The 72089-nt window shown below is 42.0% G+C and overlaps 1 protein-coding gene and 1 long non-coding RNA gene across 2 annotated transcripts; both read right to left on the reverse strand.

Annotated features, from left to right (window-relative positions):
* Positions 1 to 1481: 1481 nt before the first annotated feature.
* On the reverse strand, positions 1482 to 19962 carry LOC146546968 (pinopsin-like). The gene is made up of 5 exons (XM_085264046.1): positions 19874 to 19962; positions 17541 to 18073; positions 4608 to 4933; positions 3968 to 4201; positions 1482 to 2116 (listed from the first exon to the last, which is right to left on the reverse strand). The coding sequence occupies exons 2-5, from the start codon at positions 17914 to 17916 to the stop codon at positions 1865 to 1867; spliced, it is 1188 nt and encodes a 395-aa protein (XP_085120172.1). The 5' UTR covers positions 17917 to 18073; positions 19874 to 19962; the 3' UTR covers positions 1482 to 1864.
* Positions 19963 to 30673: 10711 nt separating this feature from the next.
* LOC146546969 (uncharacterized) lies at positions 30674 to 32719 on the reverse strand. Its single transcript, XR_014890649.1, has 3 exons — positions 32653 to 32719; positions 31109 to 31177; positions 30674 to 30997 (listed from the first exon to the last, which is right to left on the reverse strand). It is a non-coding gene; the product is annotated as an uncharacterized LOC146546969 (long non-coding RNA).
* Between the last annotated feature and the right edge of the window lie 39370 nt (positions 32720 to 72089).

Here is a 72089-nt window from a genome sequence, read left to right on the forward strand (position 1 = left end):
GCATGTCAAACATAACAATGTATGTATGTCTTAAAAAAAACTTTAATTAATCATACACTCAGTAACCCAAGAATTATTAATAATTATTATGGTAGTTAAACACAGTGTGAGTCATATATCATATCATGTCAAACAGGGGCGATCCAGTAATGCTGCACTAATTAATTAGACTAACTATTCACTTTAGCTAAAGTTATTAAGTTAGCTAAAGAGCTGGGATGCTGTGTAAGACATAAATAAACCTAAAATACAATGGTTTCTACAGTCTTTTTACACATTTCCCTACTGTAGGGGTCTCTGCAAGCATACGGGGCTCTGAGAGGGTACAAGATGGCAACTGTGGAATTCTACTGGAAACATTCAATCATATTTGTTTGTCAAAGATGAACCCAGGGCAAACTAAGCTAAATTAGCATTTTTAGCTACCAGCATAACAGTTACTGTTAGGCTCTCGTTTGTTTACATGATGCGTTTTCTTATACAGGTAATACATTTATTACCAACCTGAGAGTTTATCCGCCTGTCATTTGACATGACGAATGACTTCTGAATAGTGTACTTAATCTGTGCCCCGCTCCAGCTCAAGATGCTTTAGGTCCGCTCAGTAACACTCCGCAGGTACAACGTAGCTCTATTAACCAGCGCTCAATTACTAATCTGACTGAGTCAAAATCATTTAATGTAAGTGATGAATTTTCTAATGTGACTTTGTTAAAGTGAATTGTTAAATGTTGTCATTTTTATGCTTACCATCTCTACATTGTTTTAACTCTGTGATGAAAGGAATTCTTTGTCCATCTCCCCAGATTCTCGAGGTTCTGGGTAGGGGCTGTAGTGTTTTATCACAGGCACATCCTATCTGGAAGATCTGTTTCTTGTGATGTTGCTTCCTGCTTTTATGACCCTTGGTCAGCAGGAGGTCATACACACACATTCTTACACACCCACACACATCTACATACAGTGCCAAGGGGGGTTACGAGGGGAGGTACGTGTAAACTACTGTGTATTGTGTGAACTGTTTTCCCAATAAAAGGCAGCAAGCGGAGGCCGTCGGGGTCATTTCGTGGTAAATGACCCCGATGTCGTGGTAGACACCGACGAGGCCTCCCTTGCAAGTAAATCGATCGATCGCTGACTGTCTTGTTTTCTTCATGATGAATATGTCTCTAAACCAGCGGGGCTTGTGGAAACACAGACCCAACAACTTGTTTTAGTTGCACTTGCAGCAGCAAAAAAGAGACCTGGCCATTAAGACCAAGCATAAGTTTGTAAAATCAGGCCTGTACAGTGGCCTTAACTTCCATTTCTTTGCAATAGCTCGTATCTTGTATTAGTGGCCTTCTTTATGGACAGTGAAATTGTGTAGTTTTCCAAAAAATAAATAAATAAATCAAAGGACATGCATGCATCAGAACTACTAATCATCGCTCATATTGAGCCTACTAAAATTAAAGTCAGAGAGTCAAAGCAGAGCACAGCACTTTATTCCCAACACACCAACAGGACACAGACCATAGACAAAATACCCACAAATTAGTCATTAAAGTCTGAGGGCTGCAAACAAACAAGCAAAATCTGATTTCTACCGAGCCTCTGATTTCAACGGTTGAATCCGACAACAGGATTTAACTCTTCTGTTAGATTAGTTTAGCTCACATTATTAAATCAATAATTACAGCAGCTGAATACGGTTGGCATCTAGGGTATGACCTCATCGTTTCCCAAAAAAAATGAAACACATACAAACTGAGAAGTGATGAGTATGGGTGTGAGTATGAGCTGAGATGTTGGTGGTTGAAGGGTTCAAAAAACAGACATTTGCTGGCCCCACTTTTCAGTGAACAGTCAGTGCTTAGGGCTGTCAGGAGGAGGAGATTTCAGGCAGTGGCAGGGGTGGCAGCGGCAGCTCTACGGGGTCGGTTTTGTCAGATTCTGCAGCGCTGATTCCTTCCACCTCCTGCACAATGGGTTTGGTACCAGATGGCCCGGCGGGGCTGCCATCCAACACGCGCCGGTTCAGCTGGACCATGGTGGTCTTGGAGGGCATGGAGGACTGTACATCCTCCGTCAGTGGGTGTTTACAGTGGAACAGGATCAGGAAGCAGCGGTAGAACTGACAAAGAGATTTGTTTTTGTTTTTGTTAGTGGTTTTAATATAATATATGTCAATGCCAGTGTTGGCAGCTATTCTGTCTTAAGCTCCATCCTCACTTACCCAATAACCTCATCTGAAGTTTGTTGATTAGCCAAATGATATGCCATGAAAGTATATTTTTTACGATGTAAATGGGAGTTTGTGAGCTCTCCAGTCCAAACTCGCTCTGTATGATAATACCTGCTTCATTAACAGACAGATGTTGATGTTATCTCCAGGCAGATAGTCTCTTACTGAGCAAACATGCTATTCACAAAATAAACCAAATGTTTCTTTGCTTATCAGTGTAATTAAATTTAATTTGTTTTCTAAAACAACTTGTAGCACCATCACCAGCCTCAACCGCTGAGACATGGCTGAATGCATTCAAAGATGCTCTTCTGCATACCTTAGTAGTAACAAGCGGTAATTTGAGCTCCTGTTTCCTTTCTAATTGCTCTAAGCAGTCTGGACATTCTCCTCTGAACTCTGGCATCAACAAGGGATTTTCTCCCAGAGAACTGCCACTCACTGGATTTTTAAAAAAATTTTTTAAAGACTACTCTCTGTAAACTGTAGAGATGATTATGTGGGAAAGTCGCAGCAGTATCTGGATCTGGCTCCCACAATGTCTTTCTCCTTCATTCTAATGCTTAGTTTAAATTTCAGCAGGCCGTCTTCACCATGTTTACATGCCTTAATGCACTGAGTTGCTGCCATGTGACTCGCTGATACTTATGTTAACAAAGAGTTGAATAGATGTTCTTAATTAAAAAACAAGCAAAAAAAGCAACATCGTTTTTTTTTATTTCAATTGTCTTACTTTTTGATCTTCCATTAAAACTTTAAGGTGTAACTGTATATCTTTGTACATGTAGAATCAATTAAAATATTTAAAATATTTACAACCAATATATTTTTTTTCAGTTTTTTAGATATGTTAAGAATTTATTTTCTATTTTTCCTTCTTATTCCTTTAGAGCAGGGATGCCAAACTCCAGTCCTCGAGGAAATTTGTCCATGTGTCCCACCTGCAACACACCTGAATACAAATAGTAGGTCATTAGCAAGATTCTATAGAACGTGACTGCATGCTGAGGTGGCAATTCAGCCATTTGATTCAGTAGAGTTGAGTAGAGTAGAGTTAGGGGTTGCCACTTCAGCATGCAGCCAAGTTCTATAGTCTGGCTAAAGACCTACTAATTTTATTCAGGTGTGTTGCAGCAGAGACACATGTAAAAGTTTCAGGACACCGGCCCTCCAGGGCTGGAGTTTGACACCCCTGCTTTAGAGAGCTAGGTTGTTCAAAGTATGGAATATTTATTTGCTATTTAAAGTTCATTTTTTAAATACAGTTTTAAATAAATATACGATTTTGAAAAAAAAAAAAGAAAACATTGTGATGTACTTTGTTAATGACATCATGTGTGTTTCTGTCTGTGTGTAGGCATCATACTGATGTAGTTTGCACTGAGATTAAATTAAAAAACAATCCTGCCACACCTCTCTGTCTCACTTAAATTAAATATTCAAAAAGAAAAAAAACATAAACATAAAAATGTTCATTTACTCATTATATTTATATATATGTTTAGTTTTTCCTACACATTTTTTTAATATGTATATAATGAAAGTTGGAAAAAAAGTCACAAAATCTACATTAAAAATTAGAAAATATTATTTATTCATCTTACTTTTTTGGTGCATGTTTTAATTTATTAGCATTTTTATTTTCTTCCTCATCAGTGTGTCAGTGCTCCTACCTACCGTACTGACAAATCGTATTTTAAGCCCTGTTTCTACCTGATAACAGCTCAGTCCAGCACTCACCTGTTTGTTCATGAGGATGTAGATCACAGGGTTGATGACGGTGCTGGTCTTGGCAAGGATTGAAGGGATGACGCTGGCAACGGGGCTGATGAGTCCTGGCTGGCCAAAGGTGGCCATCATGGCAACAATGCCGTATGGCATCCAGCAGATCAGGTAACACACCACCGTGGTGATGACCATGAACAGAATGTGAAACTCTCGCCGACGAGCTGCTGTCCGCCTGATACGACCCACCTGACAGACAAGACGAAGGGACTTTATCATTAAAACATTTTCAAAATTGTCCCATCAAAATCTCATGACACGAAAATAGAACATAAATAAGTATACAGAAATAATAAAAGATAAAGACAGAAAAACCCCTGTCAGAAGCAACAAAGCACAAATATTGTAATATTTAGGTAGTAAAAATATCTTTAAAAGTGTAAATACCTAAAATAGCAAATTATAAATTAATAAACTGAATAATGTAAATAAATATGCAAATTTAATTAAAGGAAAAAAATATATGTAACATATATAAAATATATAATATATACACACATGTCTACTAAAAACTCTTTTAGTTGACGTTATTGTATTGAAAATATAAATTATAAATTAAGTTGCCAGATGTTCAGCATCTGTGAACGTGAACCACCTGTTTGACGGCATAGAGCAGGCGGCTGTAGCAATACACCATGATCAGGACGGGGAGCCCAAGGCAGAACACAAACAGACAGATAATGTATGAATGTGAGCGAGGTGACTCCTCAGTCCATGACACCGAGCAGCTCATCCCCGCCCCCTCCAGGCCATAACTACTCCAGCCCAATAAGGGGGGCACTGTCCATATCACCGAATACAGCCACGACCCCCCCACTGCCAGCAGGGGTTTTCTGTAGTCCGCCGACCGCTTGTTGTACACCATCAGAGTGCTGTAGCGGTCGTAGGACAGGATGGACAAAGAGATCAGGGAGACGATGCCTAAGAACAAAGACAGGATGTGATCAGGTTAACTTAAAAAAAGGACTCATCTACAATTTGGAAATAAAGAAAATACATCCGTTAACATGCAGAAAAATGAATGGACTCCAGCTCAAGTTTAATCCAGCAGCCATGAGCAGATTAAAAAACAGAATAACTACAGGGCTACAGTAACCTTAGTAAAAACAAAGAATAAGAATGATAATTCCACAGAGAGCAGCATTTCAAAAACATATACTGCATAAAAACTGTGATCTTCAGCAGTAAGCAGATTGGTATGTTGCCTTGGAACTGGGAATGACCGACTCTTGACAGAAATTTAAAGGCAACATAAATAAAGGAATTACCCTGGAAGTCCACTTACTGTACCTGCCGCTCAGTCTAGAGGGGCAGATAAGTGCAAATCATGATAGTGTGGAGGGGTCACCACTACTTCAGCTTTCACATCTTCAGTACTGACTCCATTTGAGCTCTGTGCAGTAACTAAATCATGTTTAGCATCAAAAATTGTAATTTGAATAGATTTGCCTTAATTCTGCTGAGACTATTTACAGTGAACAATGGTCAATGTTAAAAAAAACAGTCATAAAATTTGATATTTATTTTTCTTTCTTTCTTTGTAGTAAAAATCTGTAATGTGAGACATAATATTTGGCATCTTCCTGTTTGGTGCCTGTTCCTACCCCAGGTCAGCCTGTTATTTTTTACCTCCTTTACCTGAGCTGGTAAAATTAGTTGTCTCAGTGAAAGTAGGCTCCTGCTCTCTTAACATTATACCAGCATACTTGTTCAAAAAATGTCTTTCAGCCTAACAGCCACTGTGGTCACTAAAATCAACACGTCACTGGTCTTTGGTCAAGTTCCTGTTTATTTTAAGAATGTTCTTATCCACCCACTTAAAAAATAAGCTGACCCTTCTTTTCTTAGCAGCTACATACTCTTCTCTAAATTACTGTTTACTGCTAAGATTTTGGAAAAGGTTCAGGCTGAGCAGCTTACAGCTGTTCTGGACAAATACAGCATTCTGGATCGTTTTCAATCCAGCTGTTGAAGAGCTCATTCCACTGCAACATGTTTTCGTAGAGTGTGCTGCGATGCATGAGAATGTTCTGGTCTGTTGATTTTGGACGTGACCTCTGCCTGTTATACTGTTGACATCATGTTAGATTTGTATTGTTGATTGTCATTTATGCTTAGAAATATTTACTCATATATGCTTAGAAGTGTATATAATCATTGGTGGATTGAAAGGATGTTTCATCCTAAAGTAACAGCTCTGTGTGTTAGGGAGTGCATCCGTTCTTCTAGAGTGTCCTTGGTATAAATCACATACTCCCTAGGAGAGTTTATCTTTTCTTGTTGATTTATGGTATAGCAAGCACATGTATATCTGTTTAAGTATAAGAGCCTTTTGTTAGATGGACTCAGACATCCTGGCACTAGCTTTAGGGAGGCTTCACAGGGTCACATCTTGACCTACATACACACACACACACACACACACACACACACACACACACACACACACACACACACACAGTATTCTTTGTTCACATGTATACCTATGTAAGACGTCATATGTTAATGAACCTATGCATATTCATGTAACCACAATAAAAGGAGTGCTATGGGGAGCCTGGCTGAGAGTCTCTGACGGAGGTCAAGTGGTGGGACGACACTTGGCTCCAGCCAGACACCTCCCTCATGCATGAGTAAACCAGAACCTTGTGTCTTGCTTTGCAGTGTAATTATATTGTCTTCAATGTTCCAGCGAATAGGGTTTATGCTACAAACCTATCATTAATTGGTCCTTCGATGCCGGCTCCCTGGGATCGCATTCACCGAGGGGGGGGGAGAGGCACGCTGAAAGACTGACGTCAGCCAGGAAGTTCCTGTGGATTCGCTGTCTGTCCTTCTCCTCGATAAATGGCGATCGGCGGGATTCAGGCTGATATTACACGCTAAGCAACGCCAAGTAAGTTTAAAGAGGCCGACTCTATAACCGTGTCGTTGTGCAGTCTCTGCCATTTTGTGAGGCGTTGAGAAGTTCGCTGCTTTGTGGAGCGATAACTGGGTTAGTGTCCCGAAAAAGAAGTTTTGGTTAAATCGCCCAAGGGTCCCAAGCGTCCGGTGTGTGTCCGGTTTTGAAATCGCCCTGGGTGTGTGTCCCGAGCGTCCCTTCATTGGGTTTTGTCGCGCGAGTGGGTGAGCGTCCCACAGCTGGGTCAGGGTCCCGAGCGGTCCGGTGTGAGTCCGGAGTAGGCCTATTTTGTGTTATTGTCATTTTTGTCGTCGTCTCGTTGTTGTTGTTGTGTGTGAGTGTGTGCGGAGCAGAACGCGTGGTGTGTGACGTCAGCAGTTGTTGTTGTTATTATGGTTTCTAAGCAACCAAGAGTGAGTTAGAGGGAGAAAGACGTTTGTGCTGGACTTTGCTCCTGGCAGCACAAAGTATTTATGTATAAAAGAGAGAGAGCGAAGGCTCCACAGCTGCGTGGGTGCACGCGAATGCGGTCGCGCGGGTTTCACGCGGACCTGAGCCGTGCGGTTAATCGCAGGCTTATAAATGGAAGAGATTCAAATGTTAGAAGTTTTCAGAAAACACACCAGCCTTGAAGAGTGTGTGGAAAAGGCCAGCCCACATCAGCAGCTGTGCTCTGGTGGGTGGCTTTCCCCCCACCCCCTCCTGACACAAAATGTTAACAGCCTGTGTGCCAGACCATGGACGTAATTGAGGTGGATAGTTGTTAAAAGTAATCTACATTAAGCTTGTGGTTGCTTAAATTCAGTACAATGACATGTGAGGTGAAGTGATATAGGTAAATATTTAAACTAATGAAGTGCATAGAGGCACTTGACCTGTGTGAAAGACTGTCGTCTTATTATGAGCCATTGTTGAGATATACAGCACGCCTGTGAAAACAACTAATATGCTGCAACTACTGTGTGATGTCGCGTTGCAGTTTTGTTTTTGTTTTTTGAGCTGATGAGCAAGCTACACATTATCAGATCAAGAGCTGTCTGAGAGCTGCTCAAAGAGAGGGAAACAGAGAGTGTGCAGCGTTTCCATGAGCAGTTTTTCTGCACCTTGACTCGTGTGTGTGTAGCATCAGTTTTTGTTTATTTGTTTTGTTGGATTAAAAATAATTAAATAAACTGGTGATCATGCCTATGGATCACCATGGCGCATATCTCCAGCCATATGGTTTATTTATGTAGATGAAAAAGTGAGTGTGAATGTGTCTGACATCACAGTGTTTTTGTGCACTGTGCAAAAGTAATTGCCTTTGATTGTGAGTGAGAGCAGTGATTTTGCAGATCACAAGCTATTGTGAAGGGAAAAAAAAAAGAGTGAAAAAGAGACAAATTACATTGTAGACGAAGAAAAATAATCATAGGAAAAAGGTTTTGTGTTGATCAGCCGAAAAACAACTACAATGTCATTTTCTGCTTTTAAGAAAGGATTGTTCACACAAACACAGACAGAGAGATGTGTGATGATTAAGCAGTGATGATAATAATGAAAGTCTCTCAGTCTGTCGTTTACAGGTGGGGAACGGACCTGGATCAATCCTACACGGGCAGCAGTCGTAAGAAAATTATAGGTTGAAATCATTAGAAAAATTAGAAACACTCAGCCAGAATTTTTGGCTGAATTGTTTTGCAGCTTCCCGTCCTCATCCTGAACAAGCAAGATCCAAGGAAACGAATCTCTCCCTGAAGACACCGAGTGCAGTTTCAGAAGCACGAGCATGAACATTTAACAGTGGACAGGAGTCCAAGAGACAATCTGAGCAGAGAGGTCCAGCAGCACTGTGGGCAAACGGCATCAGAAAGAGAAGAACCATCATCTAGATTGGATGGATGGAGATGCGTTTCCAGCCAGCTGCAACCTCACTGTGTGTGAAGGACTTTTGAGAAGACTGTCTGAGTTTGACATTTGCCATGTTTGGAGTGAGATGGCAATGAAAGAGACAGTGGGACAAAGAGAGACACGGGGCAAAGCTGGAAAAAAAGCTGACTGCCATTGGACTGAAAAGTGGGAGAGAAGGAGAGGAGGAGAGGAGGACTGAGGCTGCTGTTTTAGTGTGGCCAATCAAATTAGGTTAAGGAATTCGGGGAGACAAGCGACTGCCTGGAAGTGGAGGATTGACACAGTGTCCAGACCACCACAAAAGGGGGAAGGGGACAAGCACTGAGGTATGCAAGTGTACTGTTAGAAAATGGAAAGGTGACACCACACATGCAGCTAATATCCACCAGAGATAACACAAGACCATACACAAAGTGTTACACATTAAAAGAGGGTATTTGTAGAAGGGGTTAACAACACACAGTGTGGTTGCCGATGGTAACCTGTTTCAGAAGATACATAAAAACAGAACATATATTAACCCTACTAACAATTCCAAACACAAAATAGCTTATGAAGATTAGACAACATTTTAAGTGTGTGAGTCTGTTTATTATCTTGTCCAAGTCACCTCGTGTGATGTAAAGACCAGTGAAACTCATAGCACATTGCATGCTCTGCTGGATATACAGCTCCACACACATGCAATGAAAATTAGCTTGTTATCTTTCATCAGTGTAAAATAGTGTCAATTTAGCAGACACTTGTTATCAAATACTGAATTTATCCTAAAAAAAATTGACTGTCCAAGTTGCAGGACAACAATTTAACTTTTGTGGAAAACAATCCTGGTTTGACTAACCAGCGATCAGACAATAAATTTAGTGTTAAAATGGTAAATTGGGAGAAGCTTCCTGCTTGATTGATGCAGCAAGTAATTTACTGTATGAGGGAAATTGTCTTTTGTGATAATATTTTGAACATGCATTTCTGTCGTCCTGTCAACTTAGTGGGTTAATAACTGATATGCAAATTAGTTGATCGGTTCTTAGATTAATGAAAGGTGACTGAATTTTAGCACGAGTGAATGAGATGTGTTGGAGTTTGTTGTGTTGAGTGGAGACCCTATAACACTGAGTTTCCTGTTTGATGTGCGAGTGAATTCTGTATCTAGATATACAACTCTGAACAAACGTTTTTTGTGAAGTGCATGACAACATGTTACATGTTTTATGATGAAGGAAAAAGGAAAATTGAATAGAATAGATCTGTGGCCTAAATGAGTGACGAGCACAGACTTGGTGATTAAACTCATAGCTAATATGACATTAGGGTTATGTTGTGTTTTGTGCAGCTGATGATTGATTTGGAGTGAATCTAGCTGATGATTTTTCTTCTGTTGTGAAGTCGAGCCTGCCGATTAGTATGATGGTATGATGCCATGAACCATGCTAATGGTATGATTTACCTGAGGTGAAGAGTTTGTGTCATGACTTAACAAGGCCTTTTTATTTTGATACTTTTACAGTGCACTGAAAGTTTGGTTTGATAATTTGTTATTTTTCATTTTTATCTTTTGAACAGGCACTGATTTTGTTTGTTTATTTTTTTTCTTTAAAGCAGATCTGCACGTCGGGAATTGAAAGTGCTATGCGACCGATCGAGAAAGCCACTCATTTGGGACAATTATTAAATGAAAGTCCCTGTCCAAAACCGGATTCAGCGATGTAATCCTATCAAAAGTTCTTTTTCTTTTTGAAATGACGTCATTTTGCTGAGAGTGGAAACTAAATGCGACAATCGATTCCACTATCAGCAAAGAAAGCATGAATGAATGGAAATAAAAAGGGAAGCTGACTGATTGGTAAAAGAAACTGTGAGAAATTCTATACATCTGCGCAGCGCTAACATTGCATTTTTTTTTTTCTACAGCATTACAGTTCTTCATGTGGTTTGATCACATGATTTATACCAGGACAACTGGTTGATGTTTTTCTACTATAGGATTTCTGGGTTTACATGTGACTGACATTCTTTCCACAGCTAGGGTTGATTTTATGGTCTTTTTTTTATGGCACCTCTGGAACCTGTTGACCTGTGTCTGACCTCCGTCTGCCCACAGTCAATGTGTATTGCTAATGTTTGTTTCTTTGAGAATGCTGTGGAGGATTCAGCTGAAACGGACAAGTGACATGAGTAAAACAAATAAGAGATTGCGGTATTTATGGAATAGTTTATTATGGGCTCTTTGCTGGCCACTTTGAGCCCATAATAATAATATGTGAGTGGAGTGACTTTGCTTAAGAGAAGTCACCGATTACGTTAATGTTAACTGAGCACATGGGATGATCCATGTTTGGGGCGAATTATGGTAATGATAGTGATTTAATGATTTGAGAAAACATGCACATGACACTTGTCTTGCCCGTGCTGAATGCTTACTACTCTTTTGATATAATTGTTTATACGTGTGAAGGTTGATTTTATTTCCAGATCTTGTGTATGCAGGCTCCTGGTGGAGCCAGTTTTTAAGACAGGGATCCAGGTTTGGTGAGTTGACGCATGAGCGTGTCCATGCGTCAAGAGGTGGGGTCCAGAATTAATATTAAACAATGTTTACTATTATTGTTGCAGTGATTTGTGTGATTAGCTGTTTATTTACAAGTATTAAATCTATGCAAGTGGTGCATCCATGTTCAGATGAGGCTTCGATGGCCTATAAGTGAAGTTCACTGAACTAAAGAATGTGGTTTGATGATTGTTGACATGCTCTCCAAATAGAAGTTTTTTTGAAATATAGTGGTGCAGCAGTGAGGAGAAACATTCCAGGCATAGCGGACAGCCCAGGCAGTGGTTGAGGTCAAAGATCAAGCTGGTTGGGGCCCATCATGAAATCAGACCTTGGAGCCACAGCAAGGACCATGAAACTGCCTGCAAAATAGAGGAGAGGATCGTCCACAAGATGGGAGAGAGACTTCAGGAGGATCAGAGATCATCTTCAGCACAGCAGACAGGACACAGAGAGCTGTGCTACTAAGCTTCCAGGAGATCAAGAGGAGACTTCCCACAGCAAGATTTTAAATAAAATGAAAGATTCAATATTGACGCTGAGGAAGACAACTAAGGTGTACGACGTGCTCTGCCTTAAACCTTCAGCAGCGTTGGAACACGAAAACTCGAGGGATGAGGAGCGTGCCAAGCTCCACCGACAGCGCAGGAGTTCGAGGATGACATCATGATTCTGTGAAAGCACAGGAACCAGAAACTATGGTGGTGATGACAGCAGTTTACTATGAACATCACCTAATGTGCCACTGTACTGTGCATACGATGACACTCTGAAGGCTGCTGGGATCATAACAGCAGTAAGACAACCCTGCACCCTTTCCACAGAGGTGTTTCTCTGCAGAGCGTGGACAATTAAGGAGTCATAAATATCCCCCTCGCAGGACGAAGGCTTGAATGGGGTAATGAGAGGCCATAAAACTAGAGTGCTGAGAGGTCTGCAGCTTTGGAAATAGCTGAGACCCATGTTGACAAACAACAAAACCAACTGGTATGTTTGAATGTTTATTCTACATACGTTTGGACTCTGGTCCTATGGACAATGATGGAAACATCTGGAAGAGACATTCATGACGCCCTGCAGAGCTCAAACCACCCTGCAGAGAGACATGTGATTTGCACACCCGGAGGAAGCATCACCAAGCTGAGATGTTTTTGAAAATGTTACTTTCTTATTTTCACTATTAAATTAACAATTTCTTTGTTTGCTTGTAGGATGCAGTTTGCCATGAGATGAGATCAATGAGGAATGAGATAACTGCTAATACATTTGTTAAACTGTGTATTTTTTCAGTAATTTAGGGTGATTTGACATATGCTGAATATAACAATGTTTGCATTGAAACTGTCAGACATGAGGTATTCATAACTGGGAACTTTTCAAGCATAAAGGTCAAAAAGGGGGGAAATGTTAGATTTGTATTGTTGATTGTCATTTATGCTTAGAAATATTTACTCATATATGCTTAGAAGTGTATATAATCATTGGTGGATTGAAAGGATGTTTCATCCTAAAGTAACAGCTCTGTGTGTTAGGGAGTGCATCCGTTCTTCTAGAGTGTCCTTGGTATAAATCACATACTCCCTAGGAGAGTTTATCTTTTCTTGTTGATTTATGGTATAGCAAGCACATGTATATCTGTTTAAGTATAAGAGCCTTTTGTTAGATGGACTCAGACATCCTGGCACTAGCTTTAGGGAGGCTTCACAGGGTCACATCTTGACCTACATACACACACACACACCTACATACACACACACACACACACACACACACACACACACACACACACACAGTATTCTTTGTTCACATGTATACCTATGTAAGACGTCATATGTTAATGAACCTATGCATATTCATGTAACCACAATAAAAGGAGTGCTATGGGGAGCCTGGCTGAGAGTCTCTGACGGAGGTCAAGTGGTGGGACGACACTTGGCTCCAGCCAGACACCTCCCTCATGCATGAGTAAACCAGAACCTTGTGTCTTGCTTTGCAGTGTAATTATATTGTCTTCAACGTTCCAGCGAATAGGGTTTATGCTACAAACCTATCACATCACATTATGCACAAAAACCTAAGAAGCTGGGTGGGTGGATCAGGATCTGTTTTGAAATGGTTTTCTTCATATCTGTCTGAATGAAGCTTTTCTGTGGCTGCTTGTAGGTTAGGGTCCTCTCCATCCACGTTTTATGTCCTTACTTGACTTGATGCACCTGATCTGCTGTTTGGTAAACAACCTGTCACTTTTTTTTTTACTGTAACCCTCAGCATCATTTGAAACTATATCGATCAACTGGAAGTATAAACTGAGCCTCCAGCTGCTATATTGTCCAGGCTCTTTAGAGGGGATGTCACCATGGCGACAGGTAAATTGGCGCTTCATCAAAAGAAAAGTTGGAAATAATCATAATCTTTTTCTCACTATACCCAAGAAGTCTTTAATACCTCAACAGTTTATCAGTAATTAATAATTTATTTAAAAGAAAAAGTGGCTGCTGTTGTGATTTGGTGCCATATAAAAAAAATGAATTGGATTGAGCTGCAAAATTGCCATCAGGCAAAAGGCACAGACAAATCCAGTACTGCTTAAACTGACCCCCCCCACTTCCCGCATTGCACTGATAACAACTTTCAGGACTGTCATTGCACTCTGCACAATCATTCCCTCAGGTGTGTATTTATTATTGTTGTTATTGTCTGTTTGCTGTTTTTAACTATTTCTTTTTTTCTGATGGGCGTGGTTTACATGCCAATCTAAATTTGTTGTACTTGTTAACAACAACCAAGGTTACTAATAGGGGTGGGTTTTGATAATCGATTTATCGATTAAAATCGATTCTGGTTTGGATAACGTGATATCGATTCATTAAAATCCTGAATTGATTTTTTTAAAATGCCCGAAACGCCAGAATCTCAGGTTAAACCTCACAAAATTTCAAGAACCACCGAAAAGCTAAAACAGTAAATGAGAGCAGGTACACAGATTCTGCACAAAGATGTGAACGCAAAGCTCGGACCCGCCGACGGATCAGAATCAGTGAGATGTCGCCTTTCTCACCCGACGGCACGGACACGGTCGGGGTTGAAAGCCGACAGCTCGCTGATTCCAATGTTTCGGCGGGTCCGCGCTTTGTGTTTACGCCCTTTTTACACTGATTCTAAAGCTGTTGGTTTTATCTCTCTCCAAACATTATTGACCGAACCAGCAGCAAAAGAAGATCCAAACTACACTTCACATAAACATCGTCATGAATTCCCTCTGACTTTTGCTGTTTTGCTTGCACCATGATAAAATCACACTTCATTCACAGCTCTCTCTCGCTCTCTCTCGCTTTCTCTATATACTTCAAGAACAGTTTCCCGTCTAAAAATCTGTTTTCTGCATTATTCACTTGCTTGTTACGCACAAGTCTACTGTTGTTTACAGCGCTGTCGGCCGCTGTTTTTTTTTCCCTTTTACTTACTTCTGAAAAGAAAGACTCATTTCTGCTGTTCAATAGGCTTCTGAACAAATGTAAACTTTTTAAAATTATACAAAATGCAAAACGCTTAGCTGTGTCTGTAATAAAACCGCTGTAACTTCAGAGGTAATGTTCATATGTTGATTAATGGTTTTCTTTCGTTTTTGATGTACTGCAGAATATTTTTATAAAATCCCAGGCCAGGAAAATCACCTTCATGTTTTTCTGTGTTTTATCTTCAGCTACTTTGACACAAAGGCATCTGCTGTGATGCTCACACTTTTGATAGAGTCTTGCGAGTGTCAGCTTCCTTTTTATAGATACAAAAATATGTAAATGTACTGATCTGAATTATAATATTTCTGACTGTCTGAGGCAAAATTTCTCAGATTTAAATCGAATCGAATCGTGGATCAAATCGGACCTTGTGAATCGGAATCGAATCGATTCTAGAAATCAGTGACGATACCCAGCCCCATAGCTGGACTGGCCATCGGGCATACCGGGCATATGCCCGGTGGGCCGCTGGTGATTTTTTGTTTTTATGGGCCGATGGATTATTTTTTTTTTTTAGGAAGGGTATATATAATGAAAGGTGTTGGATTGGCCAGTTGGTCATGATCGACTCTGGGCTGGACCAATTACAGCCGAGGAGGCCGGATGCACCCGCCCCCTTGTTTAGCAATCACGTGATTTTCGCGCATTGCATGCCGGGAACTAGTGGCAAAACAATCAAAGTACCGCATCAAATGCAAGCATTTGCAGCACCGCAAAACGTTCAATCTCCGGTTCCAATACCTTCTTGTTTTTTCTTTGCCGCACAAAAAAGGAATGTACAAAACAAAAGGAGGACAATGCCGGTCCGTACAAAGACAGACTCGATGAAAAGACAAAGAAAAGATACGAGGAAAAAATCAACGGAGTGAAAGGGTCAGACCTTTACGAGCACACAGAGTGGACAAAAGACGTTAGCGTGCTGCCCAACTTTCACCACGCTCAGATTTATAATTATACGGTTCTGGGAGTGAGTGCATACACTCATGAAGTTTTTAGTAACTTCAGGTCACTGCAACAAGCCCAGGTACAGTTTACCGACGGATGGGTGCAGGACCTTGAAACGCACCGTGTAGAACGAAAGACCATCGTACGAACAGAGGTAAGTTTACCAGTCTCACAAATCGTCGTCATAAATACACATTCGTTAACCGTTTATTAATATAACCTTTGAGCTCAACGGTAATTAATTAGTAGTGGAAATAATTTCTGGCAGCATTACAGAAATGTAGCAGTGACAATAATATTGTATGTTGTAATCGCAATGGACAATTAGTGATACAAAACAACTGTTTTACCCTGTGAATAAAAGTATATGTTTTTTGTCAATGTACCATGGTGATAACAGAAGCGAAACGCAATATTGTGTCAGGACAATTCACTATTAATGCACAATAAATAAAGGAGCATAGCGCGACAATTTCTGTTCAGCGCCAGACTTGCTTGTAACCTATATCACCAATTATGTTAAGAAAAACGACGTATTAACTACTACAAAACTCTGACCTTTGTGGGAATGCTTGGAGCAGACTAACATGTGAGCTGGAGTGTTCTGAGACGTTATATTTGGTATATCCAGACCATCCGTCGGCTCTTACTTCGGAAACATGGCTTAAAAAATTTCTCTTCAACGACGTAATCCGATAAAAAAAAAAAACGATCTGTTTACCCGTCGGCTTTCCGTGGCTGTCATGCGACCGGCTATTTCAGTTAATAATACAACAGCTTCTTGACATTTTTTGGGTTTCTTTTTATCGCTGTGTAACTGAGTTCAATTGAAAGCCTGCGTGCGCTAGTACCTCTTGCCACAAGTTCCCAGAATCCTTTGCGGTTTTACCCCTGAATGACGTCACATTTTCAATCTTTATCCTGGTGGGCCGGTCTCTAATCAAAATGCCCGGGCCGATTTGTTGTCCCAGTCCAGCCTTGCCCAGCCCTAGTTACTAACCAGCCAGACTGGCCTTGATCCATGTCTGTGAAACTGAGCCTATACAAGTCTTGAAGCTGCAGCTCCATGTAGCTCAAACTGAGCCCAGGTGAGAACAGAGCAGGTAACAGTCCACTTCCTGTGGTCTGATTATTTTCTGTTGTGTGCTACATTTAATAAAACCACCCAGAGCTGATTCTGATCACATTACCAGAGCTCATGTGTGGGTCCCCTGAGGTCCCGTGTTCGGACAGAGGTTTGTTATCTGCAGCAGGCAGCTGCACTTTATCTGCATCTCCACCCACTTCACGAAACATGGCCCACGTGACCCCTGAGAACTCAACAGGTGGGAGAAGAAAACATCAGGATCAAACCTGTGCACTGCTCAAATGTAAAGCGAATAAAGTGCAGCTGGATCCACAGAAAATATGGAATAAATAAAGCTGTAAAGTAAGTAAACACTGAATAAAATCGGCAGCATGAAAAAATAGAGGACCGCTTCTTAAACCTCTGAAAGCTGCAGGGAGTCTGGTTGGAGACTTTTCAAAATAAAGCGCAGAAACGTTGACATAATCTTTTCACTTTTGCTGTTTATAAATAAAGTTTAAAATTAAGTTTAACTGTTTGTTTCAACAGAAAAACTTTTTTTTAAGTTGCTCTTAAATGAAGCCAGTGATTGGTCAGCTCAGACCGGTAACCTGACAGAGCCTCTCGGGATCTGAGGCTCCAGGGGTACATACACTTACCGAAGCACGAGTTGATGAAGCCGTACCACATGCAGCCGCGGCGGCCGTACAGCCAGCGGCGCTGCAGGCTGGAGGCGAAGCTGAGGGTGGTGCCGCACGCGCACACCAGCATGTCGCTGACGCTGATGTTGAGCAGCATCATGTTGACGGGCGTCCGCAGGCTCTTGAAGCGGCAGAACAGCACCAGCACCAGCAGGTTGTTGAGGAAGCCGAACACCATGATGGAGCCGAGGCACACCGACACCACCACGTGACCTCCGCGCGACAGCCGCTCCAGCGGTGCGTCTCTCCACTCCTCGTCCCCTTCCTGACCCGGAGCGGTGGAAGGCTCGCTGAGGTTAGAGGTCAGGTTGAAGCCGCTCAGCTCCGAGAACATGTCCTTGTGCTCCTCCTGCTCTCCTCTGAGTGGATCCAAGTCAGCTCAGCTTCTCATGGCGCCTCCGCGCTGCGCTCTGCGCCATCCTCCTGCTGAAGACCCCCGCTCGGATCAGGCTGTTTGATAATCCCCGGGCAGGGAGGAGTCCGAGGACCCGCTGAGGAAGAGCAGAAATACTCCTCACAGCTCCGAGCACAGCGAAACACACTTTAAATACAGAGGGGAGAGAGAGGAGTGACGACACACAGAGAGAGAGTGAGGAAACTGTGTTTCAAATGACAGGAGGCAGAACACCTGAGAACAGCTGCCTCAGAGCAGGCGTTGTGCCAAAAATTCATTTTTGCCCTTATTTAAACATTGTAAATGACTCGTTGGTCTATAATCTATTAAACACATGTCAAACATTTCTCTCACGAGTGATATCAGCTCATTTTGAGAGAGGACATGTCAGGGTAGAAACTGCGATCTGTTTTTGGCAGAGTGACTGTTGAATATCCTTCATTTATGAAGGATAAAAAGGAAAAAGCAACAAAAACAAAATGTAAGAAAAGTAAAAATGTCTTTATCAAGAGAGAGCTGACCAACAGGAAACACATGTGACATCACAGCTCTAACAGGATCATTTAAGTAACCAAAAAGGACTGGACTGATTATAATGTAGGTACAAAATAGGTTTGAATGACTTTAATTTTTTAGATTCACCGCACAGTTCAACTACCAGGTCAAACATGTAAGGATGTCATGACAGTGCAGTAATGAATACCAAATAAAACTTTATGCTCGGTGTATGTGCCGTGTTACAGGGTCTAAAAATATCAACCAGAACACAAAATTGACAAAAGGAAAAAAATATTAAAGCACAGAATTAAAAATGGACTAAAATAAACTATAAAGTGTTCGCAGATATAAAGATGCAGCAGTGTTTGCCTGCAAGTATGGCAGGGCCAAAGCTCACTGAGAGTGTCAGACTGAGTCACAGTCCCAGTGTCATACATGAAAATAAAAACAATACTTAGTTTTACTGATGAAGATTTTATGGTCCGACTAGCGAAGACAGCAGCATTTCATAATCTGCTGCATGATTTAAATGACTTTGATGTTTGTAAGTAACCAGTTTGACATTAGTATTCACCCTGATGTTCGGAAGGTTTGGCTTCCCAACTTCTTTCAGCTTAAATTAAAACTAAAGTTTGTTTTTTGGTGTTACGTGTCAGTTTTTATTTAGCTGTAAATCCCTCCTTTTTTGTCCTGAGAAATAAAAGTTAAGACTGTAAACAGATCTCTCCTCTCTCGCTCTGGAGTTCAGCAGTGTGCTGTCTCTAAAACACTTCTCTTGTAAAATGTGTTAGTTTTCATAGAACAACAGTTAACCTTGCTGTACATTAAACACTTTTTAACTCTCACACTCTGACAGGTGCATCAGCGGCAGTTCCCTTTGAGGTTCTTGTGCTCTTTGACATGCAGACTTGCAGTTAAAAAATAAATCATGTGAAAACCCTTTTCAATCAACTTCTCTACTGTCAGGTATAAAAGTTGACGCTTCAGTCATTTAAAAAGGAATCTTCTGGTTGGTTTTCAGGACGTCTTTCTTTTCTTCAGAATAAACAGCCATTTTGAATTTTCAAATGTCTTATGTGGCTTTATAAAAATAAATAAATAATAATACTAAGGGTGTATGTGCTAGTTTTGGTATTGCAATAAACTGGAGAAACATGTGATTGATGACATTCTTCTGTCCTCTGCCATCACCCAGGATGAAAAGGAAAGTGTGTCAGGTCCCTCAGAACTCACGTGGTCTCTGAAGAAGACAAGCTGATGATGAAGGGGAAATCTCCTTCTTCAGGTTTTATCCTAAAATCTTATTTTCCATGTTTTTAAAATGGTTCAGTTCAGATTTCTGAAATCAGAACTCGTCCACTTTGTGTGATGCGTAGGTATGAGCCGATGTTTAACTCACCTGAAAATTGATAGAGGGTCCAGAGGAGTGTACTATGAAGCCAGGTTCGTGGAGTAGCGAGCCATGTCAGGCTTAAAGTTAAGTTTCTGTGTCACCAAACTGGCTCTCTTTTTACCTGGATAAATCACCATGGTAACCTATATTGGTCACATAACATGGGCAGGAGCAGACCTGACGTCAGTGTGTGCCTGACCTCTGTATCCAAAAGCAAAACTGAACTCTTGTTCATTTTTAAAGATTGGCAGACATGAGTCACTATGTAAAAGCTGCTTATTTAGAAATACAACTGACTGTGTAAAAACTATGACATTGGAATCTTTCACAATAAAAGTAAAATAACAACACAAACTGTAAAATCGTGTTAAAAAAACTGCTTGTCTTTTAATAAGCATTTCAAAAGATATAAACTGAGATAAACTTGTGAAGCTTGAGATAAACATGCAGTTGCCCCCCCCCCCCAAAAAAAAGCTTAAAAAAACCACCTCCAGACTGACTCGGTCTTTAAACACTGTAATGCATTGAACTTGGTTTTTAGTGACTGTCAGTCTAATTTTACTCAGATGAGGTGGATCACAAAAGCAGGAAGTCCAAATACCCATCATTTTCTTTAAAAATATAACCAAGGATGTTGGCCTTGGCAGAGGATGTTTTTGTCAGGTCTGAGGAATCCAGAACTGCAGAGAAGTAACTCAAATGCCCAACTGAGCCTCATTTCCCTGAAGTATCCATCCCGTTTCTGAGAATTCAATGAAGGAGAAAACAACATGGCCGAGCTCCCCAAGCAGTTCCATCTGGGGAGCACAGCTGTCAGCACCTCCAGCATCCAATCTTCTAACCTGATGAAGGCTGATAGCTGGAAGACATTCGGATTGGAAACGCTGATAGAAAGAGGCGGTCCGCTGAGGAGCTGCAGAGCAAGGCATCAAACTCTTAGCTGAATCACGCAGAGAGTGAAAGAGCAGAAATAGATGACGGTCACTGTAGACTCCATTATATTCATCTCTCCTAAATCATGATTCAAACAAGTAGAGAAGGAGAAAGACGAGGCGGGAAGGGAAGAGTCCACAGCTGCCAGCCATCAAACACTGACATTTATTTTCACACCAACTCGACTAATCAGGTTATTTTTATGTTGTGCCTGCAAGTCAGATCAGCTGGAGGAAAAAGGACAGGAACTCTCGTTTGTCTTCATTCTCACCTGAAATCGAGCTGCTGCTGCTTCTTCTGTGTGGCTCCTGATGAAGCTGTCTGATGGCGACATGAGAAAATGTCCGGTGAAGCAACAAGCAGTATCAAACAACATGAAAACACCATCAATAATTAAAAACAAAAGAGCTTTAAAAAAAAAACGGCCTTATATTAAACCTTGCGGGACACCACTTGAACTCTCAAGAATTAATGGTTCTCCTTTAAGTCTTGAACAGTATTTTCTTTGCAGTCAGGCTGACTGCATCAAATGTCTTTTTCATGTGTGCAAACACAACTCCTACAACCCCTCATTTACTACTACTGACTTTTTATTTGGTTCTTTTAAAAATTGACCAGAGGCTGAGGAAGAATTAGATTTTTGAACCAGATCCTCATGCAAACTGACCAACTGTAAAGAAGCTTGAAGTCTTTTTCCATCTCTAAATGCTGATATTAACTATGAAGTAGCTGGGTGAAATGTAAGGTTTTCTGATCAATATGAAGAGAGAAGAAATCGATTCAACCTGCCAATCAACACAGTTTAAACAGTTCCATGTTTCCACTGAGGTGGACTTACCCTGAGAAGACCATTGTTCTGATCCTTTATGAAACACGAAAAGCAGGACACAAGTACTGGTAGCAGGCCAAGTCCAAAGCAGAACCAAACCAGTGGGCACATATTGAACCCATTTTCATGTTTGCAGGGAACATTAAAATCCTGAAGTCAAGTTGAGGAATGTTAGACTCAGTCTCTGGTGGTGCACAGAGATGTATAGGCTAAGTAATCTAAATATCCGAGATGGTGATGAAGGAGGTGGGTAGAGATTCTGTGATGAACGAGTAGAAGTGTAGAAGTGCAGCATCATTGACTTCAGCGGGTTGAATTTCTTCAGCTGCTGCAGAAAGTACATGCTCTGCAGTTGCTTCTTCATGAAGGAGCTCATGTTTAGTTGCTGCTTTAGGTCTCTGGAGATGATGATTACCAGGAATTGGAAAGACTTTACAGAGTCCACTAGGCAAGGCTGCAAAAAGACTGGATCTGGTGGGGCTGGTTTCACCCTGAACTCTACAATTGTTAACACTGTTTTAACAGTCAAAATCACTCTAAAGGTCTGATATGGACCTGTGGATCCAACGTGTCCACCTGCTTGTTTTAAAGAGATGCTCTTTAGTTTTAGTGCTAAGGGTTATGGAGAATTGTCCTTCCAACACAAATGTCCTTCTTGAGTGGGAGTATTCTTCTTCCTGCATGATAATAGCAGAGTGTTGGGTTTCAGGAGGCTACTGAATCTCTCTGTGATATCACAATGACAGAAAAACATCCTGAAGATCAGCTTTCCTTTGATATCGCCTCCTGAAGGTCAAACCACAGGGTCATGTGATCCACAGCGGCATTTCCTTCAGGAAGCTGTCAGCTGAATTCTTAATTTTTCATCTTTTTTCCCTGAAGACAAACTGAGAACATAACGTTTGCAGCTGTGATTTGATCCAGATGTTGGAAAGGACACAAATGTTTGTGCCTTGGGAGATTCAGACATCCAGAGCCACTAGAGCGCTGCAGGGCTACTGTTAATGACATTTAAGAAGCAAAGAGTCACAGAGAGCAGCCATGCAGAAGTTTCTAATCCTGACCTCGTAAAATGTTTGGATAATAAAGTAGGTTTCTAACGTTGCAGAATTATTTTCCAGGCTCAAGGCTGTTTTCTTAAAATCTTCCTAGGATTCAGTCAATAACCGATCCACAACTGTCAGGCTTAAATAAACACTTGGGAGTGTTGCGCTGTACAGTCCCTCAAATCAGAGGGTGTAAAAGATTCTCAGCTGCATGACTCTGAGAAATTAAGAACAATACAACATCTATTTTAACCTTGTTATCCACAAAAAAGTTTCTAAAATTATCAGGATGACTTGATTATTGTTATTACTTTGGTGTTAGTGTGCATTTTAATGCTTGTTAAGTTTACTGTACTGCTTGATGTGTTTGAAGCCCCTAACCAGTCACCCCTCCCTGAGCCTGGTTCTGCTGGAGGTTTCTTCCTGTTAAAAAGGGAGTTTTTCCTTCCCAATGTCGCCAGAGTGCTTGCGCATAAAGGGTCATATGATGGGGTTTTCTGTTTTCTTTGTATTACTGTAGTGTCTTTACCTTAGAATATAAATCACCTTGAGGCAACTGTTGTTTTGATTTAGCACTATATACATAAAATGGAATTGAAATCAAAGACATGTCCTGATTGTAAAATAGCCCGCAACTTCTCTGATTGGTCTGTTCAGCACCACTGATTCCTCCTGTGGATTTCAGGCTAAGTTTTTTTAAGTTGTCAGTGAGAGAATAACATTCATCATCTCAATATAAGAAATAATAATCACAGCAATATCAGGACTCCCAAATGGCGGACACCTCATCGTCGTATAAGCTGATTGGTTCTTCAGCCTGATGTGCTAGAAACTCACTCCCCCTTCTGTTGTTAAGATGAGGGGGAAACTAGTGGTTTTAACATGTGAGACTATGGGGACTGACTCATTTTGGGAGGCTCAAGTGGACATTAGAGGAAGTGCATGGTTTTGAAGTTTTAGTGAAGACTGGTGGTTGTTCTTTTTCTTAGCATGTGAAATGTGCTTATTTACTGTTTTCTCAAACACAAATTGATCATTTACTTAATAGTATTGTTCTAAAGAGCTGGGTCGGGTAGGACTAGTGATAAATTCACAGATGTGTGTTCTGTCATCTCCTTTCGATGCTACTCAGGTCAAGGTAAACATGTTCTCATCAGAGTTATTAGGTTTTTCCATCAGGTTCAGATGAACCATCTGTTAGTGAACATAACATGCCCTAATGAAATAGCCTATTTCAGCAGTAATGCTTGTAACTGATGAATAATATTGGTGGCTGATGTTGGCATGTTCTCAGAAGAATACCTGTGATACCGATTTATTTTGGTGACCCATTTAAAATTAAAGATGTAAATAATAAATCTAACTCTTCATTAAAACTCAGTGTCTCAGAGGAGGATGACGTTCAGCCATGAAAACACTCTGATCTAATTAAAAAGGTACAGAAAAGGTACAAATTAATAAATGAATAAGTCTGAATTATAAACAGATAAATTATTTTTGTCTGCTTTACACAATAAGAGTCGCAGTAAGAGTTGGTGTGAAGGTCAGGAGGACAGCAGCTTCCGCAAGGGCTTCATCATCATCATCATCATCATCATCAGCAGCAGCAGCAGCAGCTGTGGATCTAAATACAGATGTTTTGTTTGTCCGGCAGCTGAGGCACTGCTCGTCACCGTCACTCCCAAACAGGAAGTGTGAAAACGTCCACAGCGGCATGATGTTCCTGCGGGCTGCAGACGTGTCGACTTTCACTCGACTTTGTTTCTTCAGTTTGAAAAAATAAGAAAATCCTGCTGCAGAAGAAACATGACCAAATATTTAAACAACACAGAGAGCTTCTTATTTTTTACATTACGTTTGTATAGAGTTGTATTTCACATATTCTCTGACAGTTATTTCATATTTTAGATTTTAGTGATACCCATAGAATACATTTTATTATTTAGAACTTTGACTTAAATCAACATTTGTTTAACAGATTCTTTTAAATATATTTTATTAAGAATTTTTTTAACAATTGTCAAGAATTTATTTTGTTTATTCTAAAATAATTTGGATGACTTATCAATATTTTCACAACTTTTTTTAAAATTATTTTTTTACATCAGTTTCATAGCACTTCAAAAAAAAATTAAAAGAATATTATATATTTAATATTAATATTCAAATATTTACAGAGCATTAAAAAACATTATTGGGTTGTTTCTAAAGCACATTTAGCAAAATCCTTTAACCAATTTGAATATTATTAATTTATTTTTTTAATATGTTTTATTTGTATTCTATAAATAAACATTTCAGGTATATTGTATTAATAGTTTTCTAATTTATTGTATGAAAATAAATTGGTCAGGCTTTTTTAATTTCATTTTATGTTTTTCGCAAAATTAAAGGCATTTCTCTTTTTTGATGTTTAAGTTGTGCTGCTTATACATTATTTCCATTCATGTTTTTATTTGGTATCATTTATTGACGTTATTTTTTTTAATGAATGCTGTTTTTTAAATGCTTTTACAAATGTAATATTTTTCCTCGGATCTTCAGTACAGACAACTAAAAACAGACTGAGTTTGTAAAACCACTGCATGTCCTGAAAAAGGGGTCGTGTATGGAGGTCAGCTGCTGTTTTATTAATAATCAGCTGGACATCAGCTGTTTGTCAGCAGGACATTTTTATTCCTCTCTGGTGTGAAAAGTTTCCCTGCAGACAATCAAGTCTCCTTCACCCTCTACCTCTGTTGCTCTTCCTCCAGATTACATACATATTTCTTACATACAGCACTGTTGTTGAAGGAAAGCTCATTTCCACCTTTAAAATTTATAATAAGAATTTAAAGAAAAATTGTCAAGGAAAACCAAGTTGGAATTTCAAGTTATATCATTATTTTAACTTACAAACTATTTAGAAATTTCCATTTTTTTCTCAGTCCAAATTTTGAGATACCCAAAACTGACTTATGGACAATAAAAGAAGAAAAAAAAGTCTTCAGTTCCTGAAACAAGCTTCCATAACTTCTAACTTCCAACTTTTTTCTTTTGTTTTTTTTTTTTTTTTTTAGGCTAAAATAACTTTTTTTAAAATCCATGAATAGACTGAAAATATTCTAAAATGTCAGTGTCTAACAGTCAAAGTCTAACATCTGTTTCTGTTGAAGATATTTTGTGCCAGAAAAAAAAAACAAACAAACCCCTAAACAAACAAATAATTAACTAAAATGGGCGACCGTGGCTCAGGGGGTTGGGAAGCGCATCTGTAACCGGAAGGTTCGATTCCTGGGCTCTCTGTCCTGGTCGTTGTGTCCTTGGGCAAGACATTTTACCCTACCGCCTACTGGTGTTGGCCAGAGGGGCCGATGGCGCGATATGGCAGCCTCGCTTCTGTCAGTCTGCCCTAGGGCAGCTGTGGCTACAACTGTAGCTTGCCTCCACCAGTTTGTGAATGTGAGAGTGAATGAATAGTGGCATTGTAAAGCGCTTTGGGTGCCTTGAAAAGTGCTATATAAATCCAATTCATTATTATTATTATTATTAATAAAATCTGTTTAGCATCAACACACTTAGAAGAAGAATTTCAAGGTCAAGGGCAGCGTTCTGAGTGCAAAAGTGAGAGACACAACACAGCTCTACATCCAGGATCTCCACCGTGGATATGAGTGAAGGACCCTGGATCCTGAAACATATTGCCCAATGTTCCAACGCGACCACAACGAAGAAACTTCAAGCCCAGAGGAGAAACAATGTTTGTGAAACCTCTTACAGGAATAGTTCTTGTTCTCCCTCCAGATGTCAGGTGTTGAACTGTAAGTGTGGTGGCTGTAATCATGCCAGGCGGGGAGTTTTCTGATATCAAAAGTAACATCAGTTTAAGGTAGAATGTTGTTTTAGATTTCTTAGATGTTAAATATGTTATTTTTAACTCACAACCACCTTAAAATCAGTGTAGTATGTAACAGGAAAGATGTCATCAGTAAACAGGAAGTCAGTTAAAGAATTGAGGACAAGGCTTGTGCAATGGTGATCTAAGCTAGTTAGCACTGTGATTTTGTACAGATTTGTTTTATTTTTTTGTGCATATGGATCATTTATTTTGCAGAAAGATTTTCTGCAAAATTAATGATAAAAACAATATCCTATGATTTATGCTAGCACTCAATCACTGAGTCACACATATTAAATGTGCAAGCAATTCATCACAGCAAGAGATGTTAGAATCAAAATTTCATATTTATATTTGAGTTAGAAAGGGAATTGATGTAGGTTTTTCAATTGTTATAACTATACATGGTGAACCAGTAGAAGTGATTATTCCTTGTACTGTATGTTGCAGTTTCACCTTTCCCAGGGTCATTAAACCTGTGAACCAAAAATCCTGCCATCAGAGTCTTCATGGAGGCTAAACTGTAGGCAGATTTTAGCTGACTGCCCAATCATAGCAGAGGCAGTACAGAAACATTCACCAGCTTGCCATATCAGGTAACCTAAACCATCCCCTTACCGTCAACTCCCAGCTTTGTGTTTTTAATAAATCTGTTGAGGCTTGAATTCCTTTTTTCAGTGTCTATGTTGGAGGTGAGCCATGACACAGTTCAAACTAGTGATGCAACTTTGGACAGACAATATTTTCACTCACTGTGAAGATCACCCCGAATATAAACTATAATTTAAATTCAGAGCATATGGTTGATATTGTAAAAGATTGAAATATTAAAAAAAATATGAAAACATGAGAAGATAGACATATACCTCTCAAAATAAATTGGACTGGCACTTTGCTTATAGCATCAATGGTGGTTATTATTGTCTCTGTGCCATTGGTTTGAGTGAGTGTTCGCTCTGGGGAAGTCCTCCATCCTCAGCTGTACACTGTGTGCACAATTATTAGGCAAGTTGTATTTTTGAGGATTAATTTTATTATTGAACAACTACAGTGCTCTCAGTCAATCCAAAATGTTAATGAACCTAAACCTGAATGTTTAAGAAAGTCATAAACATTTCTGGCATGTCAAAAAAAATAAAAATAAAAAAAAATCAGTGACCAATATAGCCACCCTTCTTTTCAATAACTGTCACAAGCCTTCCATTCATCTGTCAGTGTCTTGATCTGTTGATGATCAACTTTTTGTGCAGCAGCAAACACAGCCTCCCAAACACTGTTCAGAGTGGTGTACCGTTTTCCTTCACTGTAAATATCCCATTTAAGCAGGGTCCACAGGTTCTCAATAGGATTTAGATCAGGTGAGGAAGGGGGCCATGTCGTTATTTTTTTTCATCCTTAAGGCCTTTACTGGCTAGCCATGCAGTGGAGTACTTTGATGCATGTGATGGAGAATTATCCTGCATAAAAATCATGATCTTGAATGTTCTTCTTCTTGAAAGATTTTCCTGTACCACTGCTTGAAGAAAGTGTCTTCTAAAAACTGGCAGCAGGTTTCAGAGTTGATTTTGTGGCCATCTTCAACCCCAAAAGGTCCAACTAGTTCATCTTTACTAACACCAGCCCATACCAGTACTCCACCTCTACCTTGCTGGCGTCTGAGTCCAAGTGGAGCTCTATGTCCGTTACTGATACAGCCACAGGCCCATCCATCTGGTCCATCAAGAGTCACTCTCATCTCATCAGTCCATAAAACCTTTGAAAAATCTGTCTTCAGATATTTCTTGTCCCAGTCTTGACAATTCAACTTGTGCGTTTTGTTCAGAGGTGGCCGGGTTTCAGCCTACCTTACCTTGGCCATGTCTCTAAGCACTGAAAACCTTGTACTTCTGGACACTCCGAGTAGGTTGCAGTTCTGGAATATGGCAGCACTGGAGGATAATCGGTTCCTGGTAGCTTCACATTTGATTCTTCTCAGTTAATTTGCGTCTTTTTTTCTCAATACGTTTCTTGTGACCCTGTTCACTATTTGCAACAAAACGTTTGATGGTTTTGTGGTCACACCCAAATATCTTAGCAATTTCAAGAGTGCTGCATCCCTCTGAAAGACTTTTTACAATTTTTGACTTTTCAGAGTCCTTTAAATCTCTTTTTTTGTCCCATTTTGCCTGAGGACGAGACGCTGCATAAAAAGAATGGCACCCCTGCTCTATATAAAGGTGTGCAACCTCCTATCCTGGAGGGCCGGTGTCCTGAAACTTTTAAATGGGTCCCTGTTGCAGCACACCTGAATACAATTAGTAGGTCATTAGCAAGACTTGAGTGCACGCTGAGGTGGCAATTCAGCCATTTGATTTGTGTTACAGCAGCTCATGATTTAATGAACATCATAGAATAAAATACTTTTAGGAGTATATTTTTCCAAACACTTTCATTTACTTAAATTTGCTTGAGTAGAGTTGGGGGTTGTCACCTCAGCATGCAGTCAAGTTCTGTACTCTTGCTAATGACCTACTAATTTTATTCAGGTGTGTTGCGACCAATAATTAGAGGCAACAAACGAAGCAGAGACCAATTTTCATGTGCATTTCCACCAATATTTTTTTTTAATGAGAAAGTCTGGGGAATTGCATGAGGCCGGTTGGTTTTATCTGCCCATTTATACTCAAAATTTTGGATCAAGTTGTTAAGTTTTTCTAAGGTGAAATACTTTTTAGAGATTAAAAAAGAAAAACAATGCGCAAGCTCCACTGGTATTATGCCCTCTAGCAGATCATGTGCTACATCTGGAGGGTAGCCTGCAGTGACATGAAAATGGCTCAGATTCTTACTCAAAATACAATCTCGCTTAACTCCACAACAAGCACTTGCTGTTTCTTGTGCACGCTTCAAATGGAATTCATGAAGTTCCGGTGTTCTATGCTCAAAATCACCAGCAGTCACAGACTTTATTTCAGATTTTTTAGCTGTACAGAATCTGCATATGTATTCAGCAGAAAAACTTTCCACAAAACCTGCCAGCCCATGGGCTCCTAGGTTGTCAGCTATGACGCAGCTCACAGTTCCTTTAATACACTCGTTCAACTGACTGATGAACACACCATGTTGCTCCAAAGTTACCAGATCTCTCAAAAGTGGATCAAAGACTTTTTCAAACCCAAATGTCCTCAAATCTTCACTCTTGCAAAGGATTGCCAAATAAATGGATGAAAGGGCTGAATGAGAACCAGGTGGTAAATTGCCCAAGACCCAATATACACCACAAAGCTTGTGCTTTTTCCGTGAGGTCCCAAGAGGATTACAAACCTCAAAATCATCAATATAAAGGTTAATAGAAATTCTCAACTTCTCACCATCTAGAAAGCTATTTCTTTTATAATGCTCCCCATCTCGAAAAGATCTGTAAACCCTCTGATCACCATTCAGATTCTCTCTATTTTCTTGAGCTATTTGTTCTTCAATCACTCTATCCAGAAATTTATTGTGACTCAATATTTCCTGCAATAACTGTAATAAAGGGATGTACTGAAATGACTTCCTTTGGTCTATCGATAAAAAATACTCAACAGGCTCTACAACCCTAAAATTTTGTATGTAGTATAGTTTTCTTTTATAAGGAGTGGCAAGAGGGCCACACTTTCCCAATATTTTAGCCACAGGGTTAGAAACACATACAGAATTTGCAAGCTCTTCAATAACAGCCTGACTAATATGGAGGTTATGGCTCTTAAAAATTTCTGTAATTGTACGTTTTGTCAGAGGTACACTAGCTGAACTCAACAGAAAAACTAACTCCTCTAAGAACTCATCTAATCCTTTTGCTGGAACATGAAATATGTGTTCCAAGTTCAACAATATTACTGCTAATTTCCGTTCAATTAGTTCGGGCTGATTTTCAACAGCACTATTATCACATTCTGTCACTGACTCACTTTCAAATTCACCATAGGATACATCTTCAGAACAGCTAGCCCTTACATTATCAGAGGACTCTATCACTTGAACTGGGTCCACACGTGTAACTACACTGGCTTTAAAATCTTTAAGTGTGTGTGGATGATGCTTCCTCTTTTTGTGTGTATAAAATGTATTGTAAATATTTGTCTTGAAAGGGCAACCAAGAAACACACAACTAACTGTCTCGTTACTTCGCAGATGTGTTCCAATATGGACAAAAAAATCTCTCTCAGAGAAGACGTCACTGCAGTCACATAACTCACATTTAAAAGTTACTGAACTTGAAGCTGTCTGTGTAAACTGAGATGAATGAGCTTTATAGACATGAGTGTTCAGTCCACTCCAAGTCTTAAATGTGCACGGACAATTAACATATATGCACAGATAATGTTGACCTATTCCGTAATGATGATGTAGTTTATAATGTTGAAGTAATTTGTACCTGCTGCTCTCTCTGGTAACACAATGCTTGCACTGCCACATACACGTCACTGATAAAAAATGAAATATGTATTAGAAAACGTCAAGGAGATTAAACTTCTGCATCATCCAAAAAAAAAAAAAAAAATAACATAATAATAATAAGGCAAACATGAACTTACCATGTATTGTTGAGGAGGTGCATAAGAATCTCAGAGCATGGGAATGTGGCTTTATTTTGTGATGTATTTCTGGGGAGAGAAATTAATTAAAACAAAGTTATTACTCTGACAAATTTGTGTTAATATCTACATACTGTGAAATGTGAAGACTGTTACGGTGCGTACACACCGAACGCGATAGACGCGACCAGAGCTTCAGGTTGACATGTAAAGTCAATGGAGGAGCACGATGAAGCGCGACTGGGGGTCCAGCTAAACTTCGGAAGCAGATTTGCATTGAGAAAACGCTTTTCTGCCTACTTCACACGACTGACGCCTTTGAAGCGCGAAGTAAAATACGCACTGCAGTTTGTGTGGTGCATTTTGTGCATTCGCACTTATCACGTCTACCGCTCGAGTTGGTAAAATCTGCGGGACAGCAGCTTCTCAAACTCGGCAAGGGACAGAAGGTGGTACAGCTGAAAGCGGCCGTCATCCAGACGGAGCTTCTGGAGCAAGTGGTGAAACTCACCAAACTGCTCACGCTTGTGGAAGACCTGATGGACCCAGGTACAGTGAGGACGTCCTTTAGGCACTGCTCTGCTCTCCACAGCAAATAGAGAAGGGAGACTCTTTCTTCAAACGCTAGATTGACAGCTGCCATTTTAATAACATACCGTCTGGCACTACTTCCTCCCAGATCTCTTCTTCATACGAGTGAAAATTGCATATAAACCTCGACCAGTTCATGCTGGACGCGCTTCGAGGTGCAAATGTGCACGAGATCAGCTAGGGGCGTCTATCGCGTTCGGTGTGAACGCACCGTTAATCAGCCTAATGCAGAGCACCAGAGAAACTATAACCCAAACAATTATCCACCTAAATCATTCTGAATTCAAAAATTAAGTGAATATATTACAAAAAAAGAAAATGCACATGCAATTATTGTGACAGATTTTATCTTACTCCTTGTTATTAACTCCCCTAAACGCTGGTTTAGTTGAATTAAACCTTTCATCAATCCAGTTAATGCGGTTGCCCGCGACTAAACTCCACTGACAAAAACAGGAATTTTAGATAGAGCATCATAAAACACTCATAAAATCACCAAAACCATGTCGGTCAGTCTTACCACTACTACCAACAATCACCAACTCCGGTTAAGCAGAAAGTAACCCTTCATTCATGGAGCTATATGCGAAGACGTTACGGCTCTACGCGGCTTTCCCGCTCTTCAAAGTTAGCTAACTCCAGAGAAGAAAAACAGTCCTACCAACGCAGATAACCATGAAACACACCTCATTCAAAGTCGACAGAAACAAAAACAAAAAAACGAACTTACCAAAATAACCTCATCAGTTTTTGCTCTGTTGCAACAATTAGCGACTCCGGTTAAGTTTTTTAAAAAAACATTAAATTCACCGACTTACATTTGAAAAATGTTTGGGTCTACAACCTCCCTGCTATATATAAATCTCCACACTACACAGGTAAAAAATTTTAACTAATAGTATTTATCTCTCACTCCACTAACCTAAATAAATATATCAAGAAATATTACTTACCTCACTATCAGGTATGCCAAAGAAGTAACTCCACGTGCGCTCGTTAACTTCTCAACGGACCTTTCCGCATCCGGTGGGCGTGGAGCATGCGCAATACATGACGCTATCAGAGCCTTTGGTTTGATGGACCTCATTCTCATTGGATTGCCATGAACGAATTTAACTCATCAAAGTTTTCTTTGATTTATATTCAACAAAAAAGAATGAATCATTTAATGAGCATAAAAATGATTTCTTCATGTGATGTAAACATATTACTACTTTGTTAATCAAACACATGCCCTAGTTGATTTTTTTGAGTGTGGTTTTACAAATACTGCTGCAAACATTGTTGAGTGTGTGTTTAAGATGCCATTTATGTTTATTAGAGGACTATAAATAAAGTTTTGAGTTGCCGTAGTGGATGTATAGTAATTGACTGAGTTTGGAGTTAGATATATAAATATATTGAGTGCACTGTATATACTTAAGACTAACACATTACTTTCAGTAGTAACTTTTCTCCAGCATTAGTTGCTGGTGTGGTTTATTTTTTCAATTTCTTGTGTGTGCGGTGAGAATTAATGGAGGTTTCAATTTTTCGTTTGTTTGTTTTTGACTTGCTCTTTCTGATTATGACAAGCATGTCTAAAATACTCTTAGGAAAGTGTGTTTTGAGTTATATTCCTCAACTCTGGTCACAGTTTAAGTGTGAATGCGGTGACTAGAAGGTTTTGAATGAGGAATAAAGGTGTGAGAGGTATTTCTTTGGTGATGTCAAGTAGGATGTTTTAAAGTTGGAAAGTGTTTTTAATTTAAGAGATGCATGAGTGATGTTATAAGAGTTTGAGTTTCTTTTCTTTCAGTTTAAAAACACATAAGTACATACACTTGGTACACCCGTTTACTCTTTGACTTTATTAAAACAGACGGTGTATTTGAGTTTGAATTTCAGTAATTGTTTGTTGATATGGTAATTTAGTTTTAGGTTAGGTGAAGGAGATGTCCATCTCCGTGTCTGGTACTGAGTGAAAGTGAGCACGTTGAAGGCTGTGATGTGAATGCTGACAAATGCAAAGAGTTTAGTTTATTTAAAAAAGGTGTGTGTGAGGGGATTATGAAATCATTGTGTGAATGATGCTACATTTTAGATCAAAAGTTAGTAGAATTACAGAGGGTTTGTAGATTGTAAATACAAAATAAGTTTGATTAGCCTGCAGAAACAGAGAAGCAGCTTGAGCTGCTCTTAGAAGCTGTGTGTGTGTGACAGGAAGTTACATGCCCATAAAAGGAAGTCTGAGAGAGAAGTGTGTGCGTAGGCAAACTGCAGAGTGTGTGCGTGAAAGAGGGGGTATTGTTTTTACATCAAGGTTTAGTAGAACTAAAGTAGAACGTTACAAACAAACAGATAAAAAAGTAAAATAAAGAGAGAAAATAACTGACAATCACATTAATGAATAGAAAACATACATACACAAAGTGCCATATGTGAAATTATTCGAGGAAAGAATCAGAAGCGAGATATTTTAATATAAGATGCAATGAAGGAAGCAGCTTACACTCCTTTAATTTCCAGAGCCAGTGTGTTCCCTATGCTCATAGCACCCCTGCCCACTTGGCCCCCGTATCAGGCGAGTATGGAAGGCTGGATAGCCCATGACGGGTAAGATCCCACCTCGAAACCCTGGGACAACCTAAGGCAGGCACAGTCACGATTACTCGGCCTCCTGTGACCTCAGACTCACTGGTGAGATGAAGTGAAGAAGACGGGACCTCACGGGTAAAGCCGCTGGGCTGAGGCAGAGGTGGAAAGTGATAAGTGGAGCCCTACCTTCTGGCTGAGGACAAGGAATGCTGCTATTTAAGGTGGGAGATCAGAATTTGGGTTAGCAAATTTGGGAAGGAGAAAATTGACTGTTTAAAGGCAAAATTGTGCAGGAGTCTGAAATACTGCAAAAGCAACATATGCAAATTCACATACATAAGCAGAAAATGCATTAACCTTATAAAGACAAGACAAGCTCATGGAGATTAATGCATAGACACTGATTAAACCTGGCTAAGAACACAAAAATATGCAATGAAGAACAGCTTGCTATTTTGTATGAATGATACAATGGTGTGAATGTTTAATAAAATACATTTGAGTTTGTAATTGAGGAATAGAAGAAGTCATATGACAAAGGGAGTGAGTTATGAAAACAAAAAAGTGATTAAAGTAGTTTTAAAAGAGTGACTTAGGAGTGCTCTCTCGTACTGAGTGATCAAAACCAGTGATCACTGTAGAAAGAAATAAAATAATTTAATAAGGAGGTAATGTTTAAACATATGTTTCTCTTGTTACGGCAACTTCTTGAGAGATGACTCAGTATGCAAATTAGCTGGAGTGAGTGGTGACGAAGGAGCTTCCTTTGTGTGTGTGTGACTGAGGAAGTGACTTTCAGAAGAGGAAGCATGGCAGACAAGAGAAGTACAGATTTGGGTAGGAAATTTATAGTTTAGTGATTATATGTTGTCGTAAGGGGGTTTTATGCTGAATGTAAGTATGTTAGAGAGCATAAGGGGGTGATTTTTGTGTGCAAATTGTGTGGTTTTAATGAGACTTTCGGTGTATTGAGGAGGTGAAATTATGTGGTGGCAATACTTGTGTGTTTAAGGTTGTTGAGGTTGTTGTGGTGATGGGTTGATTCTGTCAGTTAGGTTTGGGTTGTTGTTTTTGTTTTTAATAGAGGGAGTTTTAGGAAACATGGACATGTTTGAGGGGCCCATTATTTTGTAACAGTGCACTTAAAGAAAACCTGTCAGGTGATTTTGTTTTGTGTTCTCATGAGCTAATAATCAGCTCTATTTTTTCTCATTTCTGTTTTAAGCAGGCCTGCAACAGCGCTGAAAATTCTCGGGGAGAGCAAATATAAGGGGGGCTTTCCAGATTACAACTGGCTAAGGAGAAAGCTACCTGTGATCAGGTCTAAGTCCCTGTAAAAAGGATGGTAGCGATTCAATCCAGTCCAAAAGCATAAAGAAATATTTTCCTATGGAAAATAAAAAATGAGCTCATTTTGCTGAGGGTGGAGAAGTTGCGCAGGACGCTCCACTATTAGCAAATATATGGTGTGACTGGATGTGAGTGAATGTGTGTGGCTGGATGACGGGGGATGAATAAATGTGGACAAAAAATTGGCTTTTACCAGAGAAAATTTCTGTTTTGTTGACTGGGGTTAGATTATGGGATTATAGTATATTGTGGGGAGAATGCCAAATGTTAAAGGGGAAACATTTTTTGATGTGACTCCTGTTACCATTGATTGAAGTAAAGACATGACTGGTAATTGTTCTGTTTTAAGTTTATTTTATAACACAGATTGGATCATGATGGGGAAAACTGAGCATTTTACGTTTGTATAGTATTGTGACACATTTCATGTGTCAAAATAAAGGGGGAATTTAGGCTTTAATAATTGTTTAATAATTTAGGATCATTTTAGGACTTTTTTGGTTCTTATTATGCGTGATTATGTTTGGGGGTTTTGGTCATTTGGGTATGGTAAAACTGAAACGGTTATTTTTATGTTAAGGTTAAAGGATTAAAGTGAACTGAATCCTGTTTAGAAGATACAATGCTTTTTCAAAGCTGTGAATAAATTTTAGAGGGAAAATTAGTGAGGGTTGAAGGAGGAGAACAGGTTTGATTTCTTTTGATTTCTAGAAGTAGTGGTTATAATGTAGGCTTACACATACAGATATTACACAGAAACACACATAACAGTATTGATTCCAGGCAAAAGGCCTCAAATTCATTTAGCTTTTAACTGAACTTAAAGAAAGACCAAAGAGGAAGGAAAGCATATATTTTGGTTATGTCTGATAAACTAGAATTAGAAGGTATTGTTACATTAAAAGGAGCAAAAGGAAATAAAAAGGCTATACCAAAAACAGGTTATAACATAGGAAATGTGAGGTTTTAAAATGAAGTTAGTGTTAACACACAGGAGTTGTTTCTAGGCAGCATTTAGCTATGATGAAATGTATACAGGAGTAATTGCTTATATGCTTAAACTTAATTGATTAAAGTGGTTGTTTTCTTTTGGATCTTTTAGTAGAATAGGCGCTTATAATGATTTTCTTGTTAAAAAGGTGACTTAAGATTAGAGTAGAGGAACTTGCAGCAGCGACAATTTGTGATGATAAGAAGGGAAAAATGGAGCAAGCAACCGGACGTGAAAGCAGCGCTTAAAGAGTTTTAAAGTGATGAGTAACGTTGAAGAATATATATAAATACAAGTCAATAAGTTAAGAAGATAACTAGGATCAGGTTTTTGATTACAGATAGGATAAGTTAGGGAAAAGGTGTTTTGTTTCCTTTGCAGAAGATCTCGACGACCACAGGGAGGTCCGAGGCCTGATGAACCACCAGAGAGGGACCGAGAAAACCTAAGCTTACACATGGAGTGTTCTCGAATGGGAGCGGGTGTTTATTACTGGACCAATTAGATGACATGAGGTTGTCTGATTTGCTGAGCGAGGACACAATGTATTGCGACCTCTGGTGTTCCAGAGGTCGAGAGAGGGAGTGTGGAGCAGGGAAATTATTTTACTGCTATTGTTAAATAATCATCATTATTACCATTGCATTAATAATATAATCTGTAGTTTATATTGCATTCAGAGGTTGAACAGTGTGTCTTTCAGAAAAGGCTAAAAGTCACAGGCTGACAGGAAACAGGCTTGCAGAGAGTTTGCAGAAGTGAAACCAGTCTTAGGTTATTTTGAGCAGCAGGCCAGACGAGGCCATTTGAATTACTAGGTTATTCAAATTGATCATTGCTTTAACAATGTAACAGATAGCTTTAAGAAGGCTTTAAGGTTTTATGCATACAGGTATTAAATTAACTTTGTATTCCAGGTGCAGTTATAACTATTTTATACACAATGCATATCTGTGCTTATTTGAGTTGATGTTCAGGTTCATTAATGGTCTAAAGCTTCACTAGTGAGAGTGTCTAGATGATCCATGCTGAGGGAAAACTAGAACATAGAAGGAATTGCAATACATGCTTACACAACAGTTCATTTTAATATCTTTTATATGTTCATATTCTTGTATTAAGCTTTTAGTAGGGGTTCTTGATTAAAACATTTATTTAGTAGATGACACATATCTATAGTTTCAGTTCGGTTATTACAGAGTGGCTTCTGTCTCTCTGTCTAGAGGTCAGGAGCTAGTCAGCGAGGTGAAACAGGGTGCAATTGTGGTTAGCACACAGACACACACACACTCAGTTAGAGAGAATCATTTATAGGTAAAAGTTTAATTATGTTTTGCTTGGGGTTGCAAAAAAGAGCAGTTTGTCGCAGAACTGCTGCTGAGGTGTCAAGATGACAAGCGAGCATCCGGCAGTGACAGGAAGCACCTGTTATGAAGATAGAAGACAATTGTTCCTTCAAATTGTGTCAAAAGTCGTTGTGGTTTTGATATTGACGTATGTATATATCCTGTCTGTGACGCATGAAGGGGCGTCATTAAATCAAACCCTGATGCTATAAAAATCTGTGTATGCTTTGAGGAAGTCGGAGATCACTTGCTGTCTGCGTACAGAGTGTTCTTCCCACACGTGTGTAGTCATTAGAATCATTGTTTGACCAAGATCTTCTGGACCAATGGGTGGTTTGTAATCTCCTTCCTCAATTTTTGAACCTTAACAATACACACACACACACACACACACACACGCACAGTGACTGGTATATACATTGGGTGACTGGTATATACATTGGGTGACTGGTATATACATTGGGTAAATCCTCCTTCTCTTGTGCTGTTTTGTAGCAGTGTATACACCTGAGACTATCACCTGTCTGTCTGACCTGCACTCTCTCTCCTTTTCTTTCTCTCTGATTGTGTAATAAAAGTATGAACATGTATTTATAAGTTACACTGTTTGAATCCTGCAGCTTATCACACATTTGATTTCCAAATGTGACAACTGCAAGTGTCCAGAGTGAGGACAGACTGAGGGACCCACTGCTGCACATCATCTGTGAGGCTTTGCACCCCTGATGATCCACCAGGACAAACTCAGCAGTGTGTGAGGAAGAGGAGGAGGAAGAGCCAGCAGCAGCTGACAGATGGAGAGAATAGACAGACTGTTCCCCGTTTGTGAAGGACTGCTAGGAAAGTTTAACATAACTAATTGTCTGTCCTGAATCAGTCTTATTAGGAATAGTTAAAATAATGTTATCGTTCAAGTATTTTCAATGTGGGAGAAAGTACTCAGGGTCTTCAAGTTACACACTATGAAAGGCAAAGTATGTATCAGCAGCAGAATGGACCTAAAAATAAATGTTTGTTTCAGTTCTATGAAGCTTTGAGTATTTTGGATTAGTAGTACTGCTGTGTTTGTTGCATCATATTGCTGTAATTGTTTATATGTTTTATGTATTTTGAGGTAAGTTGATCTATACTGTTACACCATATTCTATAAGGATGTTATGTGTTTGTATACTTTCTGCCCAGTTTGACCCATTTAGCAGAAGTCAGCCTGTTTAAGGCCCTGATATCTATTCTGTATGACTTAACACTAGAATTACTGAGCCTTTTCTCCCCTGGTGCAAGTCCCTACTACTAGATTTACTAGCCCTGCGCAAATTCCACTGGCACTGCGTTGTCTTTACAGTCCCTGGCACAGCAGCTGCAGCAGCTTCAGCAGCCTGCCTCTGTGCTAATATTTCCTTGTGCTACATGAATCGGCAACGAAGCTCCAGGGGTCCGTTCTTCATACCTCGCTTACTACATCCAAGATCAAATGACACATCCAAGATCAAATCATCGCGCCAACTTTGAGCTCGCTATTCCAGTTCTCCGAACACACCTGTTGTTGACGATTAGTATAGCTGGACGAAGTAATGTGAGATCACTGGGTGGCTTAACAGGGGCTACGCATCGATAGTAGAAACATTGATCGGCAACCCTTTGATTGGTCGGCGAAAATGTCGAAGGAGCGCGCTCAGTATTTTTCGGCAGCAGAGCAAGAACTCTTGATTGAGGGATTTCAGGAGTTTCAGAGTTTAATTAAAATGCAAGGAACACTGCAAAGGCTGCAAAAGCAAGGAGAGAGGGCTGGCAGAAAGTTGCTGACAAATTAAACTCATAAGTAATTTAATAATAATAATAATAATAATAATAATAATAATAATAATAATAATAATAATAATGGATTGGATTTATATAGCGCTTTTCAAGGCACCCAAAGTGCTTTACAATGCCACTATTCATTCACTCTCACATTCACACACTGGTGGAAGCAGCTACGGTTGTAGCCACAGCTGCCCTGGGGCAGACTGACAGAAGCGAGGCTGCCATATCGCGCCATCGGCCCCTCTGGCCAACACCAGTAGGCGGTAGAGTAAATTTATTATATCATATTATATTATATTACATTATATCCTCTTTCACATTAGAGCCACAACAGGACCCACTAGAACAAGTAAAAGTGAAATATAAGAATATTCTACAGAATGGTAATATTTATCACTTATATTGCTTTTAGTCTCTTGAAAAGAGACCCTGAAATAATCTGTTTGTTTGTTTATAACAGCAACCAAGAAAAGGGAAGAGCAGAAAAAGACAGGTGGTGGTCCTGCACCCCCTCGTCAAGAAGTTGGTTAAGTAAATAATACCCTCACGGGAAAATCGATATCTCTCCATGAGCACACTGTCGCGCTGAGCTAAAGGATCCTGTCTATCCCGCAATATACGCTGAATTCTGAAAACTCTCCTTATCAATCTTGCACCTTCCGCAATGGGTGGCTCGCGTATACGGACAGGACATGGCTGCGACAGACTTCCCAGATCCACCTTCGCTTTTATAGCCGTGGTCTCTCATCTTGATTACATGAAGTAATTTACTATTACTACTCTAAAATATGAATTACATCTGAAATAATCAAATACATGAAATAGAATGATTAATAGTACATTTCCCTTTTTTTAGGAAATGACCTGTATGTACAGTATCTGTATGAAATCAATAAAAGAATCAAGTACTGCATTATCTTTAGTTACATTGATAATATTTATTTATGGAAAAACAGTCCACCACCCTGGACTGGCAGACCGGGGTGGTGGTCCCCATCTTTAACCCTTTAAGACCTACCATAGAACCAAGTCCGCCAGAGCTTATATTATATTTTTACATGCTGTGGAGCCATTTTTGGGAGCATTTCAAGTTGCTATACATCAATACAACCATTACAGCCTAAATTTTAATAATATGTCTGCATTAGGTGCATAGTAATTACATAAATTGCAAAAAAGTGCAATAAACTACAAAAAAATTGAAAATCGTTTTTGTTTTTTTAACATATATTTCTAGTTAGAGAAATTTAAGAGGCTCATCCCTCAAAACTGTAAATACAAAAAAGTTGCACAAACTAGTTTCCCACCACAGGAAATTTATTTTGAGTGTCTTTATAGTTTTATTTTTGAAATACACCAATTTTTATACACTGCAGGAAAAACGAAAATAAATATTATAGTGCAAATTTGCAAAATAACAGCATATGCATCAAAATAAACTATTTCCAGCAGTGCAATATGAGTCCTAAGCATCCCAGAAACGACACAGAAAGTCATAAACTCAAACATAACTTTTTAAAACACAAGTATAGGCTCATAAGGCCCCGATCGTAAAAAAACTACATTTCCGCAAAATGACGTCACTTCCGGTTTCGGGCAGGTCATGCGGACGTAGGAAGTGTTACAAACAGCTGATCGGATCGGCGAAGCGTGTTTCTGGAATATCATGTTTTTGTTGCTGCAAGTGATTTTTATGCAGTTTTTGCAAAGCTATATGTGGAAGGAAACTGTGACCTAGGACAAGCTGATGGCATCAGATGTAAGTACAACTCCTCCGGTTTCATATGCAAAAAAAATTATTGCGCTAGCTTACGTGGTTGCAGAGCTACCGGGATTTAAAAATAGTTACGCAAAATGGAGCGTGCCCGCTCCGATCGGCTGTAAAGGGTTAAGAGGGTGTGTTCCAACTACAGGGGGATCACACTCCTCAGCCTCCCTGGGAAAGTCTATGCCAGGGTGCTGGGAAGGAGAGTTCGTCCGCTAGTCGAACCTCGGATACAGGAGGAACAATGCGGTTTTCGTCCTGGTCGCGGAACACTGGACCAGCTCTTTATCCTCTCCAGGATACTTGAGGGTGCATGGGAGTTTGCCCAACCAGTCTACATGTGTTTTGTGGACTTGGAGAAGGCATTCGACCGTGTCCCTCGGGGTGTCCTGTGGGAGGTGTTGCGGGAGTATGGGGTGTCTGGCCCATTGCTACGGGCTATTCGATCCCTATACAACCGTTGCAACAGCTTGGTTCGCATTGCCGGCAATAAGTCGGACTCGTTCCCGGTGGGTAATGGGCTCCGCCAGGGCTGCCCTTTGTCTCCGGTTCTGTTCATAATTTTTATGGACAGGATTTCTAGGCGCAGCCAAGTGGCGGAGGGCTTTTGCTTTGGTGGCCTTAGAATCTCATCTCCAATTTTTGCGGATGATGTGGTTCTGTTGGCTTCATCGGGTGAGGGCCTCCAGCTCGCACTGGAACGGTTCGCAGCCGAGTGTGAAGCAGCGGGAATGAGGATCAGCACCTCCAAATCTGAGGCCATGGTTCTCAGCCGGAAAAGGGTGGAGTGCCCAATCCGGGTCGGGGATGAGTTCCCACCCCAAGTGGAGGAGTTCAAGTATCTCGGGGTCTTGTTCGCGAGTGATGGGAGAAGGGAGCCGGAGATCGACAGACGGATTGGGGCTGCAGCTGCAGTAATGCAGACGCTGCACCGGTCCGTCGTGGTGAAGAGGGAGCTGAGTGTAAAAGCGAAGCTCTCAATTTACCGGTCGATCTACGTCCCTACCCTCACCTATGGCCACGAGCTGTGGGTAGTGACCGAAAGAACGAGATCGCGGATACAAGCGGCAGAAATGAGCTTCCTCCGAAGGGTGGCTGGCCTCTCCCTTAGAGATAGGGTGAGAAGTTCGGCCATCCAGGAGGGGCTCAGAGTAGAGCAGCTGCTGCTCCACATCGAAAGGAGCCAGCTGAGGTGGTTCGGGCATCTGACAAGGATGCCCCCTGGGCGCCTCCTGGGTGAGGTGTTCCAGGCATGTGCCACCGGGAGGAGGCCCCGGGGCAGACCCAGGACACGCTGGAGAGATTATATCTCTCGGCTGGCCTGGGAACGCCTTGGTGTTCCCCCGGATAAGCTGGAGGAGGTGGCTGGGGAGAGGGAGGTCTGGGCCTCTTTGCTTAGGCTGCTGCCCCTGCGACCCGGTCTCGGATAAAGCGGATGAAGATGGATGGATGGATGGACAGTGGTAAAATATCGCTGTTGCTTTCGTATAAATGAAGCGGACATACCTGAGTTCCCGCAATCTAATCCTGTTTACATAAAGTAAGCCTGCTCCCAAGCAGGTTTACGCTTACGGATCTGTTGCTATGACAGCAAGTCCCGGATGAGCTTCAGAGAACCGAACGATCCAAGATCACGCGAAATCGTCAACAATCAAATCCAGCTAACTTACTTAGCGAGGTACGAAGAACGGACCCCTGAGCTAGAAGACTCAGAAACCATCTTCTTTTGCCTGTCCACCCTGTACATGCCTTGTACAAAATGTAGGCATTCACCGCTGCCAGGTCCAGCATATTGTAGAAAACCGCTACTGGCCACCTGCGTGTTGCTGCTCTTAGTTCACGCCGGACTTTATTCACCGTGCCCCGTAACGTCGTTTTGCACTGCAGCAGTCGGTGCGACAGTGACAGTGAAGTAAAGAAGTTGTCTGTTGTGACGTTTCTCCCATTATCCAAAAACGGCTCCCTCAGTTTCATGACCACGTTCTCTGCCAGCCTCTCTCCCTTCTGACAACTGGGGTCTTTTCCCAAGTAAGGAGATGCACTGCAGACATATTTGGCGTACAAGTCCGTGGCCAACCAGAACTTGGTCCCAAATTTGTCTGGCTTGGTTGCAATATACTGCGTGAATGGACAACGAACCTTGGTAGGGAACAGCTGTTCATCTATGGTCATGTGTTCTCCTGGAGTGAAACTCTTAGCACAGTTCTTGTTGAAGCGTGTCCAGATGTCGGAGATGGCCGCAAATTTATCTGTTTTCACTCGTTCTGCCCGCGTGTCCTTGTCATCAAATCGAAGGTGTTGCATAATTGAAATGAATCTCAGGGCATTGTCTCTTTGATTACTAGCATCAGAAATCTTTCTGACCAGCAGTCCACAATGGCACCAACAGGACACATGATTGCTCTTACAAACAGGATTGAAATGAATGCCATTAGTTCATGAACTGACAAATTCCAGTCCGGCTTTGTTCTGTGGGCTTGATGGACTGTACACGTGGACGTGGTCTGCAGCATTCCCACGTCTAACAGGCAAAGGAAGCTTTGGAGCACACTTGTAATCTTACGCTGTCAGAAGATAAACAAATAGAGAATGGTCAATTTACATGAACCTCATTCTAAATGGGTTTATATAAATATCATATGTAATATGGCAGTGACAAACCTTAGCAGACTCTGTGGGTCCAGCTTGCACAGTGAAGCACGAGCGATTTGCTACTGCACTGGGCATTCCAATGTCCTCCTCTACCCACACAGTGCCGTCTTTTGCCGTGTGGCTCTGGCTGGGCTTCCCAGTACCACGGGGCCTCTTCCGTGGAGGCATGTTGGGTTCTTGTTCCGTCTCCTTTACAGATTCTTCTGAGGAGGTATCAGTGGCCTGCTGGACAAATGAAACCTCTCCTCCATCAGAATCTGCCCCAGTAATTCTAGTAGGTGGTGAGTTGAGGGAAGTTATGCAAATTTGCGCAGGTTTAGTGAATCTAGTGTTAAAGCAGTTATGAAATGGTATGATTTTTTTCACCCAATAAAGGAATATTTCATGTATCGGTCTACTCTTCATTAGACTTGTAGTCAAGACCGCCTAATCCGAGACCAAGACAAGACCAAGACCGAGTCGAGACGAGACCAAGACCGAGTCAAGACGAGACCAAGAGCAAGACTGAGACCGAGACAAAAAAAGTCTTTAAACTGCAGCCAGATGCTGCTTCGTTTACGGGTGTCAGGCATATTTATGAGTTTTTGCTTTCGCACAGCCCTCCTCACCGCTGTCTACTCTCACTCACTTACTGAGAGGACAGACGGATGCTCCACTTGACTGTCGCGTCTCTCACCCTCTCTGTTTTTCACATAATGATATTATCCTATATCCTCGCATGTGATTGGCCACAATATGGAGTGATTGGAGCATAACTGAGCCACTTTGTGAGAGCTGAGCAGCGAAAGGAAATTAAGTGAGGGTAGAAATGACTGAAAGATTATTATGGTCTGAGTTTTGTTCAATAAAAAAAAAAAAAAAAAAAAAAAAAGAATGACTTCATACACACACACACACACACACACACACACACACACACACACACACCTTAAACTAGTTTTTTAATTAAGCAGCAAGGCAGAACAAAGTCGGGCCTGTATCAAGACACAGGGACTAAACCCCAATTCAACCAGGCCCAGAACTGATCCGGAATTAAAACAGGACTACAACAGTAACCAAGACAGAACCAGAATCAGAACTAGATTATAGTAGCACTAAAAATCATCATAGACCTGCACTACACTTATTTTTTAATTCTACCAAAGTACAATATTTAGATTGAGAAAAGTTTATATAATTATTTAGCCTTGTTGTGCAAACAAGCCTGCATAACTTAATAAATATAGAATTTGAAAAGTAACAAATGGTATCTAAAAAGAAACACTAGGTACGAGATACATGTTCTGATGAGTTCTGTCGTCATTCTCTCTCTGCCTCTCCCTCCCTCTCTCTGCCTCGCCCTCCCTCTCTCTGCCTCTCATCAAGCCAAACACCAACATCATCAAATATACAGTTGAAACCAGATATTGATGTACTCTTCAGATAAAAACACAAACACTTTTTTTAATTGTAACATCAAATCAGACTAAATGTTTATTTTTTTAGATTGATAAATATAAAAAAAACATATTTATTAACTTTAAGAGTAAAGAGAGAAATTGTCTGTATTTCTTAATTGCAAATGGCACCAAATTGTATTCAAAATTGAGCCACACTTATGGAGCTCCACAATTCTTTTCCTGGTGTTTTGGTTGACATCTCTTGATTTTCCCATTTCAAAGAAACAGGCTCTGTGTTTTGCCTTATATGCATCCACAGGTGTGCCACCAATTTACTCACATGGACTCTACTAACCTATCAGAAGCTTCTTCAGCTCAGAATGGAATCGTCTGGAGTTTTCTTATTAATTAACAATAAACTTAGTGTATATGTACTCCTAAATTTGATGAAAGTGATTAAAATAGACAGCTCCCTCTTTTTATTCTGACATTTAACTAATTCAAAAGATATTTCAACATTTATTTATCTAAAACAAAAGTTTACTCTAAATTGATGTTTAACAGTAAAAAATTTTTTTATGTTTTTCTCCCTAAAGTGTATGTAAATATCTGGTTTCAACTGTGAATATACTGCTGTGTATTGAAATTCCTCTTGTTTTGCATAGATATACTGAACAACATCCAAAGCATAATATATAAAATAACATCTGAGTTTTTTCTTTGAAAGAAGCTCCTTATGTCCATTGTTGTGTTCATCAGTACACAATTGAAACCGATTTAGAGAGTTTGTTTAGCCGTGGAGGGTAACAACTGAAAATATGAAATGTAAGCTAAGACTCTCTAAAAAAATCAGCATTGCTGTTTGGCTTTTTATTTATCCATTTGTTGATTCACTCGAAGAGCAAGTAATGCAACCAAGTGATCAGTTTGATATCAATCTTTTGTGATACACAGTCATATTTACATTATTAGTTCAGTACGAATGATTTGCTTTGGTACCTGGTCAAACTTAAGCTCTCCTCTGTCTGCAGCAAACTCGCAGGCAGCAGCTTCTCCCCCCTCGCTCACATGGGTGCTGTGCTCAGTCGCCTAGTGCCCGAGTTCAGATCATACCAAAATTAGGGAGAATTTACGACGGTGCGCTCTGTGCTTCGTGCGTTGTTTTTGTTTTATACAGTTGTCAGTCCAGCATCTAACTAACAAATTACACTCCAAAAGACCCCATGCTTCTGAAAAAATGACCCGGGATTAAGCCCAGTAAGCACCCCCCCGCTCTGCTGATGGTTGACTCCAAATCTCCCGAACACTATGTCGATTTGAGAACGCAAGACCGAAACAGCGAGACCAAGACCGAGACCAAGACAAAAGTCCGTCGAGACCAAGATAAGACCAAGACCACGTAAAAGTGGTCTCGAGACCGGTCTCGAGACCAAGACCGGTCTCGAGACCTCCAACTCTACTCTTCATTCTATCAGAAACTTTTTTTTTTTTTTTACACATATGTAAGCATTGAGCCAAATTTAGTAATGCCAACATAATAAAAGACCAATATTTGTCTCTTATATATAATACATCTATATATTGTAAAATTATGATATTATTTTATGCCATGTTAGACCCCGAAATAAAGATTGTGAATTATTATGTAGTTTAATTTGGCATTATTCTCCTGAATTAGAAGAAGGTGATAATTATTGCAGTATTTAAACTGATTTGCATTGCATTAGACTGCTGATTTATTGTGAATGAATGATATTGTTTATGATGCATTATACTGTTGAGTTATAAGGAATACTGTTCGCAGAAAGTCATCGCCTTATTTGTCTGATTAGAAGAGAATAGAACATGCTGGAGTTTTCTGCCCCATCTCAGCACGAGCAGATAAACAGGGAGCCAAGGTCGTAGCTTAGGCGCCGTGTGAGAGAAAGAATGTGAATGTTTAGGCTTTTATGATAAGATGGGAGAACCAGAGGCTATAAGAGTTTGAGCAATGCTCCACCACTTTGAGATTTGAGGCTGTCTGCATCAGTGTCCATCTCCCACGTGTGTGATCATTAAATCATCGTTTGACTCAACCCGACTGGACCAGTGTTGTTATTGTGGTTTTTCTCTTGTCTCCATCCCCAATATTTTGAACCTTAACATTTTGGGGGCTCGTCCTGTGGTATTGGGGTGGAATTTAAAAGTTTGGACGGTCCGAGGTTGTCGAACGGACAGGCACGAGCCAGTGGTCTGATTTGAGTGGACAAAAGCCGGCTTATCTAAAGGTAAGGCACTACCTGTTGAATTATTTCCAAAATGTGCCAAATTGGATATGACTAAATTAAAGTCTACTCACTGAAATTACTGGTAGAGTGTCTGTTTTGATTTTGATGAGAATAACCGTGTGTTATGCAATTAAAGTTGCTTAAGAGTATTTAATGAAGTTGAAGAAATATGAAACTGTTCTAGAAGTAACAGAGAATGTTGGGTTTGAGTCCCTGGATAGTGAGCTGAAGGCTCAGGTAGTTTAGTAGGGAAATTAGGACAGAAACTGTTCCAGAAGTAACAGAGACTGTTTAATTGGTCGTAAAAAAGTTATCTTTCTTCGGTTGGACCCGTTATGGTAAAATTTCTCAAAATCGGTTAGGTGAAAATTATTATAGGACGGCACCAGAAGTTGCTAAGAAGCACATAGCCCGGGGGTTACGCCCCCTCCTAGTCGTGGACGCGCGGCTTTGACCTGTCGGCGAACAGGGTTAGTTCAGTTTGGCTTATCTGTGGGGTACAGGGCATCCTGAAATAAGCTAGGAGTTACCGAGTCTCCTCACCGTTTTAAACGGTGTCATGTGCTTGTTTGGATACTGTTAAATTGAGTTAGGGATTTTAGAAATTAGGTCAGAAACTGTTCCAGAAGTAACAGATACTGTTTAATTGATTACAAAAAAGTTAACTTTCTTCGGTTGGACCCGTTATGGTTAAATTTGTCGAAATTGTTTAGGTTCTTTAGAAATCAGGCCATAGGCTGTTCTGGAGGAAACAGATACTGGTTAATTGATTACTCGTTATTTTAAATTTGTCGAAATTTCTTAGGTGCTCAATCTGTTAGGCCTGTCAGTGATTGTAAATACAAGACGTCTTTTGTAATATAAAATAATAGAGTTTTGCCTGAGCTTGGTGTGAGACTGTGTGTGACGTGCAGCTGCGGCGCTGAGGGCTATTTTTAGACTGTGTGTGAACATGCAAATGAGCTGTGAACTACACAGAGGACTTTTGCTTCCTGTTTAGTGTGTTTTGTGGGATTTGCAAATAATGATACAAGCTTGTAATAAAAACGCTGATTTTGTTGATTATAATATTATAAATAAGGATTTGAATGGCTACGCTGAATGTTTGATGTTCGGCTGGATTTTAATATAGAAGAGATAAATTGTGTTTGAGTAAGACCGGCACTTCAGTCGGCAGAGTGTGATTGTGATGAAAATGATATTAAATAAATCTCTTAGTGTGTTGATACAGGTGGCTACGGGCCTGGACCACCCGGCCCCATGAGCAAACAAAAAGTTAAGTTAACCCACCTACAAACGCACATACACGCAATGAAGAAAAAGCTTACACCCATGAACATGTGAAGATTTTCCAGCAAGTTTAAAGCAGTGAAGCTTAACATACACCCGCCGTTACACAATAAAGTTTATCCACTACTAACGAATAAACTCTCTGGGTTGCAGGACAACATCTTAACTTCAAAAAAAAACAAAAAAAAAAAACACTGGTCTGACAAACCAGTGAAGATATGACAAATTTAGTGGTTAGAAAAGTCAAATTGTGACAAGTTTTCTGCCGATTGATAAATATAGGTGATTACTGAATGAAAGAAAATTCCATTTTGAACTTTAAATACAATCTTAAGAATTTTAAAATGTACCTGTGTCGTCCTGTCAGCTTGGTGGGTTATGAGAGGATTATATGGAGAGAAAAAAAAAAAAAAAAAAAAAAAAAGGGGGAGTGAAGGCTGACACAGGGCCTGGCCCCGGTGTTTCTCCCCTCTCTGACTGATATAGTCAATACAACATCATTAGTTTTGTTTTGTTTTGTTTTTGTTTTGTTTTTTTTGTTTTTTTTCTCTTTATGTTTGATTACAGGTAGGGAAGCCGAGGCTGACCTGGACGCCTGCTCTCCCCTCCACCATCGTTGCTCACTCCTCCACCATCTTTGAAGTGACCCTGACCAAATGCTACAGCAGCTGGACCTATAACAACAGCTTGAAAATGTCAACAGTGCTGCAGGAAAACGATATCAGGCTGCGGAGATGGAGAGTGTTAAATCCAAGGCCCGTTTCACTACACGGGGAGATTTCCGTCAGTCTCTCTTCTTAAATGAGAAGATTGAGAAAGGTCCGGCTCCCACCAATGACTTTGACCACCTGCTATAGAGGAACTATCGAGAGCATACTGAGCAGCTGTATCACTGTCTGGTTCGGGAACAGCAACATGCCGGACAGACGAGCTCTACAGAGGGTTATGCGAGCAGCTGAGCGCACCATCCGCTCCGAACACCTTGACCTGCACTCAATCCACAGCAGGCAGTGCCTGATCGGACACACCCCTCTCACACACTCTTCACATTCTTGCCATATGGAAAAAGACAGCTTCAGCGGACAGAGCTGTGACGACACGCCCATTAAGCCCGGAGGAAAAGTGAGGCCGAGCAAAACAATGCTGACCTTAACAACTCTGCATTAAAACTGTGCAGGACAGTGACGGACCAACACTGATGATCGGGCAGCAAAACAGGGCGTGCCACAGACAAAGGATTGACACATTGGAATGTGTCAAAAAAGGGGGGGGGGGAAGTTGGGTTTCAACATCAAACAAGGATTGTTTGAACATTTTTATAACTTGATTTGTGTCTTTAATAACTTAGGAATGGTAAAGCTTAAGCTAATGGTGGCCCGAGAAGTTTACGGTCTTTTGTAGAGAATCAGTGAGAAGCATAAATCATTATTTATTTATCATTATTTCCATCCACTAGAAGGTCAGTAGATAATAACATTAGATTATTAGGGCTAGGAAGGGGGTGTTTTGGTTTTCTGTCTCTTACAGAGAAAGGAACAGACACCAGACGAGGCCACAGAGATACGAGGGTCCTTCGCAGCAGAGACAGATACAGTGACTGCCGAGACACCAACTGGGTCCAAGGGTCATGGCGTTTGGGCTCCAGCTGGTCACTTCAAAAGGATGAATCCCATAAATACAGCAATAACCATGAAGGGGTTGACGGAAATCCGGAAACACCAGACCAACGAGGTTCGAGAGGCTCTTGGGCAAAAGGGGGACGCCTTCCTGTTCTTTTCTGGAGGATACACGGGAGACACAGGACCCGAGGATACACAGATCGTTGTTTGAAATAGGGGCAGAATAATCCCCTGATCTGTGTCACGACTGAAGGGTTGTCTAACCCCTGAGGTTGAAGTAAGAAGAACAGAGGATCACGCAACTGGACGACACTGGTAGCTGCAGCAATAAAATAAAGGTTAAGAGCTCTTCGGACAGAGGTTCTAGTCTACGTCTGAATGGTATAAGGGAACACCAAATAAAGCTGTGGGAGAACAGGGGAGTGTCATCTGGACCTGCTATCCTTGTAGTAATAGTTTGTCTTGCACCTGACTTGCGCAAACACAGAGGTCATCTTACATATGGTTTGCCCGTCAGGGGGACAAAGGACCTCAGGAGTGAGAAGAGATGAACCCGGCCACACTGGGCTACAGGGTGTTTGTGAGCTCATTAGAATAATGAGCTCATCAGGGGGAATTGTAAAATTATGATATTATTTTATGCCATGTTAGACCCCGAAATAAAGATTGTGAATTATTATGTAGTTTAAGTTGGCATTATTCTCCTGAATTAGAAGAAGGTGATAATTATTGCAGTATTTAAACTGATTTGCATTGCATTAGACTGCTGATTTATTGTGAATGAATGATATTGTTTATGATGCATTATACTGTTGAGTTATAAGGAATACTGTTCGCAGAAAGTCATCGCCTTATTTGTCTGATTAGAAGAGAATAGAACATGCTGGAGTTTTCTGCCCCATCTCAGCACAAGCAGATAAACAGGGAGCCAAGGTCGTAGCTTAGGCGCCGTGTGAGAGAAAGAATGTGAATGTTTAGGCTTTTATGATAAGATGGGAGAACCAGAGGCTATAAGAGTTTGAGCAATGCTCCACCACTTTGAGATTTGAGGCTGTCTGCATCAGTGTCCATCTCCCACGTGTGTGATCATTAAATTATCGTTTGACTCAACCCGACCGGACCAGTGTTGTTATTGTGGTTTTTCTCTTGTCTCCATCCCCAATATTTTGAACCTTAACATTTTGGGGGCTCGTCCTGTGGTATTGGGGTGGAATTTAAAAGTTTGGACGGTCCGAGGTTGTCGAACGGACAGGCACGAGCCAGTGGTCTGATTTGAGTGGACAAAAGCCGGCTTATCTAAAGGTAAGGCACTACCTGTTGAATTATTTCCAAAATGTGCCAAATTGGATATGACTAAATTAAAGTCTACTCACTGAAATTACTGGTAGAGTGTCTGTTTTGATTTTGATGAGAATCACCGTGTGTTATGCAATTAAAGTTGCTTAAGAGTACAGAAACAGAAAACAAAAGAGCACAGCAAACACCGGAGCCCAAGAAAATAACTCAACACAGAGCAGTTCAGGAGGCCGGCCGTGCGCAAGGCAACGGCGGCGACGTGGAAACAGTTCAGGAGGCCGGCCGTGCGCAAGGCAACGGCGGCGACGTGGAAACAGTTCAGGAGGCCGGCCGTGCGCAAGGCAACGGCGGCGACGTGGAAACAGTTCAGGAGGCCGGCCGTGCGCAAGGCAACGGCGGCGGTGAAGGAGACGACGGAGCAGTTCAGGAGGCCGACCGCGCAGGAGGCGGCGGCGACGATGACAGCGCTGGTCCGGGGGCCGACCGTGCGGAAGGCGACGGCGGCCACCCAGGAGAAGAGGGTCCGGGGGCCGGCCGTGCGGAAGGCGACGGCGGCCACTCAGGCGATGACGGTGCAGTTCAGGGGGCCGGCCGCGCGGAAGGCAGCGGCGGCGGCTCTCCAGTGTCAGGCGTACTGGCCGAGGCCCGGTGGGCACAGGACCAGTCAAGGCGGGACCAGGCGAAGCACAGGCTGAGGAGGCTGCAGCAGACGAAGGCTCTGAGGAGGCTGCAGCAGACGAAGGCTCAGAGGCTGCAGCAGACGAGGACGCAGAGGCTGAGGCCGGGCCAGGCGAGGACGCAGAGGCTGAGGCCGGGCCAGGCGAGGTTGCAGAGGCTGAGGCCGGGCCAGGCGAGGTTGCAGAGGCTGAGGCCGGGCCAGGCGAGGTTGCAGAGGCTGAGGCCGGGCCAGGCAATGACGAGGCGGTCGCAGATGGCGGCTGGACAGGCTCCTCAGGCCCTCCAGCTGATGCGGCGTGAGGCTGAACGGGCCCCTCGGACCCTCCAGCGGAGACAGGAGGCTGAACGGGCCCCTCGGACCCTCCAGCGGAGACAGGAGGCTGAACGGGCCCCTCGGACCCTCCAGCGGAGACAGGGGGCTGAACGGGCCCCTCGGACCCTCCAGCGGAGACAGGAGGCTGAACGGGCCCCTCGGACCCTCCAGCGGAGACAGGAGGCTGAACGGGCCCCTCGGACCCTCCAGCGGAGACGGGAGGCTGAACGGGCCCCTCGGACCCTCCAGCGGAGACGGGAGGCTGAACGGGCCCCTCGGACCCTCCAGCGGAGACCAAAACAACGCCAACAGGCATGAAGTCCTTCGGCCGACATGAGGACAACTGGCGCTGCACTGAGCACTGACTCTGCCCAGGCAATGCGAACATGGTGCAGTTCTTAGGGGGCTGCTTAAACTTCAGGGGTCCAGAATCAGCTGGTGACTGAGACCTAGCCTCTGGGGAAGCCCTGGAGTGGCAAACTGTGCCAACGGCGGCTAAACCATGGAAAGTACCCTGAGTAGAAATCCAGTTACCTCTCTGCATGGAGTGAATGAGCAAAACTGGCGACACAGGAGACTGAGCGGAGAGTGGCTGCTGGGCAGCTAACTGAGTTACTGGAGACACGGGTGAGAGCGGGAGCTGAGCTGCTGGAGACACGGGGACCTGAGCTGCTGGACACACGGGGACCTGAGCTGCTGGACACACGGGGACCTGAGCTGCTGGACACACGGGGACCTGAGCTGCTGGACACACGGGGACCTGAGCTGCTGGACACACGGGGACCTGAGCTGCTAACGGTGGAGAAGTAAATGACTGCACAGGGGACTGAACTGATGTCTGTAGTAACGGTGGTGGTGAGAGTGGAGTAGGTGGTGGAGTTAATGACTTCACAGGGGAATGAACTAGAGGTAGTGACGGTTGTGGTGCTGGTGGTTGAGTGGGTGACTGTGCTAAAGGAGGCTGCACTGGGGACAGCAGGGCTGCAGGAGACTGCACTGGGGACACTGGAGACGGCACTGGGGACACTGGAGACGGCACTGGGGACACTGGAGACGGCACTGGGGACACTGGAGACTGCACTGGGGAAAGCAGAGCTGCAGGTGACTGCGCTAGAGACCGCAGTGATGGTTGTAGTGGAGGTGTGACGGGTGGAGGAGTGGCTGAAGTGGCTGCGGGTCGGGCGGCTAGTGGCTCAGCTACAGAGCATATTAACGGCAGGGCTATGGGTTGAATGACTGACTGAGTAGCAGCCTGAGTGGCTGGGTGAAGCGACGGTTGTGGTGGAAGAGAAACAGGTGGTAGTGTGGATGATGGAGCTAAGGGCGACTGAGTGGCAGACCGAACTGATGACTGAAGCGATGGTAGAGGTGAAAATGGAGCTTGTGGTGGAGTTAATGGCTGAGCTAGCGGGGACACAGGAGACTGAACTGAGGGTGGCGGCGAGGGAGCTAACTGAACTGAGGGTGGCGGCGAGGGAGCTAACTGAGCTGCGGGTGGCGGCGAGGGAGCTAACTGAGCTGCGGGTGGCGGCGAGGGAGCTAACTGAGCTGCGGGTGGCGGCGAGGGAGCTAACGGAGCTGCGAAGGGCTGCGAGGGAGCTAACTAAGCTGGAAGTAGCAGCGAGGGAGCCGACGGAGCTTCTGGCAGCACAGAAGGTGAATTAGAAGGCCGAATGTCCGGCTGTGGGGTGGCGCGTCGGCGGCGTGAATGCCGTTTCTTTTTTGATGATGGCTCTGACGGGCCGAGCGGCTCCACATCCGGCCCTTCAGGCAGGTGGGTAGTAGCAGCTGGGGGATGAAGGTGGAGCTCGTTGCGGATTAAATCCTGTTCGAGTGGGTGGAGCGCACTGAGTAGCCAGGGAAGACCAGAGAACAAGCGCTGTAGTCTGGTTTCCACAGCACGGCGAAATTCCTTCCCCTCATGTTCGAGCCACAGATGCAGGAGTCTTTCCACGGAGTAGATTATGTCCAGACGCAGTTCTTCTGGTGGGTTGAGTGCTGCTGGGTCCATATCTGGTGACGTCGTACTGTCACGAATCGCCGTGCGGCAGGCAGGAGTAGGACCCAAAATGCAGGACTCACAGGCACGAGGGAATGAACTCAAAACTCAGCTTTATTTGCTGGCAGAACAAATATACAAACTAAACTAAACTGGGAAACCACAAACTAAGAACTCACAGAGAGACACAGGGAGATCCACACACGGCATGAGGGACGACGTCACACTGAACAGAGGGAGACGCAGACAGAAATACACAGAGGGTTAACGAGGGAAGTGGGAACACACGGGGAACACAGGTGACACTGATAATCATAACGAGACAGGGCGGGGTGAACTGAACACTGACGGGAGAGGTGAAACAGGAAGTACAGGAGGAGAGAGAGCACGAGTAGAACACCAACGTAACAGGCAGGGGAGACATGGAATAAACACGAAAGGGGACGAGGGCTCATAAATACATAGAGGGCACACAGGGGGAAGAGAGAGCACGGGGAGAACTTAGACATAATGGGCAGGGGAAGCATGGAATAAAATACAAACATACAAGGAAACTAAGAACACTGGGCCAACATGGCCCAGGACCATGACAACTTTAGTCTCATGAACAACGTTAGCTAATTCTTATTTACTAATTAATCTTGAAATGACTGTTCAGTACAGAAATGAAGCCCAAAAATCATGTTTTGCTGTCCTGTGGTCTCAGCCTCAGATACTTATCAAATCACACAAAGCTCATGTAGAAACATCCATCCATCCATCCATCCATCTTCATCCGCTTTGTCCGGGGCGGGGTCGCGGGGGCAGCAGCCTAAGCAAAGAGGCCCAGACCTCCCTCTCCCCAGCCACCTCCTCCAGCTTATCCAGGGGAATACCAAGGCGTTCCCAGGCCAGCCGAGAGATATAATCTCTCCAGCGTGTCCTGGGTCTGCCCCGGGGCCTCCTCCTGGTGGCACATGCCTGGAACACCTCACCCAGGAGGCGCCCAGGGGCGCCCATGTAGAAACAAACAAACAAATGAGCAAAATATGTTCTCCCTCATTTCTGTCAAACCAAGTTGTATGACACGTTTCCAGCGGTTAGTATCACGGTTGCTAGACAACCTGGGAAGCGCGACGGAGACTAGACCGTCCCATACAGACAAACTTGTCGTTTATTTTGGAAATCGAGCTCAACACTGCCCCTAGCGTCCTGGAGCACTTCCGTTGTGTTTTGGAATTTGCATGTGTTTTTTAGTTTGCAAGTGTTTTGGATTTTGCAAGTGTTTTGGAATTTGTACGTGTTTTGGAATTTGTACGTGTTTTGGAATTTGCATGTGTTTTTTAGTTTGCAAGTGTTTTGGATTTTGCAAGTGTTTTGGAGTTTGTACGTGTTTTGGAATTTGCATGTGTTTTTTAGTTTGCAAGTGTTTTGGATTTTGCAAGTGTTTTGGAATTTGCATGTGTTTTTTAGTTTGCAAGTGTTTTGGAATTTGTACGTGTTTTGGAATTTGCATGTGTTTTTTAGTTTGCAAGTGTTTTGGGTTTTGCAAGTGTTTTGGATTTTGTACGTGTTTTGGAGTTTGCATGTGTTCTTTAGTTTGCAAGTGTTTTGGAGTTTGCATGTGTTTTGGAATTTGCATGTGTTTTGGAGTTTGTACGTGCTTTGTCTCTAGGGGCCACCGTAGACCCTGGGTCAGTATAAGTATCATACAGTTTAAACGAAGCACTGAAACTTGCACATATTTATTATAGATGCACTGAAGCTAATCGAGATATTTGCTGTCAATCTGTGGCTGCGATTAAAAACTTTACTGAAAACTTTATTAACTAGTAACTTCGTCAGTCATGACAGAAGCTAATATTTCTGTGCTAACATCGTTTAAACAGTAACAGCTTTACACAGTAACTTTAAGATAGCACCATAAAGACGGTAAAACACGTAATAATATCTACAAATGCATCTTAAAGCTGTTATATTAGCACTCTGTGTATTACTAAGTTAATATTACTTAGTTAATATTACATTAATATTACTGACACTCGCTGACTTTTAATAGTCATTCTATAAATGCTGTCCGTTTAAATGGTCTTACCTGTACACACTGCATATCCACCGGATTCCAGCCAGAGTGGATTCTGGAGTCTTCCACGCTCCTGTTAGTGATCCTCCATCTGGATGGATGAGAACAACCTTCTGAACAATCTAGCAGGAGATGGCCCATATCCATGGGACTGATTTGTGCTAATAACGCCCATTGTATGGACTGATAACAGCCGAAGCGGGTGAATAAAGTCACCCAATAGCTAGCTGTGCCATTACCCAGCATACATCACTCCCTCCGTAAATGCAATAAACGATACAAAAGTATCGTTCTACCTGTTTTTTAGGTAGTTGTTTACATTATACAATTTATTGTGTTCAGTATACGTCACTACAATGTGATTTAGAAAATGTCTAAATATACCGACAACAGGCACTTCCGCGGCAATCTCTTCAATCGGAGGACCCTTCACGTCAATTCCCGACGCGAGAGGGGTACCCTGCGCGTCCATAAGTGAATCAGAGGGAGCCTGACCATGCGTCACACGTTTGACGAGTTGGGAGTTAGAACGTGTTGTTCAGTACTATCAAACGATAAATGCGCTATTTTTTTTATTTGAAAAATAAAAAATTGAAAGCGAAAGTTTTTTTAAATTTTTATTTCAAAATAAATATGCAAAACACAAGTGGGACTCAGTATGGTTCATTGGAGGCGCGTCATAGTACAAACCCCAACTCAGCCGGCCACGGCTTTATTTGTGGATGGAAGTCGCAACATTTAGTCAACAGAAAAGTCGTTTTTTCGCATGCATCAGAACAATGAAGAGGATTTGTGGATACACGCTTTGGAGTGACGAAGCTTTCACATGGTCGGACGTTGTTCTCAAAGGAGTTATTAGAAGCTGCCCCGCCACAGTAGCACGGAGGAACGCAACGCACACATCAGGAGCGGTAGGACACGTGGATTCACTCTGTGTATTATTGAATGTTTCCAACACAGCTTCTGTCACCCCTTGTCCATTAGGAACATTGGTTTGGTTTGCATTGCGTACGTGCGCTTGACTTGACAAGCTGGAGGAAGCTGCTCTGATTTTGACAGCTTGTGAGGCTGTGGATCCTGCGCATTGGTTTGCACGGAAGAAAAGCATCACCTGTGATCCGTATTTCAGGCTGTGTGACATGTAATGCTGTGTTTGATGCATGTGAGAAAGTGACAATGAGTGAAATAAAAGAAGCCGATCATGAACTGGAAGAAAAAAAGATCTGCAAGACTGAGGGCTTAAAGCACTTGCTCATAAAATGGAAACTTTACAGAAAGAGCGAAAATATCACGTTAACACGTGATATTAAAGAATTTGAGTAAAACTATGGCAATGCAAAAGCTGTGCAGCTGAACTTGGAAAAACGTAGTTAATTATGTATTCGTTTTATTGATTCCTAAAGATGCATAAGACACTAATATTGACTGGTTTGGATGCATAACAAAATGTAATGATGAATTTGTTGAAGATGTAAAAAAGTGGCTTCTTGAAACTGGAAGACCTTTTATGGAAAAAGGCAATGAAGCTGAGAATATGCCTACTGCTGCTACTTCAGATGTGCCTGTTTCTGCTAAGACTGTTTCATCAACGGAGATGGTTACTTTCAGAAACGCTCAACATAACATCTCAAAATCCCCAAAGTAGTTTGAATTAACAAGACAAAATACAACCAGGTGACAGCGTTTCAAACATAGGAAGGGAGAGTATTAGAGGAATTGACATGGAAATAAATGTGCCTTCTCAAGTTTCTAGTCATGAAGAATGTAACATCTTATCTGTCATGAGTAAGCAAAATGAATTCACTTCTTTATTAATCCAACAGCACGGTCGTTCTTCATTACCTAAAGGAGATCCCAGTTTTTGGAGATCCACTCCAGTATCAGACTTTTGTTAAATCATTTGAACACAACATTGAAAGCAGAAATAAAAACCATGGAGATTGGCCTTATTATTTGAAATGATACACAAAAGGACAACCAACAGAACTTGTGAGGAGTTGCCTACACATGACTTCAGAAGCAAGATTCAGAAAGGCAAAGTCTTTATTACAGCAGCATTTTAGCAACGAACATAAACTTGCCATGGCATACATGAACAAAGCTCTTTATTGATCTTCAATAAAAGCAGAGGACACGAAAGCTCTTCAAACCTAGACACTTTCTCAGAGGTTGTTGTAACGCTATAGAAGATATCAGTTATATGCAGGAGCTTGACATGCCTGCCAACATGCTAGCCATAACAAAGAAGCTGTCCATGACTCAGGCGTTTGTAGTTCCATTCTGTCTTTAACTTGGGCCTCCTTTTTGAGCAAGTTTCTCAAACCTTCAGCTTCAGCACAGTTGCCATAGGGCCATTCCTGATTTTCTGTTGTTTCCAAAGAAAACAAAGTGGTACATGACTTACAAGGAGGCTAAATGCTCGACACTTTACATTCTCTGGTAGTCCAATGGTTCCATGACATTTTTTTCTCTTGTCATGGCTTTTATCTTTATGTTTGGTAAATGTGTCATTACTGCACCAGTATTGATCCCATTCACGACAGCATGAGAAAGCAACCATGATTCTCCTAGCATCCTTATTAGAAGTGGACATGGAGACTCCATAGTGCTTGACTGAGCCCTGACCTGCTTGAGAGATGCAGATTGCAAATTGTTTCTTCTTATCTTATCTTTCTTAGTGCTGCAACTTCACCATCTGCTGAACTTTCTACACAGCTTTAATTTTTGGGGACAGGCTCTGACTTCTCTTACTGCTTGGCATGGCTTGCTTACCACAGATGAAACCATAGACTTCAGTTCTCTAATCTCAGTTTTCAGATTCTGAATCTTGATCTCTTGTTATCCTGGGGCCTGTTCTTCGTACGTCGCTTACTACATCCAAGATCAAATGACACATCCAAGATCAAATCATCGCGCTAACCGTGAGCTCGCTAATCCGGTTCCCCGAACACACCTGCTGTTGACGATTACTACAGCTGGATGAAGTAATGCGCGATCACTGGGTGCCGTAAAAGGGGCTACGCATCGATAGCAGAAACAGTGATCGGCAAGCCTCTGATTGGTCGGCGAAAATGTCGAAGGAGCGCGCACAGTACTTCACCGCAGCGGAGCAAGAACTCCTGATTGAGGGATTTCAGGAGTACCAGAGTGAAATTAAAACGCAAGGTAACAGTGCGAAGGCTGCAAAAGCAAGGAGAGAGGGCTGGCAGAAAGTTGCTGACAAATTAAACGCATAAGTAATGCAACATATTACATGGCACCATACCATATCATATTTTATCATATCAAATCATACCACATGATATCCTCTTACACATTAGAGCCACAACCGGACCCACCAGAACATGGGAACAAGTAAGAGTGAAATACAAGAACATACTACAGAATGGTAATATCCAACACTCATATTGCTGTCAGTCACTTGAAAAGACACCCCTGAAACAATCCCTGTGTTTGTGTATAACAGCAACCAAGAAAAGGGCAGAGCAACAAAAGACAGGTGGTGGTCCTGCACCCCCTCGTCACACCCCAGCAGAGGAGCTGGCCCTAAGGTTGAATGCCACCAGACCCATTGTTGAGGGCATCCCTGGGGGCAGCTCTTCCGGAGACCAGAAGCCGGGGTGCAGTAGCAGCAGCACCTACATAACTGGTGAATGGGCCCATGATTCCATGTGCACAATGTCAAATATGTGGTTGTTGCCTAAATGAAAATGCTATTCGAACTGTGACATTCATTCATTGGCACTGTGGGTTTTCTCTGTGTGTAGTGTTACATGACACACCATCACTTTTACCTGTTCCCATGGAAGGGGTGACTGGAACATGCACAGTAAGTTGGGAGATATACATATATCTGTCCCCACCCAATTGTACAGACCTATAGGCTGTACCACACCCCTTAGTAACACCATTGTGTTACCATTGCACAGGACAGTGACGCAACCCTGTCAGATGGCTGTGGTGTGGCGGAAGACCCTGTGAGTACATGCATGAATTGGCCTGAAATACCATCTACTTGTGTACTGCCATGTGTGTCTGACTGCAGTATGATTTGCAGGCCAAGAGGCCGGCAGAGAGGCCTGCTGATGCAGAGGTGGGCAGTGTTGTGATCAATTATACTGCCTATATGACATGTATTCCCCGTTAAATGTTGTCACCACAATTGACACAGGGTGACATACGTCTGCTCTACAAGAGAAGTCTCCAGCAAAAAATGGAGTATACTGAGCTGAAGAAACAAAAGCTCCTAGGTGAGATCGAACTACAAGCCCTAATGAGGCATAAACTACAATTGGAAATCGAGGTGCTTCAAAAGGAACTCCAGAGTAAGTAGGAATACATGTTCATACGGAGCACTATTGCTGACCCTGCGTGACGCAGTATACATGCTCTGTTTTCCCAGGCAACTGATGACTGGCCTGTGTGTGGTGGGACAGACAACGATGCTCAAATAAACGTCAATAGAAAATGTGTCATGTCATGTTTTTATTATGCGAAATTGTGTTGCACAATCCTGTCCCGTGCAGCTCTGCCACTAGGTTGGTCCAGGTGCACTGGCTGGAGGTCATCATCAGGCTGCACCTCCACCACGGGGGTCCTCTCTCTTCTGATGGTGGCAATGTTGTGCAGTACGGCACATGCAACAATAATGTCACATGCCCTGTCAGGTGCAACCCTCAGGCGTTTTAGACACTGGAATCGTTCCTTCAGTTGCCCAAAGGTCATTTCAATGCGTGCCCTTGTCCTGGCTAGGGCTGCATTGTAGCGGGTTTGTGGCCCAGGGTTGGGGTCAGGGAACGGTGTCCTGAAGTACTGCCTGCATGCATAACCTCTATCTCCGAGGAGGATCCCATCGTAGGCCCCTGTGTAATGAAGAAATGCTGTTATGTTAGGCCCGACATGAGTATGTAGCATCAACATAAGCCTCTTTTACTTACCACGCTCAAATGATGTGCATAACCCTGACTCTCTGAAGATCCGTGAGTCATGCACTGATCTGGGCCATTTTGCTTCCACATTTGTGATATGGCACATCGAGTCACACACCATCTGTGGGATTCCATTATGTGTGACCACACTCCTCCCATCGTATATTGCCATCTGGAGTGTTAGTATTGCTCACCTGCACATTTATACTGTGGCCCCCCTTTCGGTTGACAAAGTCCCCTTCAGTGGGGCCTGGGGGGGCCTTGATCGCAATGTGTGTGCAGTCTATGGTGCCAATCACATTCGGGAAGCCTGCGGACGTTGGAGCTACAGTTACCGACATAGGTCATGATTGCATCACATTCACTATCCAATTTACTGTACCTGCAATGGCGAAAAAGCCCTGTTTGACGACCTGTGGTCTTAAGTGGCTTGGAAAAACCACAAACACACCCAGGAAATGCTTGAGTGCCAGGTACACTTTGCGAATGGCCCGGCAGACGGCACTTTTCCCAACGTTCTCTGCGTCTCCACAAGTGTACAGGAACGTGCCACTCGCAAAGTAGCGCAAGGCAATGCACACAGTTTGTGCAGTTGTTAATGCCCGACTACGGTGGGTGGTACTCTTAACATGGGGATCCAGCAAGTTGGTTAGGTAGATGATACCCTCACGGGAAAATCGGTATCTCTCTATGAGCACACTGTCGCGCTGTGCTAAAGGATCCTGTCTATCCCGCAATATACGTTGGATTCTGAACACTCTCCTTATCACTCTTGCACCTTCCGCAATGGGTGGCTCGCGTAGAAACGGACAGGACATGGCTGCGACAAACTTCCCACTTCCACCTTCGCTTTTATAGCCGTGGTCTGTCATCTTGATTACACGACGTAATTTGCTATTCCTCTACTGTGGAATGTGTGTTGCATCTGGCGTGATCACCTACATGCCATAGCGTGATTACTCGTACATTTCCCTTTTTTTAGGGACTGACCTGTATGTATCTGTGTGGAATCAATAAAAGGATCAAGTGCTGCATTATCTTTAGTTACATTGATGTTATTTATTTGTGGTGAAACGGTGGCGGAATGTCGCTGTTGCTTTCGTATGATGACGCGGACATACCTGCGTGGCCGCGATCTAATCCTGTTTACATAAAGTAAACCTGCTCCCGAGCTCCCGAGCAGGTTTACGTTTACGGCTCTGTTGCTATGACAGCAAGTCCCGGATGAGCTTCGGGGAACCGACTGATCCAGGATCACGCGAAATCGTCAACAATCTAATCCGGCTAACCTACTTAGCGAGGTACGAAGAACGGGCCCCTGTTCTTTTTGTGCTTGGGCTTTATGTGTTACCAGATGCAATTTAGCTCGAGATGCTTCATGCTCCTCCCCACTTAACCCACCCCGTTTTGTAGAGCTGTTTCTTTCCTATCTCTTAACTTGAGTTGCACTAACATCATGTCGGAGTACACTGCACCCCTAATGAGCTGCTCTACTCTGGCTCTATCAGCACGGCGGGCTTCAATACCGCCATAACTCACTACATTGCTCAGTGATTGCTCTAATTGCTTCAGAGAGTTGGACACTTTCCTGCAGTTGCTGTTGTAGTAACCGAAAAGCAAAATACAAATCCCCAGCCATCTCAGCACTGCCAAAAGCTTTTTCAACAGCTTCTAGACATTGTTCTGGGCTAACATCAGGGTCAGCTGTCCTCACGGCTTTCACCACAGCTAAGGCTGGACCCTTAAGACTCTGTGATTCTGCGCCTCTTTTCTTTAGCTGAACTGTAACTCTCCTCCACCATTAGATGTGCTGGTTCAACCCACTATTCAAATGTATCTTTTCCAACCAGACTTGGTACTGTGCCTGAAAACATTCTAAGTTTACGATAACTACTGCCTTCACTGCAGGGTCTTTCCATTTTTGCCAACAGACTGGTAATCTCAGCAGTGGCTCCATTTATGTAGCGACCCCGTCTTCAACCCTTTGAAATAGCCAGGTACTCCCCAAGTTCATTTTGCTTTTTTACCTGCTTGTTAACAGTTCCTGTTCCCCTAGTATTCAGAAAATTCCTTGTAGTTTAACTCTTCACTGGTAACTTCAGCGTCCCACCTTTTCCAACGATTACCACGCAAATAACTATTTATTAGCTGGAAATAGGAAACACTGCAATGCAACAAGCTCTTCAAGTTGAACCAAAAATGTTTACTGAGTGGCGTGAAAAAATCCCAAATGAAATCATTAAATCCAACTGTCACTTGCAGTATCAAAATTTAGTAAGCTAAAGTCCTAAAGTACTTTATGATATGCTTCACTACTTTAAGAAGATGGATGGATCGTTTTCTGGGAAGAACTACAAGGGTAGTCCGAGCTGCACTAACTCACATTCTTCCTTGCAATGTTCCTTGACCGTATACGCTTGATGTGTAATCCTCACCATCCCTCACAAGTGTCCTAGTTGATGCTAGCCGCATCAAGCCACACGCTCTTCCATCTCACTCGGGTCCCTCATGGCTCCACTCTTCCTTCTCTCTTTCTCTCCTTGCGGCCCCCTCTCTCTCTCTCTCTCTCCTTGCGGCCCCCTCTCTCTTCTTCCTCTTGACCTCTTACTCCAAAATAAAAGCACCTTAACAACAAACTTAATTTCCATTAATATGGAAATACAAAAATGAACAAAGAACTATTCATATATACATGTACATTAGAAATAAAACTTAGGCCCTCCAAATATATCTGGGATACACTTAAGTGAAGACTCCCTTCTTTATATGAGGCTAAAAGAAAAATAAAAAAATCATAGCATAGTATGATCTAAGTTTATATTTCTAAGTTTTTCTATCAATGCATTCTTATCTCTGTTCTCACTGCGGCAAATAACCCCTAATAGCTACAACAATAAAGCCAAATATATTCAAGCTCTGATCTCATAAATTTTGTAACCACATAACAACAGGAATATTCAAGGTCTGCAAAGTTGCAGTAATGACCATCTTTAGAACTATAACAAAGGAGAGGAGTCACTTAAATGTAAACATTCACTTTCTCTCCACTATTTGTGGTGTGCAGAAAACCGTATCCCATTTAAAATCACCTTTTTTCAGTAAATTTTTCAGGATAGTCAATTTTTTGCTACCTCCTTGTTCTCAGAGACAAACACCTGAGTCATGGACAGCTAACACGTGCCTCCTTTTTGAGCAAGTTTCTCAAACTTTCAGCTTCAGCACAGTTGCCGTAGGGCCATCCCTCATTTTCAGTTATTTCCAAAGAAAACAAAGTGGCACATGACTTAGAAGGAGGCATTTCTTATCCATCCATCCATGAGGCTACTGTAAATGCTCGACACTTCACATTCTCTGGTAGTCTAATGGTTCCATCAGTTTTGACATTGCTTTTCTTTTTCTTGGGAAAATATGTCATCTCTGCGCCAGCTACATATTCATCCCATTCATGACAGCATGAGACAACAACCATGATTCTCCTAGTATCCTTATTGGAAGTGGACATGGAGACTCCATAGTGCTTGACTGAGCCCTGACCTGCCTGAGAGATGCAGATTGCGGAGGAGAAACATTTGGTAGGATTTGGCATCATCCCTCACGTACAAGATGAGTTGTTGTAATGTGGATTTTTTGCCCTCTTCATCCTCATGTCCAGTTAGATGAACAATCTACAGGCAAGAAAAGCTTAAGCTGTTATTATCCCCACGAATCCAAATATTTACTGAGTCATAAATGTCATTCTCACAAACCATTACTGTTGAGTAGATACATTTTTCCCCAAAACTTTTTTTTTTTTTAAATATATATTCAAGGGACAGGAACCTGCTTTGGATGTTATCGCTCCATAAATGTTGGACTTTTAACTGTATTTCATAAGTTTTACAGCTCCCTTATGGCTACTTTTTATCAGTAGCCATAAGGGAGCTACTGATAAAAAGCTCCCTTATGGCTATTTATACTACGCAAAGTAATTAAGCAATAAATTATTAAATGATGGAAAAGTTTCTGTTTTTCATGGATTTCTGAGTGTTTAGTTCTGTGTTTATGTCTCTGTAAATATGTATATTTCTTTTCTTCACTTCATCTGCCTGAAGAAATTACAAATAAAACGACACCTTAGAAAATTACACATCTCAGTGACAACAGAAACCGTAATGTCGAAATTCAATATGAAGATATACATTTAAAAACAAAATGAAAAGGGAAACTGCTCAAATGATGCTACTCACCATTTTTTAAATAGACAGGAAAGGCCCTCCTCTTTAGTCAAAGCACTCTAACTGGCTTCTTTGTTGTCCTCTACCTTACCATCGAGCGTCCCAAGGTGCATTGGAACAATGGCATCAGGCCCCAAAGGCAATGTTACGCAAGTACTGCCTAGAAGATGAAAGGAGTTGTGCGGTTTGCTGTTCGTGAAGCTGTTCAGGAGTCACTCTTTTAGTCCAGCTGAACTAGTATTTGGCCACACACCTCGGGGGGGCCACTCAAAGTTCAGAAAGAGAAATTTTTGATTCCTGAAGAGAGCACCAAAACAAATGTGACAAAGTATGTGCAAAGCTTTCGTGAAAATTTAAGTCAGGCCAACACTCTGGGTAAAAAACAACTCGCAACTCCACAGCGGAATATGAAATACAATTATGATAAAACTTCTGTTAAGAGAGATTTTCAAGTAGATGACCAAGTGCTTGCTCTCTTACCTGTTTCAGGGTCAGCCTTGTCTGCAAAGTATGATGGGCCTTTTGAGGTCCGTGATAAAATAAGAGAAAATGATTATGTAATCTGTACCCCTAATCGTAGACGCAAGTTGCGTGTCTGCCATATAAACATGCTAAAGTTGTACCACTAGTGGCCTGCACTAGAACTGAATGGTATGTGTTCTCCTATTGCAGCATTGAGTAAACTAGGGGTGGAGGGTGTACTGTAGACGATGCTGATTGAAGATAATTTAACCCATCTGTTCTAGCCAGCGTCTTGCAAACTCAGAGAACTGAAAAATAACAGTGGCATTTACTACAAATGACTAATAGACAAAAACAACTTAAAACAAATCAAAATTAGCCTCACGGGCTGTAGCACAACTAATATTTCTTGAGAATATCAGTTTAGACAAGGTTTCGCAAAAAGCTCACAGACAGAAGCATACAGGGCAATCTGCACAGTCAGTCCAAAACAGCAGCCCCTGAATAAATGTTCTTCAGCCTTTTAAAGATGCAGGTGTGCCCAATCAGTCGCTGGTCCAATAGACTTTCACTGGAGGTAACCATAGGTTCAAACAGCCAGTTGTCTGTGTGGGTTGCCACACTCGAATCTGCTTGAAAGAAGGCTGGCTCACTTCTTCCAAGGTCAGGGGCCATAACAACCCTTTGTAATATTTTCATACTTGTTTTCAATCGTTTGTCCAATGCCAGTTTCATGAACTTTAACTTTTAACATGCTGAGATGTAGCTCTTCAGTGTTTTGCAGTTTCTGAGGTTTGCACAGTCTGACCTTTTTCTAGTGAATTTTCAGGGATTCTGTTAACTAGAATGCTCCATACCTGCTTTTATAGAGGGAGTCACCATTACTGATGATCATTGAATAAGGTGCATATGATTTACACTCTTAGGTGTGCTTAGTTTTTCACACACTGCTTTGGCTTATTTTTTGTTGAATAATTAATGACAGATGTAAAACGTAATGCGTACTAATTCATGTTGGATTTACTAATTTGAAGAACTACTAAGGGCCAGAATATTTATTATCAAGTCCTGATAGGTAAAACTAGAACTGAAAGAGGGTCTACTTTAGTTTTAAAATAATAATAATAATAACAGTTTGACTGGGTGTATCCCATAATACATTACATTTTTGTCTTACTAGCCAGCAGTGTACAGCAGAGCACATTTTCATGAATGAAATATAAGAACCTCAGTCAAGATTTTGTTTTCCTGAAAGTTTTTATTCATCTTCTGGCATGGAAAAAACAATGCAACTGCAATATTGTTTATGAACTTATTTTTCATGGAATTGCAAACATGTCCACTCAGTTGGACTCCATGAATTTGAGTCCAAAAGAAAATAACAGAAAGTTACATATTGCGTGGAAAGTGCAAAATAAAAATAAAAAAGTTTTGATGCTGTAAATCTGTTTTCTCACATTTGAACTTATTCTAATACTCTTCGGAGAAATGAACCAGCTCCTGACCTGTGACCTGTGGACTTTCTAGGATAAAGTCCTGCCTGTGATGACCAGCACATTCTTGATCATGGATGTCTGACATGTGACATGACCATATCCCAGGAAAATTTTAAGTTCTTCTGTTTTCTGGTTTAGTTTTTCTTCTCCATTTTGGAACGTATACGGATTTTTGGCAGTCCTTCATCAGCACTGACTCACATGACTCAGATTGTAAATGCTCCACTGTCCTGAAGGGCATCACAATCTAAAGCTGAGTTGCTGTTCTCTGTAGGAACCCCTAATCATGACAGGGTTAAATAAAACAAAATCAACAGCCTTTAAGTATCTGATTGCGTTTCATGAGGTCCAGTAATCTGGGCTTTCTTGTTGCCACAAGTTTTTATGCTCTTCATCCAACTTCCTCCCCGCAGGGCTCTTCCACACTTGTTCCCAGTCCTTCTTGGTCTAAACACAGACAAGAAACCAAAGACAAGAAAGTTTAAAGAGTAATGCGGATAATCAACCATGAAAGCTTGTTTATTGCCAGCAAACAAATATAATTTCTCACCATATTTTTAAAAGCCTCCCCCTTGTAGTAGGTTTTGGATGCTGGATACTCCATTCCCTCATCGAATAGCTGCTTGAAGCTTGAAGCCACCAGATGAAGCTCCTCTTCATCATAGGCGTACACCTGTTGGTCCTCAAAGGTCATCAGAATGAGCTGGTCACATGGACATGAGATGCCCTCCACCATGACAACAACTTGCATGTTTACAGTCTTTGGAAGGTAGAAGTTATCCCAGCCATTCACATCAGCATCTTTGTAAACGGTGTCCTCAAGCCTCAAAATTGCACCAGCTGGCTTCTTTAAGGGGAGATGCTTGGCTTTATTTGCAGATTCAAAATGTGAAACATCTCCCAGGGAGTCCTCATCTGCAAAACAAGGCAGACATTTGAAAGGTGTTTGAAAGACGAAAAATGCATTATGACTTGTTTTTAATGAAACTAACATGATTGTAGCATACCTTTCCTTCTTTTGGGTGGAGGGAAATGAGACACATTAGACTGTCCCAAACTAAGACAGAAAAGATAATGATTTTAACAGAGTTTATGACAACAGCCTTCCCTTTACCACAGTCCTCAGTCAGTCTGTGAGCCTCACTATACAGAGCTTAATGCCAAAGTAATGACATTTCATGTCTGTCCTCTTGAAGTCATGGCACGACAGTAATTTGGTGTTTGTGTTCAACAGCTTTGAGCTTGTCTGTGAAGGTTCTCAGTCATCCAGGTCATCGTAGTCAAAGGAGCTTGCAAAGAAAAGTGTCTGGACTTCTTTAAGTTGCTTGAAGACGTTTCACCTCTCATCCGAGAAGCTTCTTCAGTTCTAAGGTCAAATGGTGGAGAGTCCCAGATATAAACCTAGTGGGAGTGACCCCCCACAGAGGGACAAAAGGACCCCCTGATGATCCTCTAATCACCTGAGCCAAGGTGTGAAACTGGGCGTGGGTCCCAATCAGCCAGAGTTTCGGGTGTGTTCATTGTGAAACCTGGCCCCACCTTATCATGCGAATTCCTGAGGTCAGATGGCCCAGGATGTGAGTGGGCGTTAAGGCGTCTGGGAAGGGATCTCAAAACTGGATTATAGATGGCAGAGAGTTGGTGTCGTAAACCCCCGCCTCTGTTCAAAGATGGTCGCTCACAGTGGACATAGATGGCTTCTTTCACTCAGTGGGGAGACTGGTTCTTACGCGCTGTCAAACAATTTGTCTGTTGCCATTCTAAAATCACCTACAAAATGAAATTTGAATCATTAGAATGAACTTTCAATTAATATTTCAAACCTTTATTGATTCACTGACACATGAATAAAATACAATAGGATAAAATAATTTTTCACATTTTGCTCACAGCAGTGAAAATAACAGCTCATTACTTTTTTTTGTGAGTGTGACTGCACCACACTGGCACAAAGCCTTCAGATTAAAAAAACTAAAACAAACAGTAAACTAAGCAAAAAATCCTACATTAATAATAATCAAGTCATGTTTTCTGAGAACATTAGCGAAGCATAGACACCCTTTTTTGTTATTGTTACTTTTAATAATAAAACTTTGATAACGCTGGATAATTTGTTGCATTTTTTTTTTGTCTGTCCTTTGTTCACATCACTCACGTCAAGCATGCTGTGCAATGTTCAAGATGGGCTTTACATCGTCCAACAACTGCTCACACTGTCAAGGCAATACACCAGACAATTACATTCACGCTCTTTGGTTCTGTCCACCAGTGCAGAAGTTTTGGCGCGAGATATGTGAAGACTTATCAAAGTGTCTGAAATGTAACATTCCAACTTCCCCCTTAGTGTGTTTGTTGGGCAGCTTAGATAATGTCACTTCAGATATGGTTTTCACTGCCCTATGCATAGCCAAGAAAACAGTCCTCATGAACTGGAAAAATAAAAACAATCTTAATTCTAACCAATATAGAAATTATCTATTAGATTACATTAGTCTTGATACAGCCTCTGCCACCACATCAGATCAATTGCTCTGGGCTCCTTTGATCAGCTCCATCACCTAGTGGGGGTGGGGGGTCATAGTTTGGTCCCGTCTTCACTGTTGTGATTGGTGTGGGGGTAGGGACAGGCTTAGGGTGTCGGGGGGTTCCCCGGAGGCATCTTCCTTGGGGGGCTCAACCCGGGGTAGCGGTCATGTCCGGTTGGGGGCTCTTTTGGCTCTCGGGTGACTGTTTACTCGTGGCTGCATGCAGCGGGGCTAGGGGAGGGTCTGTGCTGACGGACGTGGGTTACTGACCTGGTAGCCTGGCTGCCCCTGGGTGGGTCCGGGATGGGCGTGAGGTTCTGGGGGCGCTCCGTCTCTGGGCTGGGGCCCTGGCCGGGCCTCAGGGCCTTGGGTCCTGGTTGGTGTGTTGCCGGGGTTGTGGGCGGGTGGGTGCATGGGGGCCCATCCCTGGTGCAGGGTGCCGCCGGTGCGTCGAGCCACCTGGGGGCCTCGTCAACTGGTGGGGGAGATGTCACACCTTGCAGGAGCTTTCCTCTCCTCAGGAACTCTCTGCAGGAGGGGGAGATACAGGAGAGGTGGAGGAAGATCTCAGCCTGGGCGTCTATTGTCTCATGTAGTGTGGAAGATGAGTGGATGGTGGGGTCAGCGGGGGAGCTGGCCCCAGGGAGGGGTCACCTGCCCCTCCCTTCCTTCCCTCCCCATCTCCAGCTGCCTCCCTCTTCACGCTCCACCACAACCACCCACACATGCAGGGCCTTGGAGTAGGGGTATGTCACCAGGGTGCAGAGGAGGCTACTCCCCCCCCCCCCCCCTCTGTCCCCTTCTGGCTGCCTCTGCCTCAATTTTATCCCACAACTTAGACATTCACATTACTCACACTCTCATTACACATACATATAGGATCTTGGGGGTGGGCACGATACACGGAGTCCAAATTACCACCAAATTACTACCAAATTACCATTCCAAATTAAGCCATCACCACCTTCAAACTGTTCACCTACAACACCCCCCTCCTCACCCCACACAAAAGAGGATTTCACACCACCTCCTCCCACCACAACTCTTCATATTCATGAAGCAGATGTGAGGAAGCAGTTTAAGAGTCTGAATGCTCGAAAAGCTCCCGGCCCAAACGGTGTGTCTCCTGCCACCCTCAGACACTGTGCAAACGAGCTGGCCCCAGTGTTTTCTGGCATTTTCAACTCCTCACTGCAGGCATGTCATGTGCCTGCCTGCTTCAAGTCCTCTACCATAATCCCTGTCCTCAAGAAACCTAGGATCACTGGACTAGATGACTACAGACCCGTGGCTCTGACATCTGTGGTCATGAAGTCATTTGAGCGCCTAGTTCTCTCCCATCTCAAGACCCTCACGGCCCCCTTCCTGGACCCCCTGC

Source organism: Mchenga conophoros, linkage group LG23 (genome assembly GCF_057382185.1).
Source record: "Mchenga conophoros isolate Kocher_MC1m ecotype Shallow Benthic linkage group LG23, M_conophoros_male_GT1.1, whole genome shotgun sequence".
Lineage (NCBI taxonomy): Eukaryota > Metazoa > Chordata > Actinopteri > Cichliformes > Cichlidae > Mchenga > Mchenga conophoros.

What these genes read in the sequence shown, in the direction of transcription:
- LOC146546968 (XM_085264046.1), bottom strand. Translation starts at nt 17,916, where the DNA reads ATGTTCTCGGAGCTGAGCGGCTTCAACCTGACCTCTAACCTCAGCGAG. An exon ending in TGCTCTATGCCGTCAAACAG is followed by an intron (nt 4,202 to 4,607) that starts GTGGTTCACGTT and finishes CTTGTCTGTCAG; the next exon opens with GTGGGTCGTATCAGGCGGAC. An exon ending in ACATCCTCATGAACAAACAG is followed by an intron (nt 2,117 to 3,967) that starts GTGAGTGCTGGA and finishes TCTCTTTGTCAG; the next exon opens with TTCTACCGCTGCTTCCTGAT.